General features: G+C 45.2%; 3 protein-coding genes across 3 annotated transcripts in view; 1 reads left to right on the top strand and 2 right to left on the bottom strand.

The window, feature by feature from the left end:
* Positions 1-1,621: 1,621 nt before the first annotated feature.
* Positions 1,622-12,865, bottom strand: trnau1apb (tRNA selenocysteine 1 associated protein 1b). The gene is made up of 9 exons (XM_056597668.1): positions 12,648-12,865; positions 11,395-11,492; positions 9,582-9,681; positions 8,399-8,451; positions 7,752-7,880; positions 7,311-7,427; positions 4,144-4,444; positions 3,268-3,310; positions 1,622-1,842 (listed from the first exon to the last, which is right to left on the bottom strand). The coding sequence occupies exons 1-9, from the start codon at positions 12,681-12,683 to the stop codon at positions 1,709-1,711; spliced, it is 1,011 nt and encodes a 336-aa protein (XP_056453643.1). The 5' UTR covers positions 12,684-12,865; the 3' UTR covers positions 1,622-1,708.
* Positions 12,866-21,167: 8,302 nt separating this feature from the next.
* brinp2 (bone morphogenetic protein/retinoic acid inducible neural-specific 2) lies at positions 21,168-59,471 on the bottom strand. Its single transcript, XM_056597525.1, has 9 exons — positions 59,209-59,471; positions 37,977-38,311; positions 33,027-33,217; positions 32,296-32,480; positions 30,461-30,566; positions 29,575-29,811; positions 25,064-25,286; positions 23,675-23,981; positions 21,168-23,472 (listed from the first exon to the last, which is right to left on the bottom strand). The coding sequence occupies exons 2-9, from the start codon at positions 38,255-38,257 to the stop codon at positions 22,648-22,650; spliced, it is 2,355 nt and encodes a 784-aa protein (XP_056453500.1). The 5' UTR covers positions 38,258-38,311; positions 59,209-59,471; the 3' UTR covers positions 21,168-22,647.
* Positions 59,472-65,069: 5,598 nt separating this feature from the next.
* The window catches only part of astn1 (astrotactin 1), a 69,941-nt gene continuing 62,921 nt past the window's right edge, over positions 65,070-72,089 (top strand). The window contains exon 1 of the mRNA XM_056597530.1: positions 65,070-65,354. Within this exon, the coding sequence (XP_056453505.1) occupies positions 65,099-65,354 (256 nt within the window). The 5' untranslated portion in view covers positions 65,070-65,098. The remainder of the gene's footprint in view (positions 65,355-72,089) is intronic.

The following is a 72,089-nucleotide window of genomic DNA, read 5'->3' as shown; positions in this document are numbered from 1 at the left end:
ACCATTACTGTCACTACCAGACAATCGGTACCGTTACTGTCACTACCAGACTATCGGTACCATTACTGTCACTAGCAGACTATCGGTACCATTACTGTCACTACCAGACTATCGGTACCATTACTGTCACTAGCAGACTATCGGTACCATTACTGTCACTACCAGACTATCGGTACCATTACTGTCACTACCAGACTATCGGTACCATTACTGTCACTACCAGACAATCGGTACCGTTACTGTCACTACCAGACTATCGGTACCATGACTGTCACTACCAGACTATCGGTACCATTACTGTCACTACCAGACTATCGGTACCATTACTGACACTACCAGACTATCGGTACCGTTACTGTCACTACCAGACTATCGGTACTGTTACTGTCACTACCAGACTATCCCCACCAGAAAATCACGATCACTACCAGACTATCACTACCGTGACTATCACCATCATTACCAGACTATCAATACCCCTTACACCTAGTGCCATTACCATCACTAGTATCATTACCATCAGTAGTATCATTACTACCACTAGTATCATTACTACCAATATTATCATTACTAACTAGTATCATTAGTAACTAGTATCATAACTACCACTAGACCAGGAAGTTATGAGACACAGGAGTGAGTGAGTTATATTTTTTAATCAACGTTCAAGATGGACATCAATAATCCACAGTAATGGGCAGAGATTGAAAGGGTTCTACAACATTTTGGCAAACTCTCCCAATCCTTACTGCTGTCAGCCTCACTATGTGCAGCACAAAAAAGGTATTTGTAAAAAATGTACAAAAAATAAAATGCATGTCAAACCCAAAATCCATTGCATTACTACAAGTATGATGCAACAAAAGGGAAGTTTGCTATACACTACTGGAAGAAGGTCTGAACACACACAAACACACACACACACACACACACACACACACACACACACACACACACACACACACACACACACACACACACACACACACACACACACACACACACACACACAGAGTAGGGTATTCAGCCAGGAGACTTAGAACCCCACTGAGCTGCAGTGATGTCATCGTGTCGTTCTCCAGTACGGGAAGTCAGGGTGACCGTTTCTCAGGAGGGAGAGGATGGGGGAGTGGCCTCAGGAGAGGGAGGGGATGGGGGAGGGGCCTCAGGAGAGGGAGGGGATGAGGGAGGGGCCTCAGGAGAGGGAGGGGATGGGGGAGGGGCCACAGGAGAGGGAGGGGATGGTGGAGGAGCCTCAGGAGAGGGAGGGGCCACAGGAGAGGGAGGGGCCACATGATAGGGAGGGGATGGGCCTCAGGAGAGGGAGGGGATGGGGGAGGGGCCACAGGAGAGGGAGGGGATGGGGGAGGGGCCACAGGAGAGGGAGGGGATGGGGGAGGAGCCTCAGGAGAGGGAGGGGCCACAGGAGAGGGAGGAGCCACATGATAGGGAGGGGATGGGCCTCAGGAGAGGGAGGGGATGGGGGAGGGGCCACAGGAGAGGGAGGAGCCACATGATAGGGAGGGGATGGGCCTCAGGAGAGGGAGGGGATGGGGGAGGAGCCTCAGGAGAGGGAGGGGATGGGGCCTCAGGAGAGGGAGGGGATGGGGGAGGGGCCTCAGGAGAGGGAGGGGATGAGGGAGGGGCCTCCGGAGAGGGAGGGGATGGGGGAGGAGCCTCAGGAGAGGAAGGTAATGGGGGAGGGGCCTCAGGAGAGGGAGGGGATGGGGGAGGTAATGGTGTCAAGGGGCTCCCACTGGCAGTCCATCATTGCGTCATAAAGTTCTTCGCTGTGTTCCATGAAGTCTCTGTTAGCCTGCAGCACGTCCACCACATCCAGCTCTGTAACACAGATATTAAATACATCATGAATCACACTATGGACTGATATATAGATATTAAATACATCATGAATCACACTATGGACTGATATATAGATATTAAATACATCATGAATGTATAACACGATTTCTAACAAGATATACAACACAATATATAACAGGATGTATAACAGGATGTTTAACATGATCTATGACACAATGTCTAACACGATTTCTAACCTGATATACAACACGATGTACAACAGGATGTATAACATGATGTATAACATGATATCAAGATAAGATTCTCCCTATCTAATATATGAGGACAGGGAACCAGTGGGGTATACTACGAACCTCGATTAGTTGGTTAGCGAGTTATGCTGCACTCAAAGCCTGGGTTAGCTGTGAGACGAAAGTCCCTCTCTTTTAGCGTCGCTCTATCACCATGGTGACTTATTATGTCAACCAAAGGTTATCAGCTTAGTCTATCGGGTTGGATCGGCGTGCGCAGCTTCTTAGCCCCTCCTTTGAAGACGGCGTCGCCATTTATTGGTGTTCCTGTGAACCTCGGAGCCCGTATCGTACAGGGGTGTCTCCGGAGACAGAGGGTCTTTCGGGACAGATCCGATTCCTTGGCATTGCCTTAGAATATTCTTTATGAGAGATACAGGTGCTCATCACAGGCTATGCGCTATTTGATCGTCCTTGTTGGCCTTATGCAGTCAATGCTTACTGTTACGCAGTGTGTCTCCAAGAGAGAGTGGTAAGAGTGGAGGTGGCGCGTCAGTCTTGAATTTCTGTGTGCGGGGCTCGTCTCCCAAGTGATGCGCATTTATTTGCAGATTACAAAATCCCTGTCTCATGGAATTATATTTTTGTGCTCATTTCGAATTTGAACCCATGTTCTCAAGGCCGTGCTGGCACCACTTCTATGGGGGTAAAAGGAATGATGATGGACAGGCGAGGTCTGAACCCCGGTCGCTGGCGTTCGGGTCTTCTTTAGTAAACCACTACACCGCTGCCGCCACATCTCAGCGGTTGAAAACATATACTATACATTTCTTAAATAGGGTGAAAAAAGGATTTCTTACATAAAGGGAATTCCCGAAATTATAGAATAAGGCAGGTTGGACGTTGCTTTTGCATTTTGAAATCATCATCCTCTATTGGGATTAACGGTGAACAATTCTGCATTTGGCAGTTATTTTTTAGACAATATGCAGAATCTTTTCACTAACGAATTTACACTATGGGCTGTTTTTGGCCAGCAAGCCTCCCTAGCCTTAGGCCTATTATGTGCAACCATGTTTCCCCTAGCTTTTATCTGATTCTTGAACTCCTCATAGGATGAGTATGTGCGTATGTTCAGCGCGCTTCGTGGTATACCCCACTGTAAGGATCTTTGTAGACAACACAGAGGCAGGCCTATGAGAACCACGTCTACCTTCTCCGTTGTCCTCCACCTCACCGCTGTCATCGTGGCAACCCTGAGAGGAGACAAATAATGTCAACATGAAGGTTGTCGGTTCCATTACTGTCCATACTACACTGGATACATGTTTCAATAAAGAGAACCAGGCTTCAGACTGAGAGAGAACCAGGGTTCAGTGAACCAGGCTTCAGACTGAGAGAGAACCAGGGTTCAGACTGAGAGAGAACCAGGGTTCAGTGAACCAGGGTTCAGACTGAGAGAGAACCAGGGTTCAGTGAACCAGGGTTCAGTGAAGCAGGGTTCAGACTGAGAGAGAACCAGGGTTCAGACTGAGAGAGAACCAGGGTTCAGACTGAGGGAGAGATGGGGGTTTAGGGAATCTGGGCCCAGGGGGTTCAAAGTAATAGTGTTTAAAAAGGGAATACTGAAGGAGTCCACGGGTCAGGGAGGGGTCAACCGTCTAGAGAGGGTTAGGGTTAGGCCTGACCCGTACCCTAGAAGGAGTCCACGGGTCAGGGAGGGGTCAACCGTCTAGAGAGGGTTAGGGTTAGGTTTAACCCTAACACTAACTCATAACCCTAACCCTAGAAGGAGTCCACGGGTCAGGGAGGGGTCAACCGTCTAGAGAGGGTTAGGGTTAGGCCTGACCCGTACCCTAGAAGGAGTCCACGGGTCAGGGAGGGGTCAACCGTCTAGAGAGGGTTAGGGTTAGGTTTAACCCTATCACTAACTCATAACCCTAACCCTAGAAGGAGTCCACGGGTCAGGGAGGGGTCAACCGTCTAGAGAGGGTTAGGGTTAGCCCTGACCCTGACCCTAGAAGGAGTCCACGGGTCAGGGAGGGGTCAACCGGGTCATGGAACATGAATCTAATCTAGAGGCTCTCACCTCTGTGGCCCCCGATGCCTCGGTGGATGTGGGCGGGACTCCAGCAGGGGGGGGAGGGCCCGCTGCGTGGCCGGGGGGGGGGTATCCATATGCTCCGTAGTTGTAGTTGTACCCCGGGGGGTAGCCGGCATTGCTATAGCCACTGTTGCTATAGCCACCATACTGGTCATAACCCCCCCACTGGGGGTAGTAACCCCCCTGCCCTCCGTTGCCATGGCTCCCATAGTAGCCGGACTGCTGCTGATTGTAGTTGCTATGGTAACCTTGGCCCTGGCCTCCGTGGTAGTTGCTCACCTTTTGGCTGAAGAAAAACAAACATTACAGACATCATAAAGAGGAACTCCCAATATGGCCGACATTACAGACATCATAAAGAGGAACTCCCAATATGGCCGACATTACAGACATCATAAAGAGACCCTCCCAATATGGCCGACATTACAAAAATCATAAAGAGGACCTCACAATATGGCCAACATTACAAATATCACAAAGAGGACCTACCAAAATGGCCGACATTACATACATCATAAAGAGGACATCCCAGAGAATCCCAGATAAAAAAAAGTTTGAGAAAGATAACCCTTATGCATCAAGCATAAACCAAGTTCGGAGAAAAAAGAAAAAAAGTTTATTACTCTCTCTTTTTGGCCCCTAGTTTGGCAAGTTTGGCAAGTTTATTTCTATTATTATTATTTATTTATTTTATTATTTATTTATTTAATGTTTGGCAAGTTTATGTTTGGCAAGTTTTTGTCACAGAGTGACATTTTGACTGTTGAAATCAGTGGAGTCTCAGTTTTGATATATAGTCTTTGTAATCAAATCTCGTTTAAAAGGTTGCTTTTGCTGTGCATGTGCATAGTATCTTTGCTACATCCTCTTATTTTGTTTAGGGTTGGAATTGTCTTTCGTTTAGCTAACGATGGTAATAATAGACAAAACGTTGTGGATCTCATGACGTTGTGTCTCACATGACCACTTCTTCATCTGTTTAAATGTAATATGGAGGGATGGGCTGGACCCGGGTCATTTGAAGAGGAGGATAAGAGTTCATGGAGGAAGAATAAAGAGAAAAAATAACAAAACAAGGGGATCAATAATATAGAATGGTCGACATGCGGAACCGAAGCAACAGTTTGATGAACCCAGGCGGTGCATATGTGCCAACATTAACCACCACCACCGTCTTTTTTAATGTTTTATTGTTTTACCATTTCTATTGGAATAAGCATGTTTAGGGTGGACCCTCCTATAACCTAATCTATTGAGCTAGGTTAGCAGTGTTTCCCCCAGGAAATGTCTGAGTCCAGGTGGTATTTTGGGGGTATTTTGCCCTGGGCGAGACTCCTTCCGAGCAGGGGGGAGGGGAGGGGAATAGACTGATAGACACCACAATAACATATACAACCACCAGATGCCGCTGTTACACTTCCATTAAAAAAGCTTTATGGAACGACTACTGTTACCAATGCATTATTTATCTATATTTTTTAGTTAATGGAAATAGGTTTTCTTTCCCTAAAATAGTTTTTTAATTTTGGTTAATGCACTTTTTTTTTTAAATAAATAAATAATAAAATAAATAAATAATAATAATAGAAATAGAAAGTGTCAGGTTAGGGTCCTCTATTGAGCTAGGTTAGGGTCCTACTGGGAGCTGGGTTAGGGTCCTCTATTGAGCTGGGTTAGGGTCCTCTATTGAGCTGGGTTAGGGTCCTACTGGGAGCTGGGTTAGGGTCCTCTATTGAGCTAGGTTAGGGTCCTCTATTGAGCTAGGTTAGGGTCCTCTATTGAGCTAGGTTAGGGTCCTCTATTGAGCTAGGTTAGGGTCCTACTGGGAGCTGGGTTAGGGTCCTCTATTGAGCTGGGTTCGGGTCCTACTGGGAGCTGAGTTAGGGTCCTCTATTGAGCTGGGTTCGGGTCCTACTGGGAGCTGGGTTAGGGTCCTCTATTGAGCTGAGTTAGGGTCCTACTGGGAGCTGGGTTAGGGTCCTCTATTGAGCTAGGTTAGGGTCCTACTGGGAGCTGGGTTAGGGTCCTACTGGGAGCTGGGTTAGGGTCCTACTGGGAGCTGGGTTAGGGTCCTCTATTGAGCTAGGTTAGGGTCCTACTGGGAGCTGGGTTAGGGTCCTCTATTGAGCTGAGTTAGGGTCCTACTGGGAGCTGGGTTAGGGTCCTCTATTGAGCTGGGTTAGGGTCCTACTGGGAGCTGGGTTAGGGTCCTCTATTGAGCTAGGTTAGGGTCCTACTGGGAGCTGGGTTAGGGTCCTCTATTGAGCTAGGTTAGGGTCCTACTGGGAGCTGGGTTAGGGTCCTACTGGGAGCTGAGTTAGGGTCCTCTATTGAGCTAGGTTCGGGTCCTACTGGGAGCTGAGTTAGGGTCCTACTGGGAGCTGAGTTAGGGTCCTCTATTGAGCTGGGTTCGGGTCCTACTGGGAGCTGAGTTAGGGTCCTACTGGGAGCTGGGTTAGGGTCCTCTATTGAGCTGGGTTCGGGTCCTACTGGGAGCTGGGTTAGGGTCCTACTGGGAGCTGGGTTAGGGTCCTCTATTGAGCTAGGTTCGGGTCCTACTGGGAGCTGGGTTAGGGTCCTACTGGGAGCTGAGTTAGGGTCCTCTATTGAGCTGGGTTAGGGTCCTACTGGGAGCTGGGTTAGGGTCCTACTGGGAGCTGGGTTAGGGTCCTCTATTGAGCTGGGTTAGGGTCCTCTATTGAGCTGGGTTAGGGTCCTACTGGGAGCTGGGTTAGGGTCCTACTGGGAGCTGGGTTAGGGTCCTACTGGGAGCTGGGTTAGGGTCCTCTATTGAGCTGGGTTAGGGTCCTACTGGGAGCTGGGTTAGGGTCCTACTGGGAGCTGGGTTAGGGTCCTCTATTGAGCTGGGTTAGGGTCCTACTGGGAGCTGGGTTAGGGTCCTCTATTGAGCTGGGTTAGGGTCCTCTATTGAGCTAGGTTAGGGTCCTACTGGGAGCTGGGTTAGGGTCCTCTATTGAGCTGGGTTAGGGTCCTCTATTGAGCTAGGTTAGGGTCCTACTGGGAGCTTGGTTAGGATCCTCTATTGAGCAGGGTAAGGGTCCTACTGGGAGCTAGGTTAGGGTCCTCGATTGAGCAGGGTAAGGGTGAGACCCTCCTCTAGCTAGGTTAGCTAGTGCTAGCGTTAGCCGTACCTCTTGGCCACAGCGATGCTAAGGCGCAGCGGCTTTCCTCCGAGCACGGTTCCCTGGCACTCCTCGATGGACCTCTTCTGCTCCGTCTCTTCTCCAAACTTCACAAAGCCGTAACCTCTGAGGAAACAACACAGTCACAGCTACTCCACTGGCCCACGTCTGCTCGCCATTAGCATGTTGAATAAAACCTCTCTTCATGACAGAATATGATAGTGTAATTTATGATAGAACTGAAACTTGTGGTTTTACTTTTTAATATGAAGTAGCATCACTTTGTGAGTTGCTCTTGCTTAGCCTATGGAGAAACAATAGTTTAAGCATAGGACGACAAGCGGCAGTAACTACCAACGGTGAAAACCTGAAGCAATGCTCCTGAGGGAAGGACTAAAGCAGGCAGAACACGTTGGACCAGAGCTCCATGGCCCTGGTCCAGGGTCTCACCTGGAGTTCCCGTACTGGTCTGTCACCACCTTGGCCCCTTTGCAGGAGGGGTACTTCTTAAAGACTTGGTGGAGCTGGAAGTCGTCCACATCAGAGGACAAGTCGCCCACAAACACAGAGAACTCTGGCCTATAGGGCGAGCCAATAATGACAACTATTAATTACTATCTAAATACTTTAGATCGTTCCATGATAGCTATTTATATTTATTTTCAATACTTCCATGATGACGATTTATATTTATTTTCTCTGTTTTAAAGACCTTAATATGTTATTTGTTATTTATTTGTAATGGTTATGCCATCCTCTCTAAATTAAAAAAATTCTGTGCTACAATCTGCTAAACTTTCAAATAGGGCTTGTTAACTAGCATACTGATTATATAACATAGACAGTACCTAGGGTCAGCATAATACATATATATAGCCTATACAGTACCAATTGTTAACATACTGAATATCTAACCTATACAGTACCTATTGTTAGCATACTGAATATATAGCCTATACTGTACCTATTGTTAGCATACTGAATATATAACATATATAGTAACTAGTGTTAGCATACTGAATATATAACATGTACAGTGGGTACTATTAGCAGGGTTTATATTAATACCCTTAAAGGGTTAATTTAAGGGTTCTTACCCTGCTTCTGGCCGTTTCCCGTAGGTTGCATAGTTTAGCTTAAACTTGCGGGGCTGAGGAGGAGAAGAGCAAACAGTGAGCCACTGCCACACCCCACAGACCTGTAGTATAGCTCTGATATTGCTGGGAAATAAAGAGTGGTTACTGTGGTTGTTAACTTTTACATACCTCCACCACCCAGACCAGCCTTTAGCCCATTCCTCAGTTAGTTCCTACCAGAGACTCTATGCACCGGCTTCAACAAAAATACATACTCATATACAAGCAGCCCCACAGTCAGCTAGATGGACTCACACGCCAGGTCAACACGGGACACATCCGCTGGGTTTGGAACAAGGGTTAGCGACCCTCCACGGCATATCAACTCATTAACTAGAGCTAATTCAACTCATTAACTATAGCTATTGTAGAGGTACAATATCAACTCATTAACTAGAGCTAATATAAACTCATTAACTATAGCTATTGTAGAGGTACAATATCAACTCATTAACTATAGCTATTGTAGAGATACACTATAAACTCATTAACTATAGTTAATATAAACTCATTAACTATCGCTATTGTAGAGATACAATATAAACTCATTAACTATAGTTAATATAAACTCATTAACTATAGCTAATGTAGAGATACAACATAAACTCATTAACAATCGCTATTGTAGATACAATATAAACTCATTAACTATAGTTAATATAAACTCATTAACTCTAGCTATTGTAGAGATACAATATAAACTCAATAACTATAGCTATTGTAGAGATACAATATAAACTCATTAACTATAGTTAATATAAACTCATTAACTATAGCTATTGTAGAGATACAATATAAACTCATTAAAAATAGCTATTATAGAGATACAATATATACTCATTAACTATAGTTAATATAAACTCATTAACTATAGCTATTGTAGAGATACAAAATACTCATATTAACTAGACTATTGTATACTGTACAATAGCTATGCTATCATGGAATAGATGTGTATTCTAGTATCTACAGAAACGATATGGTGGTTAGGGTGCTTTGTGATAATCTGGTAGATTAAGGGACATTAATTTCTACATAAAGACCTCTGAAGTGGGGGGAGGAACCGTTCCACAGAGTCATACAGAGGAGCCGCCCGGCCTGGTGAGACCCACACGCTGAACCACTCATTCATGGTCCAACTCACAGGGTTGGATCCAGGGACCAGCTTCCCGTTCAGCCTCTGAACACAGCGGTCCACGCTCGCCTCATCAGACATCTCCACAAAGCAGTAGCCTGCCGAGCCCCTGGGGAGACAGGGGGAGGAGGAGAGAGGAGGTCAGGGGGGAGGAGGAGGTCCTCTACGGGACAACACTGACCCCTCAGAGCCTAATGCTCGGACTGGACAGGGCGAGAAGGAGAGAGGAGAGGAGGAGAGAGGAGGAGAGAGGAGGTCAGGGGGGAGGAGGAGGTCCTCTACGGGACAACACTGACCCCTCAGAGCCTAATGCTGGGACTGGACAGGGCGAGGAGAAGAGAGGAGGTCAGGGGGGAGGAGAGAGGAGGTCAGGGGGGAGGAGGAGAGAGGAGGAGAGAGGAGGTCAGGGGAGGAGGAGAGAGGAGGTCAGGGGGGAGGAGGAGAGAGGAGAGGAGGAGAGAGGAGAGGAGGAGAGGGGAGGAGAGAGGAGGTCAGGGGGGAGGAGGAGAGAGGAGGTCAGGGGGGAGGAGAGAGGAGGTCAGGGGGGAGGAGAGAGGAGGTCAGGGGGGAGGAGGAGAGAGGAGGAGAGAGGAGGTCAGGGGGAGGAGGAGAGAGGAGGTCAGGGGGGAGGAGGAGAGAGGAGAGGAGGAGGAGAGAGGAGAGGAGGAGAGAGGAGGAGAGAGGAGGTCAGGGGGGAGGAGGAGAGAGGAGGTCAGGAGAGAGGAGGAGAGAGGAGGAGAGAGGAGGTCAGGGGGAGGAGGAGAGAGGAGGTCAGGGGGGAGGAGGAGAGAGGAGAGAAGGAGAGAGGAGGAGAGAGGAGGTCAGGGGGGAGGAGGAGAGAGGAGGTCAGGGGGGAGGAGGAGAGAGGAGGTCAGGGGGGAGGAGAGAGGAGGTCAGGGGGGAGGAGGAGAGAGGAGGTCAGGGGGGAGGAGGAGAGAGGAGAGGAGGAGGAGAGAGGAGAGGAGGAGAGAGGAGGAGAGAGGAGGTCAGGGGGGAGGAGGAGGTCCTCTACGGGACAACACTGACCCCTCAGAGCCTAATGCTGGGACTGGACAGGGCGAGGAGAAGAGAGGAGGTCAGGGGGGAGGAGGAGAGAGTAGTACTAGTAGTACTAATTAGTACTACTAGTACTACCAGTCCTACCCTCTATGTATAAGGTAGTATTACTATTATTAGTACTAGCAGTACTACCCTCAGGTATTAGGTAGAATTACTAGTATTAGTACTAGCAGTACAACCAGACCTACCCTCTAGCACTAGGTAGTATTACTAGTATTAGTACTAGTAGTACTACCCTCTAGCACTAGTTAGTATTACTTGTATTAGTACTAGCAGTACAACCAGTCCTACCCAGCATTAAGTAGTACTACTTAGGGCTGAACAATTTGGGGAAATATTCTAATTGCGATTATTTTGACCAATATTGCGATTGCGAATTAATGTGCGATTTTTATAATTTATCAAGTTCCTTATGTTCCGTCTTATTCACTCAAAAATAGTAGTATGATGTATGATGTATGTATTTAGTATGATGAACAACACAACATTGGAAGCAGTCAACATAAAAACTGCTCTTTCCTTTAGGCCAGGCCGATGTGTTTAGATTAATTTATATTAAGAACTTCTTTATTTAACTATTGAATTGTAAAATAAAAAATAGGGTTAGGGTTAAATACTGATTTCCAGTCTGTAACGGTAACAGTTTTTTTTTTTTTTTTTAATCGCAGCCTTTGCGATTTGCATACCACGTTCTATTACATTGAGATTTAGATATATATATCGATTAATCGTTCAGCCCTAGTACTACTAGTATTAGTCCTACCCTGTGATTCTGTGGGTGATGATCTTGACTCCGAACGCTGTCTCCCCCATGGTGCTGAAGGCCTGCTTGATGAAGTTCTCGTCCATGTAGGGGTCCAGCTGGAACAAACACATTAACACACATGAACACATACATTAACACACAACCTGGCTGTTAAAAGGGATCGGGTTCCAATCCCAAGGTAGCTCAGGGATACTGTACGTACACAGAAATAGGTAAAGATACCTCAAAGATTAAAGTAATACCAAAGAATAACCAACATAATGTAATTAATACCAAAGGATAACCAGCCATAATGCAATTTATACCAAAGAATAACCAGCCATAATGTAATTAATACCAAAGAATAACAAGCCATAATGTTATTTGATAACCAGCCATGATGTAATGAATAACAAAGAATAACCAGCCATAAGTCAAAGATGTAATTAATACCACAGAATAGCCAGATATTTGTCAAAGTAGTGATCCATGCAGCATTAACATAACCCAAGCTAACTAACATTATGGTCATGAAGAGCGTATAGTTTAGTATAGTATATAGTGAGCAGCAGGGTGTTATAGTACAGTATAGTATCATAATCAATACTATAATGTACTGTAATAGTGACTATACTATAATACTACCATTATAGTGAGCAGCAGGATGTTATAGTACATACAGTATAGTATCATAAACCTACTATACGATAATGTAATATCATAGTGAATACACTTTGATACTATAAATTTAGAGTATAGTAATATATACTAATGTTCTGTAATAGTGACTAAACTATGATAGTATAACATTATAGTACATTAGTATATACTGTAATAGTGAGTATACTTTGAAACTATAACATAATAGTACAGTATTATATACTGTAATAGTTAGTATACTATGATACTATAACAATACTGTATAGTATAGTATAATAGTGACTATACTATGATACTATAACATTATAGTACAGTATAATATACCGTAATGTACAGTAATAGTGATTATACTATAATACTCTAACATTACAGTATAGTATTACATACCGTAATGTACAGTATTAGTGATTATACTATGATACTCTGTCTAACATTACAGTTTAGTATTATATACTGTAATAGTGACTATACTATGATACCATAACATTATAGTACAGTATTATACTGTACTAGTGACTATACCATGACACTATAACATTGTAGTACATAATTATACTATAATGGTGACTATACTACGATACTATAACATTATAGTGAGCAGCAGGACGTACGTCACCCATCCAGAGGCTGGTCTGTCTGTTGAACATCTCGAGTCTCCTTATTAAACTGTTACGTCATAAAAAACTCCTTATTAAATCGTTACGTCATATAAAGTCTCCTTATTATAAGTTACTGCATAAACAGTACATGGAGAGGATTTATTGCACTCAATAGATTAGATTTCGTCTCCGCCGTCGCCGGGATCGCTCGACAGCCGGTGTACTTCCGGTTTTCGAATGAAGAAGTGTTTCCGGGCTAATAGTCTCTGTCAAAATAAAAGCTCGTAATAATGCATTAGTATAATAATTCGTTTTAGTATTATTGGTTATTAGTTATTCAATGCTTAAAACTCTAGGGTCACATACGTTTTAGATGGCTCAGTATCCATGGCAACTACAAAGACAGCTATTTCCGGCATTTGACGTCAAGAAACGTTGCTATAGTGATCACTATTGTACTGTTATAGTGATCACTATTATAGACTGTTAAAGTGATCACTATAATATACTGTTACAGTGATCACTCTAATGTACTGTTATAGTTATCACTATAATGTACTGTTATAGTGATCACAATGATATACTGTTACAGTGATCACTCTAATGTACTGTTATAGTGATCACTATAATGTGCTGTTATAGTGATCACTCTAATGTGTTATAGTGATCACTATAAGTACTTTATAGTAATTGTAGGGTAGCTCTAGTCGTAGTTTCAGATGTAGATTCAGATTTAATTTCAGATGTAGTTTTTCTACTTTTCTTCAGGAATGGTTTTGTACAAACAATCGATTGACATTTAGGAAGGACTTGACTTTAATAAATATGAAGATTGAAAGTTAGGAAATTATAGGTCACACACACGCACACACACACACACACACACACACACACACACACACACACACACACACACACACACACACACACATACACACACAAACTTTAATCCTGACAATAAAAATGGATTGGGTGGAATGCTGACATGGCAGAGTGAAAATTACAGACTTCATTAAGTTGGTTTTAAATCCTCCTTCCCGAGGGTGCTACAGCTGACACACTTTGTTATGCAGCTCTTCAAGAATACACGCACACACACACACACACACACTCGCACATACACACACACACACTAGGCACACATCTCCCCCGAACACACACCAACAAGCAAACAAACACACACATACCCTCCAACTGCACTCACACACACACACACGCGCACACTCACTCACTCACACACACATTCACAGACAGCACACCCACAAACAATAACACATGCCTGAAAACATACCCAAAATACATGGATGCATCTACAACAAAATGCCTATCAACAATAACAACAACATGAATGAATATTTCTCAATTTATGTTCGTAGACCTGAAGACTGTACCTTGAAGCATGAAAGCAACTGGCTTAGGAGAGGGCAAGGGCTAACATAGGGTTAGGGCTAACATAGGGTTAGGGCTAACACAGGGTTAGGGCTAACATAGGGTTAGGGCTAACACAGGGTTAGGGCTAACACAGGGTTAGGGCTAACACAGGGTTAGGGCTAACACAGCATTGGTACGAGGACTTAGGTGGTTAGAGTTAGGGCTAAGACATGGTTAGGTTTGGCCTAGGGTTAGGGCTAACACAGGGTAGGGATTAGAGGGGAGCGTGTCTATGTTCCCCGGGTCCTATGTTCCCCGGGTCCTATGTTCCCCTCTTTGTATTAGACTGCTTTTCCCAAAAAGGTTCCTATGTTCCCTGGTATGTATTGCTACAGGGAAACATAGGACCCGGGGAACATAGGGATGACCCCGATTAGAGCTAAGACATGGTTAAGATTAAGGCTAAGACACGGTTAGGGTTAGGGTTAACACAGGGTAAGAGCAAGCGTTAGGGCTAGGAGATGGTTAGAGCTAGGGCTAACACAGGTTAGGGGCTAGGGTAAGGGTTCACACCGAGGTAGGGGGGTTAGGGCTAGGGTTATTGCCCTACCTTTCTAACCCCATCAGTCCAACCCCTACCTGTCTAGCTTTGCCTGTCTAACCCCTACCTGTCTAACCCCTACCTGTGTAACCTCACATGCCTAGCTTAACCTTTCTAATTCCGACTTGTCTAGCCCTATCACCTAACCTAACCCCTCCCTGTCCAACCCCACCTTTCTAGTCCCACCGGTCTAACCCCACCTGCCTTGGCTGAGGGTAAGCCCATCCAGTATACAGTGTATTTAAAAGAATATACCTTGAATTTATGATTTGGTTGTGTGTTGAGAGTTTATTTGTTATCTCATTCCCTCCCCTTCTCTCTCTCCTTATTTGGGCACTGACAAATTGATAGCGATCTCCAGATGGCAAATTGACCAACATTCTTTTCCTTTAGAGTTTGGTGGGTAATTAAGCTAACCATTCCAGTCGGCTAGTGAAGCATAGCAATATGCTAATGCATGCATATATTAGCATTTTTAGGTAGAAAAGAAGTGACACCAGCTGTATCATATTAGAGACTTGGAAAAAGGACTTTACACAGACAAAATAACGAGATTCACAAAGTGGTTTCACGCCCAATTAAGACAAAAGCAAACTGTGGACGAGGGTTAATTGGGAAAAGATTCAGCATTCCTTTACAGGAATAAGGCTTCCCTTTTCCTTCAATCCCTTCATCCTTAATCCACTCCTGCGTCACTCAATCAATCCTTCAATCTATCATCAATCTAACCCTAAACCTAACCCTAGAAGACAGCAATAGATCCTATGTCTCTACTGGAGGCCAGCAGTAGATCCTATGTCTCTACTGGAGGCCAGCAGTAGGTCTCATGTCTCTACTGGAGGCCAGCAGTAGATCTCGTCTCTACTGGAGAACAGCAGTCGGTCTCGTCTCTACTGGAGGACAGCAGTAGATCTCGTCTCTACTGGAGGACAGCAGTAGATCTCGTCTCTACTGGAGAACAGCAGTAGGTCTCGTCTCTACTGGAGAACAGCAGTAGGTCTCGTCTCTACTGGAGGACAGCAGTAGATCTCGTGTTCGTGCAGCTTGACTAATGAGATAGGACGGCTCAGAGAGAGGTCTGTCAGGACTGAATGCTCAGCTGGCATTGAGCTCACTAACACTCCCCCATGAACGGTGGATACTGGGACCAGGAGCTCATGGGTCCTTGTCAGCTGGAATAGGATGAAATGAAAAGGAGGAGAGTGAGCGTCGAGGGGAATGCTGGGGTTTGTCTTTTACTGTGTGGTCAAATACCTGCAGAGAACCCTGAGGCCGACCACCAGGGAAAGAATGGAGGGGAGGACGATATACCTGTAGGCCTTCTGCAGCAAGACGCCCATCATTAGGGACCGGACAATCTGCTGATAAAGGACCAGGCTATCTGCTGGTAAAGGACCAGACGATCTGCTGGAAAGGGACAAGGCTATCTGCTGGTAGAGGACCATAATATCTGCTGGTAAAGGACCGGACTATCTGCTGGAAATGGCTATTTGCTGGTATATATCATATTAGTGAACTGTGCTACTCCCCCAGTTTCTGGGGGAGTAGCACTTGATAGAACTTGATTAGAACTTGATAGAGCGAGAGAGAGAGAGAGAGAGAGAGAGAGAGAGAGAGAGAGAGAGAGAGAGAGAGAGAGAGAGAGAGAGAGAGAGAGAGAGAGAGAGAGAGAGAGAGAGAGAGAGAGAGAATCATGATATGGCCGTTTCCGACACAAGCAGAGATAGACAGTTTACTTTTGGTTGTATTATAATATATGATTATATTATATATTTCACTTGGATGTTGAATGGGACTTGGACACATTTACTGTTTTAGACCATGATCATTTAACATCAATTGTTTTCAACTAATTATTTAGGGTATGCTCTAGACTATAGCACAAAACCTATAATAGTTTAAATCAGTATTCTGCTCCAGAAACACCTCTACTAGATTAATTCTACATCCTGCAACGGAAACTTCTCCACTAGTTTAATTCTACTATCTGCTCCAGAAACACCTCTACTAGTTCAAATCGGTATTCTGCTCCAGAAACATCGCTACTAGTTTAAGTCTACTTTCTGCTCCAGAAACACCTCTACTAGTTTAAATAAGTATTCTGCTCCAGATATACCTCTGCTAGTTTAAATCAGTATTCTGCTCCAGAAACACCTCTGCTAGTTTAAATCATTATTCTGCGCGGCGCTCGGGGTGAGTTGGGATTCCTTCCCCTGCGTCTGGTCAGCTTTAGATCGGCTGCTGAATAAATAACACACACATAAGCACACACGCAGGCACGCAGGCACGCAGGCACGCACGCACGCACGCACGCACGCACGCACGCACGCACGCACGCACGCACGCACGCACGCACGCACACAAGCACGCATTCAAGCACGCATTCAAGCATGCAAAGCTAGTCCTGGAAACATCTAACAAACACTATATACATGTATAAACATGCACCTTTAGTTAGTTAAGGTTAGAGCCGGAAAAGGGACTTTAGTAACTTAGGGTTAGGGTTAGGGTCAGGATAGGTCTTCAGTAAGTTAGGGTTAGAGGCTGGATAGGGGACTTTAGTTAACAAAGATGTTTTTTGCAGTATAGGAAGGCTTCCTTCATGAGGTATAATAGCTGGTTTAAAAATGGGATTTCAGTCTGTTAAGGGTAAAACTAAATGGTTTGAATTTAATGCTTTTTGAAACTGAGTCGGGAGGGGGAAGTGAGAGCAAGTGGTGGATTTGCCCTTAATTTTGAATTACTAGAGTTCACCATTGGATATACTAGAGTACACCATTAAATATATTAGAGATCACCATTAGATATACTAGAGTTCACCATAAGATATGCTAGGGTTCACCATGAGATATACTAGAGTTCACCATTAGATATACTAGAGTTCACCATTAGATATGCTAGGGTTCACCATTAGATATACTAGAGTTCACCATTAGATAGGCTAGAGTTCACCATTAGATAACTCTATTCCTCACTCTATCACTCTGTCACTCTATTTCTCTTCCTCCTCTCTCTATCACTCTATTCCTCACTCTGTCACTCTATTCCTCACTCTATCACTCTTCCTCTTCCTCCTCTCTCTATCACTCTACTCCTCTTCCTCCTCTCTCTATTATTCTATCACTCTAACACTCTATTCCTCTCTCTATCACTCTTCCTCCTCTCTCTATCACTCTATCACTCTTCCTCTTCCTCCTCTCTCTATCCCTCTATTCCTCACTCTGTCCCTCCATATCTCTTTATTCTTATTCTCTATCACTCTATCACTCTTCCTCCTCTCTCTCTCTCACTCTACTCCTCTTCCTCCTCACTCTGTCACTCTATTCCTCTTCCTCCTCTTTCTATTCCTCACTCTATCCCTCCACGCCTCTTTATTCTTATTCTCTAACAGTCTTCTCGTCTCACCCATTGTGTTTCGGTTGCCCTAAGCTCTTTATTGTACAAATCTTTCTTCCTTTCATGTTTCTGAAGTCAGCTGTTGGTTGCTTTTCCATTTGACTCCATTTAGAGCCGCTGGCACCTAATAGGAAACGACTATAAAATATGTGTTAAAATCAAATACAATTTCAATTTGTCATTAAGGAGACAATTTAAAGATAATGAAAAAGGCAGTGGCTTTACGCCTGTTATTATATCTCATTTATTTGCTATGGCTACAATTTGGTCAGAAGATTGACTGCATTTACCATTTAATCCGATTTGAGAGTCTAGTAGAGGAGTCTGGCTGCTGATAGCTTTAGTGGTCCTTAGATCAGGGCAGTGGTCTATGAGTCAGGGTGGTGGTCTTTAGCTCCCGGTAGTGGTCTATAGGTCAGGGTAGTGGTCTATAGGTCAGGGTAGTGGTCTATAGGTCACGGTAGTGGTCTGTAGGTCAGGGTAGTGGTCTATAGGTCAGGGTAGTGGTCTGTAGGTCAGGGTAGAGGTCTATAGGTCAGGGTAGTGGTCTATAGGTCAGGGTAGTGGTCTTTAGCTCACGGTAGTGGTCTATAGGTCAGGGTAGTGGTCTGTAGGTCAGGGTAGAGGTCTATAGGTCAGGGTAGTGGTCTATAGGTCAGGGTAGTGGTCTTTAGCTCACGGTAGTGGTCTATAGGTCACGGTAGTGGTCTGTAGGTCAGGGTAGTGGTCTATAGGTCAGGGTAGTGGTTTATAGGTCAGGGTAGTGGTCTTTAGCTCACGGTAGTGGTCTATAGGTCACGGCAGTGGTCTGTAGGTCAGGGTAGTGGTCTATAGGTCAGGGTAGTGGTCTGTAGGTCAGGGTAGTGGTCTATAGGTTAGGGTAGTGGTCTATAGGTTAGGGTAGTGGTCTATAGGTTAGGGTAGTGGTACTTATGTCAAGGCAGTGGTCATTAGAAGTCTTGAGACTTGAGAAGTGTGGGCGGAGCTCTCATAACGTGTTTCAGCTCATATTTAATTGACTTGAAAGATGGATTCTCCCAACCAATCAGGGAAGAGATGTCCTGATTGGTTTGTGTCGACAGACTCTGTGTTGAGACACCAGCACCTGACAGAACATTTATTGCTCCTTTACTCTCTCTCCTCTCCCTCTCTCCCTCTCTCCCTCCCTCCATCTCCCATTTTCTTCCTCTCTCTCCTTCTCCCTCTCTCCTCTCCCCCACTCTCCTCTCCCTCTCCCCTCTCCTCTCTCTCTCTGTATCTGTCTCCATTCCTCCCTCCATCCCTCTCTCCCTCCCCTCCCTCTCTAGATGTCCATGGGGGAGGAGCCCATGGTTTCCCATCTCTGCCGAGATTAACACTTGAGATAAACACCTCTCTCCTCTCTCTCCCCTCCCCTTTCTATCCCCTATCTTCCCTCTATCTCTCCTCTACCTCTCCTCTCTCTCTCTTTCTCTCCTCTATCTCTCCTCTCTCTCCTATACCTCTCCTCCCCTCCTCTATCTCTCCTCTACCTCTCCTCTCGCTCTCTCCTCTATCTCTCCTCTCTCTCCTATACCTCTCCTCTCTCTCTCCTCTATCTCTCCTCTATCTCTCCTCTCCTCTCTCTCTCCTATACCTCTCCTCCCCTCCTCTATCTCTCCTCTATCTCTCCTCTACCTCTCCTCCCCTCCTCTCTCCTCTCTCTCTCCTCTCTCTCCTATACCTCTCCTCCCCTCCTCTCTCCTCTCTCTCTCCTATACCTCTCCTCCCCTCCTCTATCTCTCCTCTATCTCTCTCCTATCTCCTTTCTCTCTTGGTGCATTGTGATTGGTTGAACGCTTAAAGGGACATTACACAGGGGTTTAACAGAAGAGTTTATGTTTTATTGTTTATTTACAGCATTTTGACCAGGAGTCGATTATGAAGAACTCTTCAAGTTTCATCATTAATATGACCATTCATAACTGCAACTCAACTGTTAATTATTCTGGTGAAATAATGTGCATGACCTTTGACAAAGTGGACATATCGAAATGAAGAACAGCAGAAAAAGTAGGGATCCCTGTGTCCTGTGAGAGTTCAAAGTTCATCATGACCATCGCCTTTCTTAAACCTAATCTTAAACCTCAGATGTACCATCTCACCCCTCACCCCTACTGCCTCACCCCTTCACCCCTCACCCCTACTGCCTCACCCCTTCACCCCTCACCCCTTCACCCCTCACCCCTACTGCCTCACCCCTTCACCCCTTCACCACTCACCCCTTCTGCCTCACCCCTTCACCCCTCACCCCTACTGCCTCCCCCCTTCACCCCTCACCCCTTCACCACTCACCCCTACTGCCTCACCCCTTCATCACTCACCCCTACTGCCTCACCCCTTCACCACTCACCCCTACTGCCTCACCCCTTCACCACTCACCCCTTCACCACTCACCCCTACTGCCTCACCCCTTCACCACTCACCCCTACTGCCTCACCCCTTCACCACTCACCCCTACTGCCTCACCCCTTCACCACTCACCCCTACTGCCTCACCCCTTCACCACTCACCCCTACTGCCTCACCCCTTCACCACTCACCCCTACTGCCTCACCCCTTCACCACTCACCCCTACTGCCTCACCCCTTCACCACTCACCCCTACTGCCTCACCCCTTCACCACTCACCCCTACTGCTACACCCCTTCACCACTCACCCCTGCTGCCTCACCCCTTCACCACTCACCCCTACTGCCTCACCTCTACTGCCTCACCTCTACTGCCTCACCCTCACCCCTACTGCTTCACCCCTGGTTTTCTCCTGATGAGGACAATTCAACGAAGACACACAAACTCTCACTACACACTCACACTCAAACTCACACTTACACTCACACTCATCCACACTCACACACTCACTCTGACCAACCCAATCTCATTATGTCAACCGCCTGCATTTCTAAACACGATAAATCATTTGGGAACCAGAAATCCAGCTTCTCTCACCTTGTCTCATTCTAGTCCATCCTGCTCTCTCTCCCTCCCTCTCTCCCTCCCTCTCTCTCCCCCTCCCCCCCCCCCCCTCTCCCTCTCCCTCTCCCTCTCTCTCTCTCTCTCTCTCTCTCTCTCTCGCTCTCTCTCTGGTACAACGTGTGTACGTCTGGTTCTGGAGCCTTTTCATCTTCAGGAGAACCCTGGTGTCCTCTAGGAGTTCTCAGCGTCTGCATTAACATGTTGAGGGATGAGGGGTAAGGGTAAGGGTTAGGATGAGGGGTAAGGGTAAGAGTAAGGGTTAAGATGAGGGGTAAGTGGATGTGTGGTAAAGGTTAGGGTAAGGGTCAGGATGAGGGAGGAGGGATGAGAGAAAGTAGATGTGTTTGGTCTGGCCGAAGCAGAGCATTTGAAGGGTATGTTTAAAACACTTCTCAGCATCACAGGATGATATTTGTAGAACCTTAGTAGCTGACGGGTCACAGCTTCTGAAAACATCCAAACGATATGACAACATGATGTCTCATGCCTTTAAGTTTGACAATGTACAAAGGAACACCACTATATATGCCACTGTGTTTCTTCATGAAGGCCTTCGTTGTCAAGGGTTGAGATCATCTAACCCCGCTGGTGGTCTCCTCTGAAGGATCTGAACCCTCGCGGGCCTTGAGATTAACATCAACAAGACATCCTTCTCCTTCTGAGAGCTTCTGAGAAGATGGCAGCCATGAGCAGGAGCTCCACAACATCAAACCAAACATGAGCTTCATCACATGTTCTTCCACATTTGTTGTCTCAGTAAAAATGTGAAATATAAAAGCAATATAGCCTTTCCTGAAAAATCCAACACAGAAACGTGATGTGCTTCCTTACGTTAGCGTTCCATATAAGACTTTTGTGTTTGTTGTTTGTTTGTCTTTGCATTTATCTTAAAAGCAATGTGCCTTCTTCACACCTCAGACTAAAGTGAGCCATATTTACAGCATTGGCGCCAATTTACCATCATACTGTTCCTTTGAGATGAAAGAAGAGCGACATTTAAGACATATTCATTTTTTGCTTGTGCTGAATTTGTAACGCATCAGCACTGGCCTCAAAGGCCATTTAAAATGGAGGACAGAATAAATAAAACCCTCAAAGACAATCAGCAGGTGGGTGGAGCCACCTTCACCACCATGGGTTCCTAATGGCTGGAGTTTCGTAAGCAAAGCATTTGGAAAAGGACCATCCATGTTCCATTATATTTGATTCTCAGTGTGTTCACTGCGGTCCAGCGTTTGGTACGTTCACCAGAGGAACTACAGAGGCTTTAAGTCTCACTGCAGGGCAACAGAAACTCTTCTCAGGCATGCTGTTTGAAAACACTGAGAAAAAATAAGTAGTATCAGAAAGTTGGCTTTCAAAGCTTCCATTGTTTGTTGTTCTGAATCTCAGGTATCCGTTTGGTTCGGCTCCTTCCCGATGATCCTAAACCCCTCTGAGTTTAGCTAGTTGGATTAGCTAGCTGACTCAGGCTGTCTGAGTTAGCTTGCTGTGTCAGGCTGGCTAAGTGTAGCTAGTTGAGATATTCTAGCTGAGTCAAGCTAGCTGAGTTTAGCTAGCTTGGTTTAGCTAGCTGAGTTTAGCTGGCTGAATCAGGTTCACAGAGTTTAGCTAGCTGAGTTCTGCTAGCGAGTTATGCTAGCTGGATCTAGCTAGCTACATAGCTGTGCTAGCTCCGGTTCTGGTGGGCTGTTGGGGAGCTTGGAGTGGAACAACGTCAAGGAGGCTCTGATGCGCTCCACCTCGCCGGCCGGCAGCTTTAGGCGATGGCGCAGAAGGCAGCTGAACAGGTCCAGGGGCCGGGGGGCGGGAGGAGACAGACGGTTGACCCGGTCTCTCATCTCCAGAAGCATCATGAACGCTGCCTCCTGAGTGCCTTGTGTGTACGGGTAGTCCAGCTGCAGGATGAGATCCTTCATGCCCTCAGGGTCAAAGGGCATGCTGTATCCAAACACCTTCAAGCTGTTGATCTTCATGGAGCCCATGTTTGACGTCTGGTCTTCCCCGTCCAGCGGCTCATAGAACAGTGTTTCGTTGACCACAGGGTCGTCCGTTACGATACGGCTTCGCAGGTAAATGTGCACCGTTTCAAAAAAAGACTTCCACTTGTTGCCCAGCGTCAGAGTCCAGTTGTAACACAGGGCTGTGGTCATGGGGGGGTCTAGTCGAGTCCTCTCCCAGTCAGGGAACACTGGCTGATGAACCGGCATGAACCAGCTCTCAGAGTGGCTCCCTCCAAACGGATTGACGTAGATGGCGGGAACCGGCTCTAAGGTGGAGTTCTTAGTGGAGCAGATCTGGAAGGAGATTCCCATCAGCATGTGGATGAGGTTGGACTTGTTCTTGTTGCTCTTCAGTGTCAACAACATCCGCTTCCTCCAAGCAGGATTGAACCAACTTCCCAAGCGAACATCGTTGCTGATGTAGATGGCGTGGACCTCCACTCTGCTGTCCAGACGCTGTAGCAGATATTTCACCTGGAGGCAGATTGGCACATCATGAGGCACTACGACAAGACACTGTGAAGTCACTGTAAACACAGACACTATGGTATCAATGTAAACACAGACACTGTGAAGTTACTGTAATCACAGGCACTATGGAATCACTGCTAACAGACACTGTGAGGTCCATGTTAACAGTAACAGTTCCACATGTCCTGCGGGAGGGGGGCGCTACCTCGCTGTCGGCCATGTCCAGGTCAAAGTTCAGGTAGCGGTCCAGAGACGCTGCGACGCTCGGCCGGCAGGATCCAAAATGGAGGAAGTTGCTGTGGTGACAGGCCCCACAGCGGGTGGTGTTGTCAGGAGCGCAGGCGGAGCAGGAGCTGGAGGAGGAGCCCACCACACAGGGCACGGACCCCTGGCAGGAGGGCTGCTCCGCAGGACAGCTGCAGCTCCGCCCCTCCTCGGAGAAGGAGCCCAGGGCGCCGCGCTCGCTGCAGTAGAGCAGAGACTGGACCCCGGACCACCAGGAGGAGAGCCCCCTGCAATCACACACACACACACACACACTGAGACTGGACCCCGGACCACCAGGAGGAGAGCCCCCTGCAATCACACACACACACACACTGAGGGAGGGCCGGGACACACACACACACTGAGGAGGGACCCGGACACACACACACACACACACACACACACTGAGGAGGGACCCGGACACACACACACACACACTGAGGGAGGGCCGGGACACACACACACACACACACACACTGAGGAGGGACCCGGACACACACACACACACACACACACACACACACACACACACAAACACACACACACACACACACACACACACACACACACACACACACACACACACACACACACACACACTGCAAGCTATTCACAGTGTTATACAAGTCCTTTTTCCATCAAAAAGATAATGCGCTTTAAAATGATGCGCATCAAAAGTTAGTGCGACATATGTGATGGAAAAATGGTTATATCGCTCTAACGCCGATTTTGTCGCACTAAGTTAATTCGCTCTGCAGAGGTGGTTTTGGGAAAGTTCTAGCGACATAAAAGTAATGGAAAACGGCTGAAGCGATATAGAATGTCGCGCATGCGCATTGTTGATGGAAAATCATCTAGCGGGTCAGAAAAATGCGCTTCAACACGGGGCATTGTGACACAATTTTAATTCGCTATAATCATTCTGTCGATGGAAAACCGTTTAGGCGCTTCTTATGTCGCTACAAATTAATTCGCTTTAAGAGTTAATTCGCTTGAAAATCTGATGGAAAAAGGACTAAGGCCTGTATTCTCAGTGTTAAACAGCCTGTATTCTCAGTGTTAGACAGCCTGTATTCTCAGTGTTGTACAGCCTGTATTCTCAGTGTTGTACAGCCTGTATTCTCAGTGTTGTACAGCCTGTATTCTCAGTGTTGTACAGCCTGTATTCTCAGTGTTGTACAGCCTGTATTTTCAGTGTTGTACAGCCTGTATTCTCAGTGTTGTACAGCCTGTATTCTCAGTGTTGTACAGCCTGTATTCTCAGTGTTATACAGCCTGTATTCTCAGAGTTATACAGCCTGTATTCTCAGTGTTGTACAGCCTGTACCTCTCCCTGGGCAGGTGGATGCGGGGCCGCCGGGGACACCTCCTGCTCAGGGTAAACAGCTTGCGGACCGTCTTGCGGGCTTTCCCCAGGATCAGAGCGCTGCTGGCCTCCAGCTGGGCGAAGCGCTTCTGCAGCTGGAGGTCGCCGGTCCAGGACTCAGCGATCTGGGACACATTCAGGAAGTGGTGCGTGGGGAGGCGCCGCAGGAAGGACTTGAACTCATCTGAGGAGGAAACCACTAGTGAGCGATGGAGAGAGGCTGAGAGCCTCCTGGGGAAGGACCCGACCTGCAGTTGCTGACGGCGGGCTGGAAGACGGGCAGCGCTGGGAGCTACTTTTCTTCTTCAGTGCATCAGACACTACTCGCCACTAACCCCCACCCTGACGTAGCCTCTGATTTCCAACTGTCACCCGGTCTCTCTCTGCCTTCACGCTGCCGTCTCCCTCTGGAATCAACGAACTCATTCATAAATCCAAATCTTCCTCCTGTCACCTTGACGCCCTCCCCACAGTCCTGGTTAGAGCTTACCTTCCCTCTCTGCTCCACCTCATAGCAGACCTCATTAACTCCTCCCTCGCCACCGGCATAACCCCTATTTCAGTTGACCCCAACTACTTCAAAAATTTTCGTTCAATTTCCAACCTTCCATTCATTTCCAAAATATTAGATAAAATAGTCACCCCTCAGCTCCATTCCCACCTATCCCACCACAATCTGTATGAACAATTCCAGTCTGGATTCCGCCCCCTCAATACCACTGCAACGGCCCTCATTCATATCACTTGCTTAATCCGATTAAAGCCATAGTTCAACTATGCTCCTCAATCGGAAAACTGCAATTGTCTCAGTATACATGGCAGTGAGGAAATCTATTCATTGGTCGAATGATTTCATATCCCCGTAAGATAGGTGGCGCTGTGCCCATTTCAACTAGTGGAAACAGAGCCACCGGTTGACCTCTTTACGTCACTAGCAACAACAAACTCAGCCGGTCGCAGCATTCGAAACAGATGTTTTCAGTAGACAGCTGTAGGTTCACTTCGGGTCCATGTCATTTCTCAGACGCTCCATTGTTCCGACCTCTCGGTCGTATCAACAATCCCTTTCACCTCTATGTCGCGTTTCAATCTTGACTTCAGAGAGTCAAAGCAAAAGAATATCCCTCTCAGTTCGGCCGCGGCGCAATGAATGAATAAAGATCGTAAAAAAACATTTGTTTTGACAGATGTGCCCGAAGTTACTATTTTACCACCTCATTGATGACTAACACTCAGAACGAAATGTACTTTTAAAGGGTGTAAAGTGTTACACCCTTCCTGCTGTTCCCTGACCGTAGTCGAGGAGCACACGAGAGACGTTCCCTCCAGGGCCGATGTTCTCTCGGGGGTAACACCCTTCACTTTGTCTGGCAGTCGGTCTGCTTAGAGGTCGGAATGAAGCGGCCACCGATTATTGACAGGCTGGGTACTTTATTCGTAGTTCAACTGACTTAACAGTACACGTTTGCACAGACACAACCGGACCTGTTCATTCACTAAACTGACAAGCGCAAACGCTCGCTCTCCTTGTTCGTCCACTCACTCACTGCAGTCACTCACAGACACACTGCCATTCTCGCGCACACACATACGCGACTCTCGTAACAGAAGCTTAGTGTGTACTGAATGCATGTTGATGATTATACACTTTTTGTAGGGGGTGACTACATTGGCACGACACCAACTTCCTCCATCTTCCGCCACCTTTTTAAATAAATCGCTGTTTTCTCGTTTTCCGACGGCGACCACAACAGGACTATCGTCTCCTTGTACTTCCGGCTCACGCTCCCCGGGAAAAATCTCAAGCATGCGCAGAACGCATAATCCGATTCCAATCCGTTTGACCGTAAACATGCACGCTTAATTCGACTATGAGTAACTCGATTTGACTCGACTTTAGTCCGACTAAGGTGTATACATGCATCTTAATAATCCAATCATAGTCGGACTAAGCCAATAATTTGACTTTCTTGAGTGTCATGTAAACGCACTGACTGATGCCCTCCTCATTGCAGCTGACCCTTGACTCCTCACCATCCTCATCCTGCTTGTGTGAGTGTGGCCTTTTCAAACCATCTCCCACACCATACTCCTCAATAGACTTGCATCCATTGGCATTCATCACACCCCTTCAACTGGTTCTAGTCCTACCTCTCAGGCTGCCCTCAGTTCATCAAACTAAAGTCCTTCACTTCCCAACCCTCCTCCGTCACCACAGGCGTTCTGCAGGGCTCGGTCCTCGGGCCCCTACTTTTAAGCATCTACCTCCATCTTCCTCTATCGGCAATATCTTTCGTCACTATAATAGTCACTTTCACTTGTACACTTGACACACAGCTCTACCTCTCCACCAAACCTGACTCCTCCCTTCCTCCATCACTCCGACTTAAAAACCTGGTTTTCCTCCAATTCTACAACGTAACAGCAATAAACCAGAATTTACTCTCACTGGTACTAAATCCACACTCTCCCAATTCCATAGCTTCTCTATTCAAATCAATAACACTCCTGGTTTCCTCTCCCCCAGGTCAAGAGCTTGGGTGTCATCCTCGACAGCACACTCTCCTTCCAACCGCACATAAATAACATCACCCGCATTGCTTATTTTCACCTCTGCAATAGTAACCGTCTCCGGCCCTCCCTCACCACTGACTCCACTGCCATCTCATTCACAGTCTGTTCATTCCAAGGCTTGACTACTGCAACTCCCTCCTCTTCGGTCCCCCCCCCAAAAATACTCCATGACCTCCAACTGGTCCAAAACTCAGCAGCACGTATCATCGCTAGAACACAGCCCTCTCACCACATCACCCCTGTCCTTCACCAGCTTCATTGGCTCCCGGTTCATTTCCGTATTCAATTTAGAATCCTCCCCTACACCGTCAAAGCCATCCATAATCTTGCCCCCACATACCTAACAGACTCAATTTGCCACTCCCTCCCGTGCACTCCCCTCCTCCTCCTCTGTACACCTAACTGTCCCCTCTGCCCGTCTCCCCACGACGGGGGCAGGGCCTTCAGCCGCTCTGCTCCCCTGCTCTGGATGGCACTACCCCCTGACATCCGCAACACCGACTCCATATCCCAGTTTAAATCAAAGCTCAGGACTCCCCTTTTCAGATTTGCGTACCCCTCCTGATCTTGCCTTCCCACATCACCATCACCCATTGTCCACTTTATTTGAACTGTTTATTTATTTGTCTTCTTGCGTATCTGCTACTGATTGTATGAATGTTTTTCTAATGTACGGTGTCCTTGAGAGCCATGAAAGGCGCCTTTAAGTAAAATGTATTATTATAATTATATTACTCAGCCCCCGCATGCCCGGGGACCAGCTGCAGCAGGCAGGAGCCCCCCGGGAACCTGGGGGTCACCCCGGTCTGGGATACCCCCGAGGCACCAGGGGGCCCCCGGCTGACCAGGTGCCCCCTGGTCTGGGATACCCCTCGGTCAATGTTCCTTCACACTCACCCCCCAGGAGTGCTGGTGTATTAAAACGATGTAGAACTCAAGGTGCTACGATTGCTTGTGTCCAGCATTCCAGTGCTGATAACCGTAGCAACCGGCTCCCCTGTAACAGCTACAGAGTAGCTGGTTGCTATGGTAACTGTCATCCCCTATAGTTACAGTCTAACTATAGGCTATGACAGGTTTGGTTTCAACCAGAACCTAGTCTGTTTACCTTTTAGTAACCCCATCCTTTAGAGGAGAGCAGCAGAGCGAGGGAGAGTCACACACACACACAAACACACACTCTCACACAAATAAATATATGTGTGTCCTTCCGTGTCATGCTTCAATGAGTTGACTGCTTGGTGCCAAAGGCAGCATCTCCCATGCTCAGCTCTCAACCCTATAATCCCCAACTCTCTCCATTTGCCTCTTAGAAAGAGTCTTCTCACAACTGAATGGTTCCCCACAAAGCAACACGTACCAAAGGCCGACCTCATCAGCCAACCAACGGGCCTTGATGGAAACATGATGTGTTGTGGAGGTGAGAGGTCTTTACCTGAGGCGCCTGAGCTAGAAGATAGAGACTCTGACCAGCTGGCTCGTCCCAGTGTGAAGGTACCTTGGTTTGGTTCAGGATCTCATTCTGCTGCTTGACAATAACACGTTGTACTCGATATCCTAATAAACACCCTGTCCCAAAACCCTCACCAAAACACTAGTGTTAGGATGTTCAACTAACCTAAACCCGCACCAAAACACTAGTGTTAGGATGTTCAACTAACCTAAACCCGCACCAAAACACTAGTGTTAGGATGTTAGACTAACCTAGTTTAACATGGTCTGAATTGTTTTAAGTTAAAAGCTGTTATATATATTCATAAAGCGTTAATAAGGTGTAGTATCTTCATAAAGAGTTAATTAGCCGCTCTGTATCGTTGTAGAAAGCCGTTCTGAATTGTAATAAAGGGTTAAAGAGTCTCTGTCAGTATTAAGGAGGGATGACCCTTGACCTCTGTTACCTGACTCCATGAAGTGTTTTTTGAATTCGCTCCAGGCGTCGTTGCTCTTCTTCAGGTTCTCCTCCATGACTCGGATGTCGGCGAATGGACAGTTGCATGCTGGGAAGTGTGCGGAGCAGCGACACCAGCAGTCATTGTTGTGACAGAGAAGCTCTCCCTCCGAGCTGCAGGCCACATAGCTGAGGGCCGCCTCCACGAAGCGACCGCGCAGAAACCCCGGGAGCACGGCCTGCAGACCTGAGACGCAACACCAGTGTGAGCTCTGCTGCTACACAACAACACACTACTGCTGCACAAAAACACAACACTGCTACACAAGCATCAGTATGAGATCTACTGCTACACAACGCACACTACTGCTACACAAAAACACAATACTGCTACACAAGCATCAGTATGAGATCTACTGCTACACAACGCACACTACTGCTACACAAAAACACAATCCTTCTACAAGACCATCAGCATGAGTTCTACTGCTACACAAAGCACACTACTGCTACACAAGCATCAGTATGAGATCTACTGCTACACAACCACACACTACTGCTACACAAAAAACACAATACTGCAACACGACAATCAGTATGAGCTCTACTGCTAAACAACGCACACTACTGCTACACAAGCATCAGTATGAGATCTACTGCAACAAAACAACACAGTACTGCTACACAAGCATCAGTATGAGATCTACTGCTACGCAACATCAGTAGGTGCTCTACTGCTACACAACATCAGTATGAGCTGTACTGCTACACAACACACTCCTGACGGTGCAGGGTGACAGTGGAGGTGGAGGTGGAGGTGGAGGTGGAGGTGGAGGTGGAGGTGGAAGTGGAGATCTAGGTGGAGGTGCAGGTGGAGGCACATGTGGAGGTCCTACCTTGCAGGTGGATCTTGTTCTCGGGGCTGTGCACCAGGACGGAGCTCACAGAGTCCAGACTGTCATAGTTACTGCATCCCAACGGCCCGGTCCTCGTCTCCGTTACCTAGGAAACCAAACACTGTCATAGTTACTGCATCCCAACGGCCCGGTCCTCGTCTCCGTTACCTAGGAAACCCAACACTGTCATAATTACTGCATCCCAACGGCCCGGTCCTTGTCTCCGTTACCTAGGAGACAAACCTCTTATCTCTGTGACACATCCTTCATGTAAACATCATATAAAATAACATAAAATAACATAAAATAACATAACTTAACATAAGATAACAAAACATAATATAGCTGAACAGATAGAAAGATAAAGTAAGTATTCCCAGCTCAGCAGACCACCTCAGGAACAACACTGCTTTTGATCTGGGTAGCAGTGCTGCACACATACAAACACACCAACACAAACACATACGCACAATACAAACACACCAACACAAGCACATACACACATACAACACAACAACACAAGCACATACACGCGATACAAACAATCCAACACAACATAAGCTCATACAATACAAACACACCAACACAAGCACATACGCAAGATACAAACACACCAACACAACACAAGCTCATACGATACAAACACACCAACACAAAGCTCTGCTGAGATATTGTGGCTCAATATCGCAGCACTCAGCCTCAGTCAGACAGATCTACTCTTTAAAGAAGAGCAGACCTCCTACTCACCAGCTGTCCCCCCCCCCCACACACACACACACACACACACACACACACACACACACACACACACACACACACACACACACACACACACACACACACACACACACACACACACACACACACACTGCACTACACAGAGAAATTCCATAGAAGCGCGTTGCATTGTAACCTTCGGCATTGGTTGGTTGAAAAACATGATTAGTGTCAGTACAGACGATGAGTCACTCTCTGTTCCAAAGGACTTTTCACCATCACTCCCACACCGACAAGTACACAACACACCCAAAAGTACACAACACACCTACACAACACATCTATACCCACAACCACACAACACACCCATACCCACAAGTACGCAACACACCCTCACCCACAACTACAAAACACACCCACAGCCACAACTACACAACACACCCACAGCCACAACTACACAACACACCCACAGCCACAAGTATACAACACACCCACAGCCACAACTACACAACACACCCACAGCCATAACTACACAACACACCAACACACTAGGGGTAGGTTGTACCAGACCTAGCACTAGGGGTAGGCTGTACCAGACCTAGCACTAGGGGTAGGTTGTACCAGACCTAGCACTAGGGGTAGGCTGTACCAGACCTAGTACTAGGGGTAGGCTGTACCAGACCTAGTACTAGGGGTAGGCTGTACCAGACCTAGTACTAGGGGTAGGCTGTACCAGACCTAGTACTAGGGGTAGGCTGTACCAGACCTAGTACTAGGGGTAGGCTGTACCAGACCTAGCACTAGGGGTAGGTTGTACCAGACCTAGCACTAGGGGTAGGCTGTACCAGACCTAGTACTAGGGGTAGGCTGTACCAGACCTAGTACTAGGGGTAGGCTGTACCAGACCTAGCACTAGGGGTAGGTTGTACCAGACCTAGCACTAGGGGTAGGCTGTACCAGACCTAGTACTAGGGGTAGGCTGTACCAGACCTAGCAGACATAGCTATCTGCAGGTGGTGTTCAGGTGTACCTTTATAGCTGATGTAGCTATCTGCAGGTGGTGTTCAGGTGTACCTTTATAGCTGATGTAGCTATCTGCAGGTGGTGTTCAGGTATACCTTTATAGCTGATGTAGCTATCTGCAGGTGGTGCAGCCTCCTCAGAGTGATCTCTCGATCAGTGAAGTATGAAGCGGCCAGCTGGTGCAGCAGCTCCAGAGAAACCACAGAGCTGTTCCCAGAGCCAGAGTCCGACTTCCTGTTCAGCTTCTGTTTGTCCAGGAAGATGGTGAGAGACTCTTCCCCTAGGAGCAAAGTCAGGGTCAGGGTTAGGGTTAGGGATAGGGAGCAGGGTTTAGGGTTAGGGAGCAGGGTTTAGGGTTAGGGAGCAGGGTAAGGGTTAGGGTTACCTAACAGGGTTAGTGTTAGGGTCAGGGTTACCTAACAGGGTTAGTGTTAGGGTTGGGTTACCTAACAGGGCTAGTTTTAGGGTTAGGGTTACCTAAGAGGGTTAGTGTTAGGGTTAGGGTCAGGGTTACCTAACAGGGTTAGTGTTAGTGTTAGGGTTCCCTAACAGGGTTAGTGTTAGGGTTAGGGTCAGGGTTACCTAACAGGGTTAGTGTTAGTGTTAGGGTTCCCTAACAGGGTTAGTGTTAGGGTTAGGGTTACCTAACAGGGTTAGTGTTAGGGTTAGGGTTACCTAACAGGGTTAGTGTTAGGGTTGGGGTTCCCTAACAGGGTTAGTGTTAGGGTTGGGGTTGGGGTTCACTATCAGGGTTACCATAAGCTAAGCCTCACAGATTGAAAGATGCTGAGGAGAAGGTTTACTGTAGTTAGAAGGTCCTTCTCACCTCCCAGGGTTGCAGAGACCAGGAAGTGGGTCCCGTACTTTTTGATGAGGTTCTCGTTGATTTGTTGCAGGGTGGGTCGTCGCCCTAGCAACCGCAGGTTGCGTAGGAACTCAGGCGCTAGCGGCAACGGAGCTCGCGGTGAATCTCTTTTCTCTGTCACCAAGCTGCTCACCTTCCAGTGGCTGAACTCCCTGTCAATCAAAATACAAATACAAGGAATAATCATAGTACATTTACATTTAGCAGATGCTTTTATCCAAAGCGATTTCAGCAAGATTCTCAAGGACAGCAGAGTCAACCAGGCGACAGCCAGCTCGTCAGGAGCCGCCTTGCTCAGGGACACCACGACGAGGATCAAACTATCAACCTTGTTGTTGCAAGGCTATATGTGTCATACATATTTCGTTTGAGGTTTATGGTTAGGGTTAGGGGAGACTAAGTTTACAACAGGTTAGTTAAGCCAGTTCTGTAAACGGGATAATACACATGATTCAAATGCCTTCACAAACGGTCGGCAGCCCAGGACTTATTACACTGAGATCACATACACACACACACACACACACAATTCAGACGATTCCAACACAGACACTAACCACTTCTCCAGGTTAGTGTAGTCCTAACAGAGCCACTAACCCCTTCTCCAGGTTAGTGTAGTCCTAACACAGACACTAACCCCTTCTCCAGGTTAATGTTAGTTTAGTCCTAACAGACACTAACCCCTTCTCCAGGTTAATGTTAGTTTAGTCCTAACACAGACACTAACCCCTTCTCCAGGTTAATGTTAGTTTAGTCCTAACACAGACACTAACCCCTTCTCCAGGTTAATGTTAGTTTAGTCCTAACACAGACACTAACCCCTTCTCCAGGTTAATGTTAGTTTAGTCCTAACACAGACACTAACCCCTTCTCCAGGTTAATGTTAGTTTAGTCCTAACACAGACACTAACCCCTTCTCCAGGTTAATGTTAGTTTAGTCCTAACACAGACACTAACCCCTTCTCCAGGTTAATGTTAGTTTAGTCCTAACACAGACACTAACCCCTTCTCCAGGTTAATGTTAGTTTAGTCCTAACACAGACACTAACCCCTTCTCAACCTAACCAAATTGAGTATGTACATATTCCTGAAGATGTATATTTGCAAAAACCAAGCAATAAAATATTGAACATTAACCCGACCTGAAGATGTATGTTGATTTAAAGTAAGAGGATGTATCTGGATTTAAGGCAAGGGGAGGTATCTTGATTTAAGGTAAGAGGAGGTATTTTGATTTAAGGTTAGAGGAGGTATCTTGATTTAAGGTTAGAGGAGGTACCTTGATTTAAGGTAAGAGGAGGTATCTGGATTTAAGGTAAGAGGAGGTATCTTGATTTAAGGTTAGAGGAGGTATCTTGATTTAAGGTAAGAGGAGGTATCTTGATTTAAGGTAAGAGGAGGTATCTTGATTTAAGGTAAGAGGAGGTACCTTGATTTAAGGTTAGAGGAGGTACCTTGATTTAAGGTAAGAGGAGGTACCTTGATTTAAGGTAAGAGGAGGTATCTTGATTTAAGGTTAGAGGAGGTACCTTGATTTAAGGTTAGAGGAGGTACCTTGATTTAAGGTTAGAGGAGGTACCTTGATTTAAGGTAAGAGGAGGTATCTTGATTTAAGGTAAGAGGAGGTATCTTGATTTAAGGTAAGAGGAGGTATCTTGATTTAAGGTAAGAGGAGGTATCTTGATTTAAGGTTAGAGGAGGTATCTTGATTTAAGGTAAGAGGAGGTATCTTGATTTAAGGTAAGAGGAGGTATCTTGATTTAAGGTAAGAGGAGGTATCTTGATTTAAGGTAAGAGGAGGTATCTTGATTTAAGGTAAGAGGAGGTATCTTGATTTAAGGTAAGAGGAGGTATCTTGATTTAAGGTAAGAGGAGGTATCTGGATTTAAGGTAAGAGGAGGTATCTGGATTTAAGGTAAGAGGAGGTATCTTGATTTAAGGTAAGAGGAGGTATCTTGATTTAAAGGAAGAGGAGGTATCTTGATTTAAAGTGTACCTCATGCTGGGGTTGATAGGGGAGGTTAACCTTATCCTTATCCTTCACAGTGGTGGGATGTGGTAATCGTTGCCATCGGCAGCGTATTGAAGAGCAGAAGCCGAGCATCGTTTACTGTTCTGCCTCCGTCTCCCTGAGCGACCAGAGAGCTGCTAATGAAGATGGATGCAGCTAATGAAACCACTTAGCACGTAGCAGCTAGCCTCCCTGGTCCCAGCGCTGGCCATCCCCACTCTAAACATATTAAACCATCATATAGCGCTCTAAACCATCCTATTAAACCATCATATAGACACTCTAAACCATCCTATTAAACCATCATATAGACACTCTAAACCATCCTATTAAACCATCATATAGACACTCTAAACCATCCTATTAAACCATCATATAGACACTCTAAACCATCATAGAGTAACCCTAACCCATCATATAGACATTCTAAACCCTCATATATTCACTCTCAACCATCATATAGGCACTCTAAACCATCCTATTTAACCATCCTCTTAAACCATCATATAGACACTCTAGTCTAAACCATCCTTTTAAACCATCATATACACTCTAAAACAACATAATACACTCTTAACCATCATACATACACCCTAAACCATCATATTAAACCATCACTCTAAACCAGAGGTCTTCAACAGGGGGTCCGCGACCCCTAGGGGGTCCGCAAGGTACTGCAGGGGGGTCGCGAAAGTTTTGGTTGATGAGACATTTTTTTATATCCCCCCCGCAATTTTTTCCACAAATTGAAATGTCTTTAAACACACATTAACATGAATCCAACACACTAGCTGCGTTTACATGGACACTTTTGATCCGATTTCTAATCGGAATAGATCTATTCCGATTAGAAATCGGAATAGCAATCCGAATGTACTATATATATGGAATTTACAAAAGTGGTAAGCATATGTTCGTGTGCACGTACAGTCTCTCGCACGCACCGGACATATCTGGACTGGCTGCGACATTTTTATGCATTTGATTTTAATGAAAGCCCAGTAGGAGAGAGCTTTTCTCTGCCTGCTCCTTCAATTAAAAAGAAGGACAGCACAGCGACGTCAGTTTCTCGTTCGGTTTCTATAAATACCCCCTCCTCCGCCGCAAACAATACGTATTTGGATGAGAGTGCGCAGCCAAGACTGTTGGGAGAGAGAGCGTGCTGTTATAAAAGGGATAATGTACAGAACGCCAGTCATCATTGGGAAAATAAATCAGCAGAGAAATATTCCGCCAAAGACGTTGACGTCGCTTAGCAACTGGACCCGCTGGGGTTAATAAGTTACCGGACTACTTGCGGAGCGATAAGAAAGACACTAACAAACATCACTAATTTTCTTTTCCACATTTATGCTTTAAAAATGTCAATTTGAATAGCTTTTATGCATGATTTCATGCAATTGACAGACATTGTTGATCTTGGCAGGTATCAGTTTATTATGTTATGTTATGTTTATGAATGGCAGTGGCATGGCCACCCTACTCACTGTACCTTGCACATGTTTAAAATAAAAACATTAAGGACCAGTTTAATATAAAACACATTTTATACAATATACTGTATAAGTAGGGGGTCCCTGCTCCATCTCTCCATCAGTTTGGGAGTCCTTTGCCTGGAAAACGTTGAAGACCCCTGCTCTAAACCATCATATAGACACTCCTACCATCCTTTTAAGCCATCATATACAATCAAAACCATCATATATGCAATCTAAACCATCCTATTGAACCATCATATAGACACTCTAAAGTCTAAACCATCATATAGACACTCTAAACCGTCATATTAACAACTTCACATATAGATATATATTTTTAGTTTATTTGATAGGGACAGATACAACTCATGTGGAATGTGCACCATCCAGCAGAAAGCATCATATTATTTGTAGCTTTAGCTCATTTCCAATGCCCGTCCCTAGAGGGGCCTTGAAAATAACATCCATAAAAATATACGAGGAACAGCCTATCCATTCATCCGTCCTCTGTTCTACCATTCATTCATCTATGCATTCATCCATCCATCCATATATGCAATAATATGTTCACATACTAGCCTACCATTCCCCAGGCTAGTCCTATGCATTGCAAAAAACAATATACCCAATACCCCACCCCCCTCCTGCCCGCGCTGACATTTCCACACACATAGACACACACACATTTAAGATCTTTCCACCCCCGCACTCACACACACACACACACTCACAATTAAAACCTCCCCGAAATTCCCTTGAGTTTTAAGTTAAGTTGCTTGATATCCCTCTCTAAACCTTCATATAGACACTCTAAAGTTTAGTGTGTATATGATGGTTTAATATGATGGTTTATAGTCTAAACCATCATATTAAACCAGTTAGGGTTAGTTTAACCTCACCAAGTCACTCTCCTTGTGTGTGTTTGTAGGGTTAGTGTTAGTGGTTAGCATTACGTTAGGGTTAGAAATTAGAGGTTAGTGCTAGAGGTTAGAGGTTGGAGGTTTGAATTAGGGTTAGAGGTTAGTGGTAGAGGTTAGAGTTAGGGTAAGAGGTTGGGGTTAGGGTTAGAGATTAGGGTTAGAGGTTAGGGTAAGGGTTAGAGGTTAGGGTAAGGGTTAGAGGTTAGAGGATAGAGGTTAGAGGTTAGGGTTAGGGTAAGGGTTAGAGGTTATAGTTAGAGTTAGAGTTAGGGCTAGTGACCTAACCTCACCAAGTCACTCTCCTTGTGTGTGTTTATACTTGAAGTTGAGAAGACACTCAGACTGGACCAGGTCACCCACACACAGAGACACACACACACACACACACACACACACACACACACACACACACACACACACACACACACACACACACACACACACACACACACACACACACACACACACACACACACACACACACATACACACACAAACGTACCTGTAGATTTTGTATCGGGTGGAGAAGCTCTGCAGGAACCTGTCTCTGAACTCAGTGTACTCGGGGCAGCGGTGGAACGGCCCTCGCTCCGACAGCAGCCAGTCCAGCTGGCCTCCACCCAGCACCCCCACCCGAGAGGAGGAGGAGGAGGAGGAGGAGGAGGAGGAGGAGGCGGAGGAGGCGGAGGAGGAGAAGAGCAGTAGAGTCCAGAGAAGCATGGAGCTCAGCACGCTAGCACAGGAGCAGCAGCGCTCTCTTCTTATTGGCCAACGAGTCGTCATGCTGGGAGGGCCGGGAACCCGGGAGCCGCATGTCTCCTCCGTCACCTCGGAGACCTGCACACAGAACCCATTACCTACTGGGAACCTCCACCCTGAGCTCCACCCCGACCCTAACCCAAATCTCCACCCTAACCCATACCTACCATCTGACCCAAACCTCCACCCTAACCCATACCTACACTCTGACCCAAACCTCCACCCTAACCCTTACCTCCACTCTGACCCTAACCCTAACCTCCACCCTAACCCTTACCTCCAACCTAACACTAACCTCCACCCTAACCCTTACCTCCACTCTGACCCTAACCCTAGCCTCCACCCTAACCTCACCTCTAACCCTAACCTCCACCCTAACACTAACCTCCACCCTGACCCTAACCTCCACCATACCACAGCAGTTAATCATCTATACTCATAGCCTTCTTACCCTGGTCTACTTATACATAAACATTCAGAAAAACCTAATAACAGTAAAACAACTAATATATATATCGATTATAGATTAGATAGATTTAGATATGCATATATATATGTATATATATTTATGTATACATAAATACATAAAAATAAAATAATTAAAAAAATATATATATATACCACTGAACCATTCTTACATTTTCAGATTGACATTGGCTCATATTTCAGATATTTTTTCTGGTCATACCGATACATTTTATGCATCTGTAAACCATGTCCACTATAAAAGCTCCACAATGCAGGAAAACATCCTTCTAGTTGTCCTTGCATGATAAAATAATTACATTCATAAATCATAAATCACAAAAGTCACGCCTCATCTTTACATGAATGTTTGATCAGAAGACAACGCCCTACTGTTATCTGGAGATATGAGAGGAGGGAGAGAAGAGGAGAGAGGAGAGGGGAGAGAGAGGAGAGAGGAGAGGGGAGAGAGAGGAGAGGAGAGAATGCGAGGAGAGAGGAGAGAGGAAAGGAGGGAGGAGAGGGTTTGGAGAAAAATCATGAAACCTGCGGCTTCTCTCTCCTCCATCTGTTTTGCTAACCCTCTAACCTTATCCATCGAACCCAGGACCTGTCACATCTAACCCAGGACCTGTCACATCTAACCCAGGACCTGTCACATCTAACCCAGGACCTGTCATATCTAACCCAGGACCTATCACATCTAACCCAGGACCTATCCCATCTTGCAAATTAAGGAGCTGTGTGTAACCTAACCCTAATAAACCAGCTGTACCTTCACCATACCCCAACCCAAATAGCACAGTCTCCAAAGGAAAGGCTTCAGTGCAGCATCTCATGTCGACAACTGGTTTAGTAATCTCAAGATAAGATTTAAAATGTGTCTTTTTCCTTCTTGCTGCCAACTCCGCTATAAATATTTATTAATATAAATATTTTACAATCCTCCCTAGGTTTTCATTCAGTTCAAAGAATACAAGTGCAACCTCTCTCTCTATCTCTCTCCGTCTCTCTCTCCCTGTCTCTCTCGCTCCGTCTCTCCGTCTCTCTCTCTCTCTCTCAGTTATAGATATAAAGAGATGTATACCATATACCATTTCCATTACACTGGTGGGGAAATGGATTGAGGCTAAACTCTGGCCTGTTTATGAGAGCTGCACAATTTGCCTTTCAAATGAACATCACCAGATTCCTTATCCATTACTGCTCGGAGAAAGACCTGCTCTTCTTGTCCCTGACGACACTGGGCTAATTATGAAATGCATAAAACATGTCACGACGTCAGAGAGACAATAGGAACAAGTGGAATTTCTAGCCTTGACATTTAATGTTGGCCTTGCATTATTCAAGACACCCTCTTTCCTATTTACCTTCCTCTGCATCGCCAGGAGGAGAACTTAACTCAAGGACATCTCTTGTTGAATCAGTATCAAGGGCCACCACAGGAATGGCCCGATGCTTCAGCTGAACAAACTGCGGTAACACCTTGTGTTAACGTGTCCACAAGGGGGCAGTGTAGCGTTTCCGGACCCTATGTACATGGACCAATGAGATAAAAGAACCGAGAAACCGAGAAAGAAGACTCGGCCTAGAAACCGAGTCTTCTTTTGAAATTATGAATATATGTGATATGGAAAGGAATATATCCATCTGATAGTGATTTTGTGATGTTTCAAGAACCAACTGAAAATACAACGCTTTAATCTCGCCGAGTTCGTTTTATTATTATTGCATCTGGCTGTCCTCTGATCGACCAAATCAGTGTTTACTGAACAAAAGTTCTGTGGAGAAGAGACTCTCAGACAAAAGCGGATCTGGGCCGGGGTAACATTATCTGACCTTGTAGCCAATCATGTTGGCTGTAAGTGGCCGACCAATAGGTGCTGAGGGCTGCTTCATCACCCCGTCAAATACCATGTCAAGAAACGTGACAGTCGCTGAGCCCGGTGAACATATGTCTGTTCAACTCCAGTAGTGAGGCCCTCATCTCCAGTAAGGAGGCTGGTTCCTCGTCTCCCCTAGGGAGGCTGGTTCCTCGTCTCCAGTAGGGAGCCTGGTTCCTCGTCTCCAGTAGGGAGGCTGGTTCCTCGTCTCCAGTAGGGAGGCTGGTTCCTCGTCTCCAGTAGGGAGGCTGGTTCCTCATCTCCAGTAGGGAGGCTGGTTCCTGGTCTCCAGTAGTGAGGCCCTTTTCTCCAGTAGGTATGCTGGTTCCTGTTCTCCAGTAGTGAGGCTGGTTCCTGGTCTCCAGTAGTCAGGCTGGTTCCTGGTCTCCAGTAGGCAGGCTGGTTCCTGTTCTCCAGTAGTCAGGCTGGTTCCTGGTCTCCATTAGTGAGGCTGGTTCCTCATGAGGCTGGTTCCTGTTCTCCAGTAGTGAGGCTGGTTCCTGGTCTCCAGTAGTCAGGCTGGTTCCTCAGACCTGGTCCTCAGACTTATTTTTTCTTCATGCACAGAGGACCGTCCTGCCCTCCATAGCTCCACCATCATCACACAGTGTGCAGACAGTTCATCTGTTGTGGTGCTCATCTCCAAAACAAAATAACCCTTCTGCTGCCGGGACTTTGAGCCCCTGGTAGCCTGCTGTGTTCTTCTCTCTCTATGTATATATATATATATATATATATATATATGGTGGAAGCGGCCTGACCCTCGTTGGTGATCTGCTGTCAGAATGAGGAGGTCGTGGGCAAATGTGGCAGTAAAAACGTTCTGATTCTGATGTCATCGATGTTATAGAACAGTTTACAATTTATTTATAGATTAACTAATTTCATTTATATCGTTATCGTTTTTTATCTACTTAATCATATTAAATCACTCTTCTGCAGACATTTGAGCATATAGTTATAGTATTGCCAAGGAAACAAGTGGTGGATAGTTGCATTGGATGGTTGTTGGATTTGTAGCAGATGGATTCTGTTAAGATGCTGAGGTGTCCTGCTATTGAAACATGCATGCCTGGTTACCACACCAACATTTTGGTATCGGAGGAGGAGTAGGAATAATGATGTAAGGGAACCAAGCTAACATTTATTGATATTCGCTACCTATCTAAAAAAACAATGCTGCCAAAAGGAATGTCAATGTTCATGTTGGCATAAAACTAGTGTTGTAACTCAGACCACCGTAGCATTGAGTTGTTGATCAGCTGCAATGTGTAGAAATTAAATAGGTTTTTAAGGGCGTTTGTCCAATGACGTAGTTGGATAATCACTAAACCCTTTTTGTAACGACACACTGATGTATCACAGACAGCTCCTAGCAGCTTAAGCATTCTGCCATTGGAACTGGAGGTAAAATGGGGATGGAGGAAACATCTGGTGACTTAGGGAGCTAGCGAAGCCGCATGGCTAAAGACAAATTATTGGAACCCAGCCCTTATGGCAGTCTGATATAAGCTTTTTAACAAGGAGGTAAAGAAGTTTGAGGCAGGAAACCTTGAAAGGTAAAAATAAAACATGATGAAGTACTTCTTCAGAGGGCAGGATGTGTCTACGAATAATGAAACACTTACACTCCTAAAATTAAAGAGCTGTTAGTTTTATAATGAGCAGGTGGTAAGTACCCTCCAGAGCCTGTGTGTGTGTGTGTGTGTGTGTGTGTGTGTGTGTGTGTGTGTGTGTGTGTGTGTGTGTGTGTGTGTGTGTGTGTGTGTGTGTGTGTGTGTGTGTGTGTGTGTGTGTGTGTGTGTGTGTGTGTGTGTGTGTGTGTGTGTGTGTGTGTGTGTGTGTGTGTGTGTGTGTGTGTGTGTGTGTAAGAATGTTCTTTGGTGTTTTTTGGACATCTTCCAGCTAGCAGAGCAAACAGCCATATGGTGAATTAGGGTCCATCAATACCTTTGTTAACATCTTCACTGGCTGATAACCAAGAGAACAGCGGGCTGTCAGAGATAATGAAACATGAATCCTCCCCAGCTGTTGGCTTTCAGCCGGTAGCTGGTAGCTAGTGGCTGGAAGCTGTTAGCTTGTGACTGTTAGCTGATAGCTATTAGCGGGAGCGTGTCTATGTTCCCCGGGTCCTAAGTTCCCCTCTTTGTATGAGACTGGGGAACATAGGACCCTTTTTTAAAAAAAGGGTCCTATGTTCCCCGATATGTATGTGACCGGGGAACATAGGACCCTTTTTGAAAAAGGGTCCTATGTTCCCCGGTCTGTTACGTTTTCCACCATTACTGCCAAATTCCGGCCGAGATAACCACCATTGCATGTCTTTACCTTTTGTGGAAGACGGAGAGACGTCAGAGAACCCGACGCAGTCTATTCATATTGTAATGACCACGGAAGAGGCAACGCCGGTAAACAAACCCCGAGAAGCCCAATCCCTATAGAGCTCCCCGCGCTACGGCCATCCGGAGGCGCACAGCTTTTGGCTGTGATATTATATATACAATTACATTATATTATTTACTATATAGAGCTCCGGGAGTCGCAAACGGCAACAATCAATTTCTCCTCCATGCTGCAGTTCACCCCGGACTGCACTGCACTGAGTTGGCCGGTTAAACGCTGATTGGTTGTTACGTTACACATGTCACTCAGTGGCCACGCTGTTGACCACTGATTGGCTGTCATGACGCGAATGTCGCGTCAAAGTTTAAATATTTTTAAAGATTGATAGATTGCGGAGAACATAGGACCCATTTCCCAGAAAAGGGTCCTATGTTCCCCACAACAGTCGGGAGCAAAGGACCCTTTTTCAGAAAAAGGGTCCTATGCTCCCCGGTATGTTTTGCGCACGGGGGGACATAGGACCCTTTTTGTGAAAAACGGGGAACATAGGACCCGGGGAACATAGGGATGACCCCAGCTGCAAGCTAGTGTCTGTTAGCAGTTAGTTAGTGGCTGTAAGTTGGTAGCTAGTCACTGTGAGCTGGTAGCTGGTAGCTACTGGCCGTAAGCTGTTAGATAGTAGCTGTGTTCGAAATCGTTCCCTATACACTCGTTCCCTATTCCCTATATAGTGTACATGATATAGTGCACTATATAGGGAATAGGGAATGAGAAATCGGACACTACGCTGAACATTTCTAAACGTCATTTGCGTCAGTAAATGCGCCTGGTATTTGTGTGACGTGATGCGCCGACATCATCAAACAAACCGGGCTGGAGGTTGTATTGATGTTGAATGTTACATTTCCTTGTTCAAGTTTTTTTAAATTAATTTTGAATGTTAAATATTCTATGTTAAATCCCAAATAAATTGTTGACATTTCTTAACACAAGCTGGAGACTCCATCATTAAATGTATTCGTTTTCGCGGTTATTCAGCTTCTTCTTCTCCCCTGGAAAAATACAACCGCATTGCATTGTGGTATACGGGAGTAACATGTAGGGAACATCGTATGTACCCTATTTTAAGTCCACTATATAGTGCCCTATATAGTGGACCACTGAGAATTCGAACACCCTAAAAAATGGCGTGCACCCTATTTAGTGCACTACATCCATGATAGGGAACGATTTCGAACACAGCTAGTGTCTGAAAACTGGTAGCTGATGGCTGTTAGCCGGTATCTGGTGGCTGTTAGCTGGTAGCTGGCATCTGTCAGCTGTTGGTTGGTGGCTCTTACCTAGGGGCGTGTCTATGTTCCCCGGGTCCTATGTTCCCCTCTTCGTATGAGACTGGGGAACATTGGACAATTTTTTTTAAAAAGGGTCCTATGTTCCCCGCTTTTCCCAAAAAGGGTCCTATGTTCCCCGATATGTATGTGACCAGGGAACATAGGGACCCTTTTTCAAAATAGGGGTCCTTTGTTCCCTGAGAGGGGATCATAGGACCAGGGAAACATATGACCCTTTTTCAAAAAAGGGTCCTATGTTCCCCGGTCTGTTACTTTTTCCACCATTACTGCTACATTTCATGGCAAATAGGCCTATGTAGGCCTACGGACTTTTTGACGCACATATGCAAATAGGCCTGGACGAGAAAAGATTAGGTCAGGGGTGGCAAACCTGCAGGTCTCGAGCTGCATGCGGCTCTTTGGCTGCTCTGTTAATTATGTCACTTTATCTTGGACCAAGGGATCCTTTCAATGAATGTTAGTTCAACCAGTAATGATAAAACTTGGATCACAAACTCATTATTTAATTTATAAGCTCACCCAGAGAGAGCAGGCTCCACCATGGTTCCTTTCGCTTTCAACGTGCAATAGTTGAGGTGTGTCGCGACGCTAAAAAAATAAAGGTTAAAAGGTTAAAGACTGGTATTTAGCAGACGCTTTGGGAAAGCAAAATTGACTTGCAGCGGGGGCATTGAACCCCGGTCTCCCGGATGTCAGTCGAGGACATTAACCACTGCTCCAAGTTGGAAACCTTAGATGAATAGGAAACCCAGGCTTTTTGCTCAGTGTTTAGAGTTTGTCTTCCATGCCATGGGTGTGGTGCAGTTGATGGGGCAGCAGGTTCGAGACTTGTGAAGCCCTATGTTCCCACATTTCTAAGGATTTCCTTTTCCTGTGTTCCCCTCCTGAAGTCCAATACAAGACTAAGCTGACTATTAAATATATGTTTTGTAAATAAAGTGTGCCAGTGATTATTCAATAGATCAGTGACTCAATAGTTTCCGTTCTTTAGCCTATTAGGTTGTTGGTCGCTTTATGTTTCTTTCTAATGAAGGTAGTTGGGTTCTTGTTCTGCCTTAGCCTTAGCCTATTATATATATTTATATTTGTATAGCACTTTATATCTGAAACAGATATTTATACATTTCGTACAGCACTCATCTGAAACAGATCTAATTAAACAAATTAAATGAAACGTTATTAGAGGTGAATGTATAATGACAAGGGTGCACAATACAATGGAGAACAGGTAGGATAATTAAGGGAAAAGCTAAGCCTCGATGCAAGACAATATGATTAGGGATGGGAATACACATACATGAGTAATCCTAGATTTAAAAAGCAAAAACTGCAAGGTAACCAGAAAGTAGCTGCTGTGCAAATTTAAGTTTTGGGCTGCTTGAGCTAAGCATGGCCATGCGACGGTAGGCCTGCTGGCCAAGCTGAGAGTCTACCCTAAAGATTGATAGATTGCGGGGAACATAGGACCCTTTTCCAGAAAAGGGTCCTATGTTCCCCCGCAACAGTGGGGAGCATAGGACCCTTTTTGGGAAAAAGGGTATCATGTACATCTAGAATTGCAATCGACATTTCATGTAAATATCATGTAAATATAGAAATATCATGTTAATATCATGTTAATATCATGCAAATATAGATATACCATAGACATATATCATCACACAGTAGTGGCAGATTCAAATTACTTTGTTCCAACATCTGTAACCCAACGCCAACAGCCTGAACACGATGCTATGATGCTAACCATGCTAACGGTTGAACCGCCACCATCACAGGGGGCGGCCCAGGTTAGTGTGTCTCTGTTCAAATGGTCCGCCTTTCGCCCTATACAGGCCGCGACTAAAGATTGATTCACAGTTTGCAAGGATCCCTGTCGTCTCTAAAATACATGATGCAGATCTTTTAATATCTATTTTCATTTCTACTTCCACGTCATGTTAAGGTGTACCCAATGTTGCAGTTTAGTGTCAACAAAAATTGTCATTAACAGACATGTAAATAGGTAAATGGAATCTCTATTTTATGAGTGTTCAAATCACTTTCCCACATTGTGCGCTACTTAATATCCATAACGCAAAGGAAACAAAGTGTACACTTTTTTACGCATTATATCCCATGATGCAAAGCGTTTTTCACGATCTTGGGATTCATCAATTAGCTCTGTAAGATCACAGCGTGCCAGGGGTTGGCTTGTTAATGTCACAGTACACGTCAGGCCCGTGAACTTCCTGTGCATAATAAGTGCTTGAATTCCCCACACACGTACTCCCTAGTGTACTCTGTAGTGTCACGATATAGGGTCCAGGGAATGAGACAACAAGTCAGCCTATTGGAACACAGCCTCTATCTCTTTCTCTTTGGATCCCCTGACTGGGAACCGTCTGTCTGAAACCTCATCATTTCTAAATAACGCCTACTCAAGTCATTTTCTATTTTTCTCTCTTTCTTTTTGTTCAGAATCTCTAAGAAACATCTACTCCACATTCAAGCCAAGGCCAAAAGGCTTGGCTTGAATGGATTGCTTTCACCAGAACAAGCATTATGAATCACTTAACAGTAAATGCAGAAATCCTAAAAGAAAGAAATCGAACACTAACCGAATCACCTAACGTTAGCCCCAAGTACATCATACACAACGCTGGTATAAACTGGGTAGTCTATTATTGAGGGAGGAGTAGCTTGTTGTATTGCATCAGGATTTTCTTTAATGTCATTCATTAGGTGCTTATTGTGCTCATTTAGCAGAAGAAAGGAAGAATGGAGCCTTCTTCCCTCTTGGAGTTTGGGTTATAAGAGAAGGTTCCTTTTCCTCCTTCACCAAACAAAGAGCTCTTTATCACACTTATCTTGTTATACCTAACATTAACAGTATTCATTAAAAAATGGAAAACCTCCCATGATGTTAAGTGTACAGTATAGTAGATTATACTATAGCGAAGTGACATGGTATAGAGAGGGGTTGGCTGATGGGCAGAAGGCTACAGATCTTTACTTAAGGAAGAGACAAAGGGTTTAGTTCTTGTTGTGAACTCCTAACTCCCCTGACAATATAGCAGGAGAAGATGGCAAGTACTGGATCTCCAGCAGTAGTTCTGTCCATACCCCTGACCCTGACCCTGACCCTGACCCTGACCCTGACCCTGACCCTGACCCTGACCCTGACCCTGACCCTGACCCTGACCCTGACCCTGACCCTGACCCTGACCCTGACCCTGACCCCGACCCTTACCCTGACCTAGCCTGGACTAAGTGCGGAACATTACTACTGGATCTCCAGCAGTAGTTCCGTCCCTAACCCTGGCCCTGACCCTACACGCATCTCAATATCTCTCCTCTTATAATTGAGTTGACTGATTTCTTAACAGTATTGTTGCTGTTTGATAGAACCAGGGGGAGATAAGGAGATGGAGAAAAATGTATGAATGGATAAATAAATCGATTTCTAGACCTGATGAATGAATGGGAAGGTTGAACACACAAAGATGTTTCATATCTAACTGTTAGTTGGAACAGTCAGTGGAATTCATCCTTCATTTCCATTCATACTGCTGTGAAGCCAGAAACACGTCAACTATTTGTGTTGGTTTGGGGTAGGACAGAGATAATCAAAGCAGACCCAAACCAATTTTATTTTGAATCCAACTCTTTAATAAAAGGACATTTCAATAGTTTATCTTAGCTGAGCTGCTTCCCTCGTGAGTACGGGCCGGATCCTGCAGATGTTGGAGAGGGCAAACCTGCAGGATCGGGCCACCGCGGTGATGCTGCTGTGCAGCATTGTGTGCAGCATCACTTATTGTCCTGTAGCACACCAGGGTTTATCCCGGTATGTGATGGAGATTCAGCAATGTTTTATTAGAGTTAGGAGGACGGTTGGTAAGAGATGGCACGCTCCAGTGTTTTAGAAAGGAATGAAGGAAGAGACAGATAGTTCTCGATGTCAGCGGCATCAAGGGTCGGTTTCGTATTCATCCCTCAATCCATCATCCATTCACGCACCTCACCCTCCACACCTCCATCCGCCCCACATATAACTGCCTTCCTACTTTTTTAGCTTTCAAAGAGTGCCTTGAATAAAACAAGCCATTAAATGTGGCACATTTATAACTGACTTTAGAATCCTATTCCTATAAACACATTTCATAAGCTGCTGGGGTTATGGCACGTGCTGTTCCCAGCTTGGTGGAGATAAAATGAAGTCATATTTCTATGTTATGAACGTACCGTAATAATTCCTGACAGGTAGAATGCTTGACCCCTGAACCCAGTTGAGGCTGAGACACAGGACATAAAGCAAACAAGTCTCCTCCCCGAACCAGCGACCCACACAGGACATGAAGCCAACAAGTCTAAGCCGCGAACCAGCGACCCACACAGGACATAAAGCAAACAAGTCTCCCTGAACCAGTGACCCACACAGGACATAAAGCAAACAAGTCTCCTCCCTGAACCAGTGACCCACAAAGGACATAAAGCCAACAAGACTCCTCCCTGAACCAGTGACCCACACAGGACATAAAGCCAAAAGGTCTCCGCCCCGAACCAGCAACCCACGCAGAACATAAAGCCAACAAGACTCAGCCACGAATTAGCGACCCGAGTTCAGCCTGGTGTGACGGCTGAGGGGGACCTAGGGGGATAGGGCTATGTCATGGTCTAGGGTTAGGGCTATATAATTGTCTAGGGTTAGGGCTATATCATGGTCTAGGGCTATATCATGGTCTAGGGCTGTATCATGGTCTAGGGTTATGGTTATGTCATGGTCTAGGGTTAGGGCTATATCATGGACTAGGGTTAGGGCTTTATCATGGTCTAGGGTTAGGGCTATATCAAGGTCAAGGGCTATATCATGGTCTAGGGTTAGGGCTATGTCATGGTTTAGGGTATGGACTATATCATGGGTTAGGGTTAGTTCATGGATAGGGTCAGGGTTATGGTTAGGGTTAGTTGATGGGTTAGGGTGAGTTGATGGGTTGGAATAGTTCATTGGTAAGGGTTAGGGTTCAGTGCCGGAATGGAGCACTAATGCTCTCGGAGGGTTGCCCCTGGCAACGATTCCCTGGCAATGTCGCCATGCCAACTCCAATCATGTGCCCTCCCCTCTTCTCCTGAGAACCGGCAGCCATCGACAGCAAAACAAACACCGTCTGTCATCTCTCTGGGGCGAGAGACGACCAGACACAGTGAGGAAGAGAGACAGCCAGACACAGTGAGGCAGAGAGACAGCTAGAAACAGTGAGGCAGAGAGACAGCTAGAAACAGTGAGGCAGAGAGACAGCCACACACAGTGAGGCAGAGAGACAGCCACACACTGTGAGGCAGAGAGACAGCCACACACCGTGAGGCAGAGAGACAGCCACACACCGTGAGGCAGAGAGACAGCCACACACCGTGAGGCAGAGAGACAGCCACACACCGTGAGGCAGAGAGACAGCCACACACCGTGAGGCAGAGAGACAGCCACACACCGTGAGGCAGAGAGACAGCCAGACACCGTGAGGCAGAGAGACAGCTAGAAACAGTGAGGCAGAGAGACATTCAGAGACAGAGATATGGGAGATAGAGGTAGGAAGAGAGACAGTGATATGGGAGATAGAGGTAGGAAGAGAGACAGTGATATGGGAGATAGAGGTAGAAAGAGAGACAGAGATATAGGAGATAGAGGTAGAAAGAGAGACAGAGATATGGAAGATAGAGGTAGAAAGAGAGACAGAGATATGGAAGATAGAGGTAGAAAGAGAGACAGAGATATAGGAGATAGAGGTAGAAAGAGAGACAGAGATATGGAAGATAGAGGTAGAAAGAGAGACAGAGATATGGAAGATAGAGGTAGAAAGAGAGACAGAGATATAGGAGATAGAGGTAGAAAGAGAGACAGAGATATAGGAGATAGAGGTAGAAAGAGAGACAGAGATATGGAAGATAGAGGTAGAAAGACAGAGTTATGGGAGATAGAGGTAGGAAGAGAGACAGAGATATGGGAGATAGAGGTAGGAAGAGAGAGACAGTGATATGCGTGATAGATGGAGAGAGACAGAGATATGGGAGATAGAGGTAGGAAGAGAGAAAGAGAGACATCGAGCAAGAGAGAGGCTGGGATAGAGAGAGAGGCAGAGATGTTTGGAGGAATAGATTGGAAGGTGATATTAAAGGGAAGAAGAATGAATAGCGATTGAAGATGGGAGGAGATTAACTTCTGAGTCTATTGAAGATCCGAGATGGCTGAGATCAACATATTTCATTTCAGATCAACAAGTTTAATGTTTAAATAATAATAATAATAATAATAATAAATAATAATTGTGTCACTGGCTGCTCACTCTGAATCGTTGAAATATTGAAATATAAAGACATTAAGAAACAAACCTTTATCATTATTATTGTTGTTATTAATGATACATAATATATGATATTCGTCAAATTATCATATATGTCATTATATTATTAGTACTAGTACTATTAGCTTGTTCTTGTCTCCAAGTGGGAACCTAATGTCTAATGTCCTGAGTGGTGGGCCTTAAGCCTCATTAACAGATTGATTCTACTTCTACTTCCCAGTCGGGACGGCCTCAGTAAAATCTCATGGTCATCAGAGTGCAGATCCGCTGACTAGGCCTTGGCCAGAAATAGCTTCTGGTCTTCAGGGTACTGCCTTCCAAGATAGCTATTTGATACCTTAATACCTCCCTCATCTGACTCACAAGTCATGCCTCCTACATCTGACTCTTGAAGACGATACCACCTCCTCTAGACCAGGTACCACCTCCTCTAGACCAGGTACCACCTCCTCTAGACCAGGTACCACCTCCTCTAGACCAGGTACCACCTCCTCTAGACCAGGCTGAAACGTATTTTCAACGTTCATCTGTGTGTGTGTGTGTGTGTGTGTGTGTGTGTGTGTGTGTGTGTGTGTGTGTGTGTGTGTGTGTGTGTGTGTGTGTGTGTGTGTGTGTGTGTGTGTGTGTGTGTGTGTGTGTGTGTGTGTGTGTGTGTGTGTGTGTGTGTGTGTGTGTGTGTGTGTGCGCGTGTGTGTGCGCGTGTGTGTGTGTGTGTGTGTGTGTGTGTGTGTGTGTTAATCCTATACTCCTCAGCCCTGAACACAGTACCCTAAACCCCTAACCCCTGACCCTATCTCCTGACCCCTGACCCCTGACCCCTCTTGGCCTCTAACCTGTAAAACAAGTTTCATGGGATGTGTTGGTAGTAAAATATGAAGTGTGAATACAATATGACTAAATAACTAAGGTACCATGACTTTGTTAGTAGAATATAAGTTATTTGTTATAAAATATAACTTAGTTAGTCAAATATGAGTTACTGTATATATAACATGACTCATTTAGTATATGAGTCAGTGGTTATATAATATAACTTAGTAAAGCGAGAGGGCGATAGAGAGAGAAAGCTTGAGAGAGAGAGAGAGAGAGAGAGAGAGAGAGAGAGAGAGAGAGAGAGAGAGAGAGAGAGAGAGAGAGAGAGAGAGAGAGAGAGAGAGAGAGAGAGAGAGAGAGAGGGAGAGACACAGACAGACATACAGTCAGACAGAGAGACTGAGAGAAAAGGAGAGCGAGGCAGAGAGAGAGAGAGAGGAAGAGGGAGAGAGAGAGAGAGAGAGAGAGAGAGAGAGAGAGAGAGAGAGAGAGAGAGAGAGAGAGAGAGAGAGAGGAGAGCGACAGAATGAGGAGGATCCGTCTGAACGAATCGGTCTAGGGAGGCCATAAAGACGTCCGAGGAGAGACGAGGAGGCTGGTGATGATTTAGGGTTTAATCCCAGGATGCCGTCTGTCTGGGGAGAGTCCCAGAACGGGGGTATCGGAAACTATAAGATCAGAGGAAGCACCTCTCTCTCTCTCTCTCTCTCTCGCTCTCTCTCTCTCTCTCTCTCTCTCTCTCTCTCTCTCTCTCTCTCTCTCTCTCTCTCTCTCTCTCTCTCTCTCCCTCTCCCTCTCCCAGTCTTCAGTTAACATATTCTGGAGCTAGATGGAGATTGTAAAACGCTCCTAATGTCTCTGGACCGCAATGTCCAGAGGATCAAGTAAAACCGTCCGAAGGTTCTTTGGTAGGTTGAGGTGAAGATGGAGGAGTGAAGAGGTTCTCTGGTAGGATGAGGTGAAGGTGGAGGTGTAAAGAGGTTCTCTGGTAGGGTAAGGTGAAGGTGGAAGAGTGAAGAGGTTCTCTGGTAGGATGAGGTTAAGATGGAGGTGTAAAGAGGTTCTCTGGTAGGGTGAGGGTGGAAGAGTGAAGAGGTTCTCTGGTAGGATGAGGTGAAGGTGGAGGTGTAAAGAGGTTCTCTGGTAGGGTGAGGTGAAGGTGGAAGAGTGAAGAGGTTCTCTGGTAGGGTGAGGTGAAGGTGGAAGAGTGAAGAGGTTCTCTGGTAGGGTGAGGTGAAGGTGGAGGTGTGAAGAGGTTTATGTACAATGCATCAACCTCTCGCTGCTTTGATACTTTCTTCTCTGCATGTCGTCGCCTCCTCGTTGAGGCGTGCCGGCAATCATTGGTAATCACACCAGGGTTATTAATAGATTAGACAGAAATAAGAAGTAAGTAGGCCAGACGAAGGTAAACATGGAGGAGCAGAGCTGGAGAAAAATGCATTCAAAGTGAGAGAGAGAGTGTTGAGGCTGTCCACCTCCTCCTCCAGTCACAGACCGGTTGGTCCTCCTCCTCCTCCTCCTCCTCCTCCTCCTCCTCCTCCTCCTCCTCCTCCTCCTCCTCCTCCTCCTTCCAGTCCCAGATCAAGTGGTACACCTCCTCCTCCTCCTCCTCCTCCTCCTCCTCCTCCTCCTCCTCCTCCTTCCAGTCCCAGATCAGGTGGTACACCTCCTCCTCCTCCTCCTCCTCCTCCTCCTCCTCCTCCTCCTCCTCCTCCTTCCAGTCCCAGATCATGTGGTACACCTCCTCATCCTCCTCCTCCTCCTCCTCCTCTTCCTTCCAGTCCCAGATCAGGTGGTACACCTCCTCCTCCTCCTCCTCCTCCTCCTCCTCCTCCTCCTCCTCCTCCTCCTCCTCCTCCTCCTCCTCATCCTTCCAGTCCCAGATCATGTGGTACACCTCCTCATCCTCCTCCTCCTCCTCCTCCTCTTCCTTCCAGTCCCAGATCAGGTGGTACACCTCCTCCTCCTCCTCCTCCTCCTCCAGAGTGCGGTCCTCTGGAGGAGGTCCTATAGAGGAGGTCCTCTGGAGGAGGTCCTCTGGAGGAGGTCCTATTGAGGAGGTCCCATGGAGGAGGTCCTCTGGAGGAGGTCCTATTGAGGAGGTCCTCTGGGAGGTTCAGGGGTCCGGTCGAAGAGGAGAACCGTTGAGCTGGTGCAGAGGCCGCAGTCCGCTGGGCAGCGAGGGGTCTCCTGGACTCAGGGATGGTGGGTAGTCCACGTTCTGGGATAGGCTGAGGACCATGATGGACAGGACCTAGGAGAGGTTCTGAGGTCTACATCGACCAGGGCCTAGGAGAGGTTCTGAGGTCAACAGGACCTAGGAGAGGTTCTGAGCTCTACAGGACCTAGGAGAGGTTCTGAGGTCTACAGGACCTAGGAGAGGTTCTGAGGTCTACATCGACCAGGACCTAGGAGAGGTTCTGAGGTCTACAGGACCTAGGAGAGGTTCTGCGCCAGCACTATTGGGATGGTATTGAAGCAGTCTTCACTGCATGACAACACGACAACACATATATATCTATATATGTATAATATATAATAATGTATATATCTGTATATGTAATGTATATATGTATAAATGTATATATGTGTAATGTATATATGTATATATGTATGTATAATGTACATATGTGTATATGTGTATAGGTCATATACCATTGTTATCAACCCAAATGAAAATATATCACTAAATTTGATTCATACTGCGGCAATGATAAAATGTGGTTATCAGTATCCCAGCGAAACTGAGATAAAACTCCCACTGGATCTGATAATTGTTTTCAATTTCACATTGGCTTGTAAGCTAGGAGTGTTCTGGTGGAATCAATGCAGTAATAGTTCATCATCCCTCTTTGAGACGGTGAGGAGGCCATCAGTCGTATCCACTGTACCAATCACGCTGCTCAGGAAGTAGCTTTGGTATAATCAGAGTAATCAGAGTTCAGCTTCTTGAGTCAAGTCGGTCTGAGCCAGGCTCTAATACGATGAGTCCACAGTTATTACAGAATCCCTGAACCATTCAGCCCTTCCTGACCACCACCGATAATATCTTACATGTGTATATTTACTTCTACAAACCGATCCTATCCTGCAGTAGGAGGTCATGTGACCGGAGAACACGAAGAGCCAATGAGAACGATCCTGGGGAGAGATGCGGGAGAAGGTAAGTGAAACCCGCCCTGATGTTTGGAGATTAGAGCACTTAGCGGACCTGGTGTCGTCCTCATCTTGGTGAGTTATCGTTTAGATTAGCAGGATAGGGTTAGGGTTTGCTCTATGGTAACCAAGCTAAGCACTGAGGCCATCAGCAGGTTAGGGTAAGCTATATGGTAACTATGGGTTAGAGTTAGCTCTATGGTAACCAAGCTAAGCACTGAGACGTGAGCTCTGATTCTGTAGGATATGCTATACTATAACATAGCAGGTTTCTAGATAGAATCAAACAATAACTGCCATAGATGAATCTACTTTACTAATGGATGATAGGGTAAGGGTTAGAGGGTTTAGGGTTAGATGAACCTTTGTATGTCATCTGCCATGTTTGTTTTGATCCATGGTTAGGGCTAGGGCTGGGGTTAGAGGGTTAGGGTTAGTGCTAGGATTAAGGTTAGAGGGTTAGATTTAGGGGTAGGGTTAGAGGGTTAGAGTTATAGGGTAAGGGTTAGGGCTAGGATTAGGGTTAAAGCTAACCCTAGCCCCATATTTTGTGTTCTGTTGTTTTACCTTAGTTAGTCAGTTTTTTTTTTATCATGTATTATTGTATTTTCATTTAACATCGATGCCAGTAGACCTTTTGGCTAATTCTGGCATTTTTTACCCATGTATGATCATATGTTTTATTAATTTGCACTGTCCCCTTCTTAATTAAACAGAATTGAATTGAAGTGAATTAAAGGGTTAGGGTTAGAGGGTAAGGGTTAGGGTGTGCTCTGCCTTCAGGTCCAGAGTGCTGCAAATCATTGCAATCCACAAATTACAGGAACAAGATTGTTGTGTAAGATTGATGGAGTTATGTGTAAGGTCTTTCACGATTGTATAATCCCCTAAGATTAATTAAACCTTGTTGAATCTCCCCGACTCTATGGAATAACTTCTCATCAGAATTCTCACCTGATCAGGCTGAATTAGGGCTAATGTGATTTATATTACTGTTGAATCACGAGTCAAAACACTTCAAATTACCAGGGAGAGAGGGAGAGAGAGAGAGGGAGAGAGAGAGAGAGAGAGAGAGAGAGAGAGAGAGAGAGAGAGAGAGAGAGAGAGAGAGAGAGAGAGAGAGAGAGAGAGACAGAAGAAAGGGGGTAAAGAGACATCTGCTCTGAGAACAGAGAAATACTCTGGCTGCCGCTGCCAACACGTTGTTTTCAATCCACGGAGCCGTTTAGTGTTCAGCAAACAGAGTCCATTAGAGATCACAGGTTACAGCAAAATACTGCAGATGTTTCCATCAAATAGAAACAAAGGAGATACACTCTATATCCAATAAAAGAATACAATGAAAGCACACACCCAGAGGATTTCAGCATATGAGGAAAAGGAAAACTCAACACAGAGCTGTGGTTGATATGGAGGGCGAGACGACGATCTGAAGACCGATGAGAACACGTCCTACCATCGTGTACGACGAGCCCATAGAAACACAACACAGACTACATTTCTAGAACCTTTTTCAAACCAATGACGAAAATGGCATAGGCAGATATCAAGGGCATAGTTACCTACTGAGACTAGGCCGATATCAAGGACATAGTTACCTACTGAGACTAGGCCGATATCAAGGACATAGTTACCCACTGAGACTAGGCCGATATCAAGGACATAGTTACCTACTGAGACTAGGCCGATATCAAGGACATAGTTACCTACTGAGACTAGGCCGATATCAAGGAAATAGTTACCTACTGAGACTTGGCCGATATCAAGGATATAGTTACCTACTGAGACTAGGCCGATATCAAGGACATAGTTACCTACTGAGACTAGGCCGATATCAAGGACATAGTTACCTGCTGAGACTAGGCTGATATCAAGGACATAGTTACCTGCTGAGACTAGGCCGATATCAAGGACATAGTTACCTACTGAGACTAGGCCGATATCAAGGATATAGTTACCTGCTGAGACTAGGCAGATGTGAATATATATATGTTATGAACGTTAAAATGCATTCTAAATGAACACAGCTGCTGAAACAATTACCAAGTGTTTTAGAGTGGGTTAAGACAGGTTGTATGGCGCAGCATTCACCCACTCTATCATTCTAAATAGCATGATATCAATTCTAATCCACGATCTGAGTCCATGTTAAAGATGGTGGGTATTAAAGAATACACACAAAGAAACACAAACACACAAACCCACACACGCACACACACACACACACACATACAAACACACACACACACACACACACACACATACACACACACACACACACACACACACACACACACACACACACAGACAGACCGTTTTAAGTGTCAGCAGGGCGATAGATTAATGTTCAGTTGAAACAATGGACCTTCTCCCCACTTCCTCACCCTCTCCTCACTTCCTCACCCTCTCCTCACTTCCTCACCCTCTCCTCACCCTCTCCTCACTTCCTCACCCTCTCCCCACTTCCTCACCCTCTCCTCACTTCCTCACCCTCTCCTCACCCTCTCCTCACCCTCTCCTCACCCTCTCCTCACCCTCTCCTCACTTCCTCACCCTCTCCTCACCCTCTCCTCTCCTCTTACCTCCTACTCCTCCTCCTCCTTCTTAACTCCTCATATATATATTAATAAAAAATATATATATTTTATATTATTTACAAATACTATATGCATATATTTTATACTATACGTTATATTATAAACATATACTTTATACTATATGACATAAACTTCTTATTCTAAACACATACTTTATATATATAATTGGTATTGCTTAAATAAACAAAACGTCTTAATGTGCAGACATGATTCATAATGCCTTAGAATGACTAATTATATGATATTGATGTTATTTTTTAGAATGGTAATATTATTGTGACTATGTTTTAGAATATGACTTCTACTAAAACCCATATCATGCCTGATGGCACCAGAAATTATAACTGTTATTCTGAAATGCTAGAATATTAATGTTTAGGCACGGTTTAAGCCTAAATCTAACCCTAACCCTGACCCAGACCCTAACCCTAACCCTAAACCTAAACCTCACCCTAACCATAAACCTAACCCAGACCCTAACCATAAACCTAACCCAGACCCTGAACCTAAACCTAAACCTAAACCTAAACCTAAACCTAAACCTAACCCTGACCCTAAACCTAAACCTACCACTGACCCTGACCAAGACCCTGACCCCCAATACCTCAGGTCTAGATCCTGAGCCCCGATACCTCAGGTCTAGACCCTGAGCCCCGATACCTCAGGTCTAGACCCTGACCCCCGATACCTCAGGTCTACACCCTGAGCCCCGATACGTCAGGTCTAGACCCCCCAGGGTTCCTCAGGTCTGAAGGTTTAGTTTGTAAATGACCTGAACCTGGATCAACACACACTATGGATGAACTCTAGTCTACATTGGATCAACTCCCACTATAGTCTAAATTATATCAACTCCCACTATAGTCTACCTTGGATCAACTCCCACTATAGTCTACCTTGGATCAACTCCCACTATAGTCTACCTTGGATCAACTCCCACTATAGTCTACCTTGGATCCATGATTTGGTGAAGAAGGTCCATAATTACTCGCTGCGTAAATCGAGTGGATCTATTTTGACTTCTTTTTGGATTTGAACAGCGTTATGTTAACACCAAAATGTCGTCAAATACAATGGTACAATGATACACAATGATACACAATGATACAATGATACACAATGATACAATGATACAATGATACATAATGATACACAATGATACACAACGATCCATACATCTGAGATGAGGAGGAGTGGTCAGCCTTCAGACCTTTATTCACAAACAGGATCGGCCTTAAGACATACTAACCGTCCCCTCCTAGTTAGTAGCTATAGTACTAACCCTCCACTCCTAGATGTTATATAGTACTATTAGGATACATTCCTAGATATTAGATATAGTACTATTATATTGGGATTACACTCCTAGATATTAGATATAGTAGCCTACTATTATATTAGGATACACTAGATAGTACTAAATATAGAATAGAATTCACTCCTAGATATAAGATATAGTACTCTTATGATATACTCCTAGATATTAGATCTAGTATTATTATAATTGGATAAACTCTGAGATATTAGATATAGTACTATTAGGATATACTCCTAGATATTCGATTTTGTAATATTATATTAGGATACACTCCTAATTATTAGATATAGCACTAATATATGAGGATACTCCGAGATATAAGATATCGTACTATTAGGATATACTATAGATATTAGATATAGTATAACTCTGCACTCCTATATATTAGATATAGTACTTTTAGGATACACTAGTAGATAGCTGATATAGATGTAGTACTTTAAAGAATTTGGATTCAGATTGCGGGACTATTCTTTGTTTGTAATATCTCTTTCTATATTGAGCTATTCATCCGACAGGAACTGATGTGTTGATGTGTAGACTACATTGCATACAGAGAGCACATCCACCAGCCCCATCAACACACACACGCACACACACAGGCACACACACACGCACGCACACACACACACACACACACACACACACACACACACACACACACACACACACACACACACACACACACACACACACACGCAGCTCACCTGGGGTGAGGACCGCCCGCTTTGCGCCTCAGAGCGTCCTGGGATCAGGACGATCCTCTGGTCTCCTCACTCTCCGACTCCTTCTTCAATAATCCACACATCCTCTTCTGAACCACGATGGCGTCTGCGTCGATTCACTGGAAAAGTTCAACTTTAGAATCCATCCCTGTGTGATTCTCTCTGAGCGCCACGTCCTGACCGGTGGATGCTTAGCTCTAAGGTCTCTCGGTCAAAGGCTCCCGAATTAAAACCGCTTCACCTTTAAGGGAAAGCGGAGGATTGTTTTTCATCCGCTGGGTGTCAAATATAGAACATCTCCTCGTATATCAGCCCCGTCCCCCCAGATCAGCCCACATCCATCCACCTCCTCAACCCTCTGTCATCCTAGGAGCACAGATGAGATCTCTGCAGAACCTCTCTCCCCTCTCCTGCCTTCCCTTTCTCTCTGCTTCTCTGCTCGTTCAACGCGTTAAGACACGCCTTCCTTACCCTTATTGGTGGGACAAGCGAAGCGGAGAAGGGAGGGGAGGGGGGAGTAGGGGAGGAGGGGGTGTTGGATGAGACTGAAAGTGGAAAGTAATATAAGAACAGGGAAAGAATCGAAAGAGACGAGCGGGAGTGATTGGAACACAGGATGAGACCTCCGCGAGGCGTGTGTTTGTGTGTGTGTGTGTGTGTGTGTGTGTGTGTGTGTGTGTGTGTGTGTGTGTGTGTGTGTGTGTGTGTGTGTGTGTGTGTGTGTGTGTGTGTGTGTGTGTGTGTGTGTGCGTGTGTGCGTGTGTGTGTGTGTGTGTGTGTGTGTGTGTGTGTGTGTGTGTGTGTGTGTGTGTGTGTGTGTGTGTGTGTGTATGCGTGTGTGTGTGCACGCGTGTGTTTGCGTGTCTTCAGGACAGGTGGTGTAATGAAAGATCTTTTCTCTTTTTTTCTCCCTTTCAATCTTTCAATCTTTCTACTTTTCTTTCTTTCCTTGCAGTCTTCAGTCAGTCACTTCATCAGTCCTTTGCTGACCGGGTTAAGGAAAGGGTCAGGGTTTAGGTAAGGGTTAGGGTTAACCTAACCCTAACCCAAACATTCCATGGTCTCTGTCCATGGTCTCTGTCCCTCTGTCCATGGTCTCTGTCCTAGGTCTCTGTCCACGATCTCTGTCCATGGTCTCTGTCCACGGTCTCCGTCCATGGTCTCTGTCCCTCTGCCCATGGTCTCTGACCGTGGTCTCTGTCCAAAGTCTCTGTCCATGGTCTGTGTCCATGGTCTCTTTCCCTCTGTCCACGGTCTCTGTCCATGGTTTCTCTCCCTCTGTCCACGGTCTCTGTCCATGGTCTCTGACCGTGTTCTCCGTCCACGGTCTCTGTCCCTCTGTCCACGGTCTCTGTCCATGGTCTCTGTCCCTCTGTCCACGGTCTCAGTCCCTCTGTCCATGGTCTCTGTCCATGGTCTCTGTCCATGGTCTCTGTCCCTTCGTCAATGGTCTCTGTCCATGGTCTCTGTCCCTCTGTCCATGGTCTCTGTCCATGGTCTCTGTCCCTCTGTCCATGGTCTCTGTCCATGGTCTCTGTCCATGGTCTCTGTCCCTCTGTCCATGGTCTCTGTCCCTCTGTCCATGGTCTGTGTCCCTCTGTCCATGGTCTCTGTCCCTCTGTCCATGGTCTCTGTCCCTCTGTCCATGGTCTCTGTCCCTCTGTCCATGGTCTGTGTCCCTCTGTCCATGGTCTCTGTCCATGGCCTCTATCCCTCTGTCCATGGTCTCTGTCCCTCTGTCCATGGTCTCTGTCCATGGTCTCTGTCCCTCTGTTCATGGTCTCTGTCCCTCTGTCCATGGTCTGTGTCCCTCTGTCCATGGTCTCTGTCCCTCTGTCCATGGTCTATGTCCCTCTGTCCATGGTCTCTGTCCCTCTGTCCATGGTCTCTGTCCCTCTGTCCATGGTCTGTGTCCCTCTGTCCATGGCCTCTGTCCACGGTCTCTGTCCCTCTGTCCATGGTCTCTGTCCATGGTCTCTGTCCATGGTCTGTGTCCATGGTGTTTTAGTGTTAGGCTTACGGAGATAGACTACAGGTTAGGTTAAGATAGGTTAGGGTTAGGGAGGGTTAGGATTAGGGTTGATGTAGTTATAACTAGATGTTTAGGATTAGGGTTGATATAGTTATAACTAGATGGTTAGGGTTTATATACTCATAAGTAGATGGGTTAGGGTTAGGGTTGATATACTCATACCTAGATGGGTTAGGGTTAGGGTTAGGGAGGGTTATTGCTAGGGTTGATATACTCATAACTAGATGGGTTAGCGTTAGGGTTAAGTTGATATCGATATAACTAGATAAGTTAGGGTTGAATTAGTTATAACTAAATGGTTAGGGTTGATATAGTTCTAACTAGCTGGCAAGGGTTAGGGGAGGGTTGATATAGTTATAACTAGATAGTTAGGGTAAGGGTTTATATAGTTATAACTAGATGGTTAGAGGACTCTATTGGGTGGGTTAGGGGAGGGTTCAAATAGTTATAACTAAATGGTTAGGGTTGATATAGTTCTAACTAGCTTGCAAGGGTTAGGGGAGGGTTGATATAGTTATAACTAGCTAGTTAGGGTAAGGGTTGATATAGTTATAACTAGTTGGTTAGAGGACTCTATTGGGTGTGTTAGGGGAGGGTTGATATCGTTATAACTAGCTAGTTAGGGTAGGGGTTGATATAGTTATAACTAGTTGGTTAGAGGACTCTATTCGGTGTGTTAGGGAGGGTTGATATAGTTAGAACTAGCTAGTTAGGGTAAGGGTTGATATAGTTATAACTAGTTGGTTAGAGGACTCTATTGGGTGTGTTAGGGGAGGGTTGATATAGTTATAACTAGCTGGAAAGGGGCCTCTACTGGATGGGTTAGCGGAGGGTTGTGCTGCTGTAGATGGTGGCAGGTGAAGCAGGTTGTAATGAAACAGTAAAGGAGCGACAGCTCAGTGATGGATGAGGGAGAGAGGCTGGATATGAACTCAGTTAACAGAGAGGAAACATTCATCATCGAGGAGCTTCTGGACGTCCACGGAAACCACCTCGGTCCCTGGAATCATCTGGGACTACCTCTCGGCCAACACGCTGTTTCAGCAGCTGTTTCACCTCCTGAACATTCACACAATTACACATTCACATATTCACCACATTCTGATGTCCCTTTGGCTAACTTAACTCTCCTGTCAACAGAAAAGACTCAACACCTTCCATTGCAACATATCACAAAACCACCTGGACCTAAACTAGCTATATCCGACCAAACTAGAGTTATCAGACTTAACTAGGGGGATCAGACATAACTAGGGGTATCAGACTTAACTAGGGGTATCAGACTTAACTAGTGTCATTAGACTAAACTAGTCATCAGACTAAACTAGGGGTAGCAGACTAAACTAGTCATCAGACTAAACTAAGGGTATCAGGCTAATCTAAAGTCATCCGGCTAAACTAGGGGTATCAGACTAAATTAGGGGTACCACTGGTACTAAAGTCTGATGAATCTAGTTTAGTCTGATGACTTTAGGTTAGTCTGGTACGGTACCAGACTAAACTAAGGGTATCAGATGGGAATAGGGGTATCAGATTTACAGTAACTAGAGTCATCAGACTAAACTACTGGTATCAGACTAAACTACGGGTATCAGACTTACAGTAACTAGGGGTATCAGACTTAACCAGGGGTATCATGAACTAGGGGTATCAGACTAAACTAGAGTCATCAGACTTAACAAGTGGTATCAGACTAAACAAGGGGTATGAGACTAAATTAGAGTCATCAGTCTAAACTAGGGGTATCAGACTAAACTAGGGGTATCAGACTAAACTAAGGGTGTCAGACTAAACAAGAGTCATCAGACTAAACTAAGGGTGTCAGACTAAACAAGAGTCATCAGAATGAACTAGGGGTATCAGACTAAACTAGAGTCATCAGACACACAAATGACAAGTGGTATCAGACTAAACTAGGGGTATGAGACTAAACTAGAGTCATCAGACTAAACTAGGGGTATTTGACTTAACTAGGGGTATTTGACTAAACTAGGGGTATCAGACTAAACTAGGGGTATCAGACTAAACGAGGGGTATCTGACTAAACTAGAGTCATCAGACTAAACTAGTGTTATCAGACTAAACTACGGGTATCAGACTAAACTAGAGTCGTCCAACTAAACTAGGGGTATCAGACTAAACTAAGGTCTGATAGGTTAGTCTGATACCCCTAATGAACTACCCCTATTAATTAATGAACTACCCCTATTAATACCATAGTCTGATACCCCTAATGAACTAGGGGTATCAGACTAAACTAGAGTCATCAGACTAAACTATGGGTATCAGACTAAACTATAGTCATCAGACTAACCTAGGGGTATCAGACTATAGGGGGTTGGTTTCTCCGTAGCAGAGACAGACTCCCTGGCTCTAAAATGACTCAGAAGTAAATGTTCTCAGAGGGCCGGTGGACAGGTGAAGGTGTTTCATAAGTCTACATGAGGCTCCTCCCACAGCCCCCTGATGCAGAGCAGAGCCTCTTGGGAGCTCGGACTCTTATATACTAGATAGAACTGTATATAACTTATTATTACTACTTGTGTATGTAACCCCTCTCTACTTCTCGTCTGCTCACATTCATATATATATATAGATATGCATACGAGGACATCATAATTAAATCATGTGGTTCTGATTGGCAAGATGACCCTGAAGAAGAACCTTAATGACAACCAATAAGAACACAGATGGTCCACACAAACACACACACACACACACACACACACACACACACACTCACACACACACACACACACACACAAACACACACACACACACACACACACACACACACACACACACACACACACACACACACACACACACACACACACACACACACACACACACACACACACACACACACACAGACACACACACACACACACACACACACACACACACACACACACACACACACACACACACACTTAGCCCTACAGCAGGGGGGGCCACTGACAGCGATCATGTCGTAACACCATGTGTTGAACTTAAAGAGAGAAAACACCTGAACGACTTTGTAGTACACTCGCAGTTTAAAGAAAATGATACTGCTTTGTCACTCCTTTTAATGCAATTTCACGTCTACTAGCATATAAATACACACATGTACTATCGTATAAATACACACATGTAGCCTACTATCTTATAAATACACACATGTACTATAATATAAAATACACACATGCATACATAATCATATAAAAAACACACATGCATACATAATCATATAAAAAACACACATATATACATAATCATAAAAAATACACATATATACATAATCATATAAATACACACATATCTAATCATATAAAGTACACATATATCTATATCTATATATCTATATATGTATATAAATATAATATATATAAATATAATATATATATATATATATATATATATATATATATATATATATATATATATATATATATATATATATATATATATAAATATAAATAAATATATATATATATATATATATATATATATATAGAGAGAGAGAGAGAGAGAGAGAGATATATATATATATATATATATATATATATATATATATATATATATATATACATATATATATAGATATATATATAATAATATTGAATGCAAACATGCATTATAATATGCAATACCTGTCTAATACATAAAAAACACACAATAATATAAAATACTATTTGTATTAGCAATAATGTTATTGATAATATAATACCCCAGCAACTGAGCGGAAGGCGGGACTTCCGCTGCTGGGAGACGAGACTTCCGTTTCTGTGAGGAGACGAGCGGATCAACATGGGGTCCGGTATGCTGCTGTCTCTGTTTCTGCTGTCGCTCCCCTGGATGGTTTTCGCGGGGGAATCGAGACGAACGCTCGGCTCGGAGCGGATGGATGAGGACCAGAGGGAGGACATGGAATGTAAGGTGAAGAGCGTGACCGTGTCCGCGCTCCCGTTCCTCCGCGAGAATGAGCTGAGCATCATGCACTCCCCGTCGGCCTCCGAGCCCAAGCTGCTCTTCTCCGTCAGGAACGACTTCCCCGGAGCGGTGGAGGTGGTGGACGACCTGGAGAACACCGAGCTGCCCTACTTCATCCTGGGTAAGAGACAGACACACAACACTATACAACACAACAACACAACATGATGATATCAACTACACAACATCAATAACACACACCTTCACCTCCACAACACCGAGCGGTGGAGGTGTTGAACGACCTGGAGAACACTGAGCTGCCCTACTATATCCTCGGTAAGAGACACAACTTAACCACACAACATAACAACACAACACAACATGTTCCAACACCTCAACCTCCACAACACCAAGCTGTCCTTCCTCGTGGGTGAGCCAGACTTCTCCTCCACAACACACAATGTAAAGTACTCTAAATGCTGATATTAAATACACCATATGCGGATATTTAATACACAACATTATGATAGCAAATACACAACATGCTCCAACACATCAAATACACAACAGCCTTCAAAGAATGCCTTTACCTCCAAAACATGATGATATTAAATACACACCAGCTTTCAAAACCCAACATCAACTACACAACAATGCTCCAAAAACACAACATCAAATACACAACCTGCTCCCCACACTGAGCTGGTAGGCTGCTGAACCAGTGGGTCCACTATGAGTTCACTTGTGTTCATGTCTGATGTGTTTTGGGGACCAGAGAAGGGAGGCAGTTTTTCAGCTAATAAGCAGATCAGTTATAGCCTGGTTTATTGGAAAGAACTTCACTAAATAACATTTAACTTGGTTTAATGGAAGGAACTTAAATATGAAACATAACTTGGTTTAATAGAAGGAACTTCAAATTTATATCTTAGCTAAATACCTTACGGGAGTGCGCTAGTTTGGAGGAGCTGGCCATGGTCCTGATCCTATAACCGGACCGCTGGCTGAGGCTGCTCCTCCGCCTCACTTAACTTAAACTTTAAACTAAGTTATGAAAGTACACACAACATTAATTATTATGGATCCATGCATATACACAAACTAGATATGAATTAGCAAGGAAGAAATCCTGAGAAGAAACGCACAGCAGGGGATCCCTTCTTCCAGGGACGGTCAGGAGTGCAATGGGTGCCATAATTGACATACAGGTAAATACATGCACATAATACTAAATTGGTGATGAAGTGCTGGCTGGTTAACCATGAGGAGAGTCTAGGCATCCAGTCCAGTCCGCAACACGCTAGATTAGACAGAATAGTGAATTAGAACGGAAAAGTATATAGTGGAAATGTATACTGCTATTAATTTAATAACTGTAGTAACCGCGACCATCGCCTGCGGGATTTACACCTCGAGACAGCGCGAGACAGCACCACCGTACACATAGGTACAGCGTTATTTTCAGAGGGTGTCCGGTTAACACTCGGTTCTGAAAGGGTTGTTAACATGCGATTTGACATGCGATTTTGCAGCACCTTACATATAGGTACAGCGTTATTATGTATACTACTGTTAATTTAGTAACTGTGTTAACAAAAGCACAAACAAACACGCAGTGGTCTTCACATCGCATCTGTATCATTTTCACACTCTTATGTTCCAAACACAAGATTGTAGAGGTGCGTTTTAATCTTTCCTTTGAATAGCTCCACAGAGTCAGCTTCCCTGATCACCGCTGGCAGCCTATTCCATAGAAAGGGGGCTCGATAGGCAAACACTCTCTGTCCAGCCGATTTCTTTTTAACCATCGGTAGTGAAAGAATGCCAAATCCCAAAGACCGGAGGGGCCGAGAAGGACTATAAGGAATGATCAGGTCCTTCAGGTAGGATTGAGATAGTCCATGCAAGGCTTTATAGGTTAGCAGTAGCATCTTAAAATCCAATCTGGAAGTTATTGGTAGCCAGTTCAAAGAGGCGAGAGTAGGAGTGATGTGATCAAACTTTCTCGTTCTAATCAGCAGTCTTGCTGCTGACTAGAACATAGTAACTTGTTTCCTCTCCAGTAGTAACTTGTTTCCTGGTCAGTAGTAACTTGTTTCCTGTTCAGTAGTAACTTGTTGCCTGTCCAGTAGTAACTTGTTTCCTGTTAAGTAGTAACTTGTTTCCTGGTCAGTAATAACTTGTTTCCTGTTCAGTAGTAACTTGAGCTGTTTCCTGTCCAGTAGTAACTTGTTTCCTGTTAAGTTGTAACTTGTTTCCTGGTCAGTAATAAATTGTTTCCTGTTCAGTAGTAACTTGAGCTGTTTCCTGTCCAGTAGTAACTAGTTTCCTGTCCAGTAGTAACTTGATTTCTTTCTGTAACTTTATTAGTATGTTGAATGATAGGCTACAGGTCTATTAACGCAGTCGCCAAACTCAGCCTAACTACTTTATTTATTCATCATCCAGTATTTCTTTTAGTGTGTCCCCCAGCTTGTCGTTTTCACTGGTTTATTCAGGAAGTAATGCTGAAAATTAATTAGATTGAATTAATTTACAGTTAATTATGAGAGTTAGCAGTAAGGTCAGTAAGCATTTCAGATTATCTGATGGCCGGGAGCTGACCTCTTACCCTCTAGACTCTCTCCTCTCGGATGGAACAGAGCTGACCTCTTGTCCTCTTGTCTCTCTCCTCTGATGGGCAGCATACTCCTGGTCTATATCTGGTCTCTCTCCTAGTCTGGTCTCTCCTCTCTGTGTACGGTCTATGATGGGTTCTCCTGGTCTCTCTCCTAGTCTGGTCTCTCCTCTCTGTGTACGGTCTATGATGAGGTACTCCTAGTCTGGTCTCTCCTCTCTGTGTACGGTCTATGATGGGTTCTCCTGGTCTCTCTCCTAGTCTGGTCTCTCCTCTCTGTGTACGGTCTATGATGAGGTTCTCCTAGTCTGGTCTCTCCTCTCTGTGTACGCTCTATGATGGGTTCTCCTGGTCTCTCTCCTAGTCTGGTCTCTCCTCTCTGTGTACGGTCTATGATGAGGTTCTCCTAGTCTGGTCTCTCCTCTCTGTGTACGCTCTATGATGGGGTTCTCCTAGTCCTAATCAGAATCAATTAGGGTTAGGGTTAGTAGTGTGTTAGTAGTTATGGTTAGGGTCAGTAGTGTTAGTAGAGTTAGGGTCAGTAGAGTGATAGTAGGGTTAGGGTCAGTAAAGTGTTGGTAGACTCAGGGTTAGGGTCAGTAGAGTGTTAGTAGTTATGGTTAGGGTCAGTAAAGTGTTGGTAGTTAGGGTTAGGGTCAGTAGAGTGTTAGTAGTTAGGGTTAGGATCAGTATCAGGGATTGACACTTATGGTTGCCCGCTTGCCTGGGGCAACTAAATATAATATTTGGGCAAGTTGAGATTGATTTCTGGTTGCCCGAACGGGCAAGTGGATTTTTGAAGGTTTCTTAATATAAAAACTATTTATTCAAGTGTTTTTAAAAACTGCAGAACAACCATTTTCTTCCGCAAAATTACACAAAATCGATATATTTTTAATTGATCATTGGCTGTCTTCTTTTCTCTGGGATATTGAGTTAATAAACACTCATCGCTACAGAGCGAACATAACCCCCGCCTCCTTTCAATTACTCGCAGTGCGGTCTCTGGCAGTGATCCGGCACTAGTCTCGGTGTTAGCTAAAGGTTAGCCAACACAGCTAGCATCTCAAGTGCAGCGCCGCTGCGACCGGTTTAGGTAGAGAAGACAGATCTAGTTTTGATGGAGGAGTGCGGTTTGGAAGTACTTTTTATTGAAGCAAATTACCAAGGCATACCAACGACTAATTTAAAGTCATATGCAAATGCAAGGAACACGGTTTTGGTTTTCTTAACTGTGCACATGCACAGCAATAGCGAAATTGCACAAACTATATATTATATGAAAGCTTAGCCTCCACTGATTCCAGCAGTCCAAACCATATCATTCTTGGACTAAAACTTGCAAATAACAACTTAAGATGAAACTTCCCCTTTTCCAGTGTCTGGGACAAATTTTGCACCTAAAAATGGTATTTACAATCCATGACTAAGAGAAGGTTTCTTAGGAAAAAGGTAAATTGCCTTCAATCAGAACGCATGTTCTTCAATGCAATCTAGTGACCATATGTGTATTTGTGAGTGTTTGGCTTGATGTAATTCGATTATATTTGCCCTGAACTTTAAATAGAGGTGTCAAGTGTCAAAATGGTCAGATATCTACCTGTTTGTGTCGCATAGTACAACAGTGTTACCAACTGATAATGACCAACTGATAATTATTTCAGGTGGAAAAGTTCCTCCACTTATGCCGTGTTCCAGCTTTATTAACTTTTACCAAGTAGTTTTGAATATTTCACTTGCACAACATCTTTCTATTGGCACCAAGATGACATATTCTAGCCCTTGCTGTTTTGGAGATATACTCAATTCACTTTGTTTTCCCCTGGAACGAAAATGGTAAAGATTATCAATATTTTTCCAGGCATAGTATCGAAGTCAGGAAATTCCGTATTCATGACAACACTACTATAGTATAAACGCGATTGTGTTTATTCATAGTTTTTTTTAAACACGTACAAGCGTGGAAGCTTACATTCAGCTTCAGTCTGAGGATGAGTTTCATGAGCTCCCCAAAACCAGGCCAGGTGCCTGGCAAAAAGAGGCCCGTTCACAATTCTGATTTTAATTGTGGCAAGTGAACATGACATTCGGGCAAGTCGAACATGACCTTTACTTGCCCGATGGTTAAGTGCTTTTGAAACCTTAGTGTCAAACCCAGAGTATAGTGTTAGTAGAGATAGGGTTAGGGTCAGTAGAGTGTTAATAGTTAGGGTTAGTAGAGTGTTAGTAGAGGTAGGGTTAGGGTCAGTAGAGTGTTAGTAGTTAGGGTTAGGGTCAGTAGATTGTTAGTAGAGTTAGGGTTAGGGTTAGTTAGTTAGGGTTAGGGTCAGTGTTTGCCATCCAGGAGAGTTGCTGATGAGACTGGTTGCTTAAGAAATATCCGTAGAGACACAACAGCAGAGACACAACAGTAGAGACACACAGTAGAGACACAACGGTAGAGACACACAGTAGAGACACACAGTAGAGACACATAATAGAGACACACAATAGAGACACATAATAGAGACACACAATAGAGACACAACAGTAGAGACACAACAGTAGAGCTGCACTGCAGCAATAGGTCCAGTAGTATCAGTATAACAGAGCATCAATACTGACGCGGGGCGGACAGGGAGCTGAGGACTGAACCACAGGAGTCAGTCCAGTAGTAGTGAGCTGAGGACTGGAACCACAGGAGTCAGTCCAGTAGTAGTGAGCTGAGGACTGGAACCACAGGAGTCAGTCCAGTAGTAGTGAGCTGAGGACTGGAACCACAGGAGTCAGTCCAGTAGTAGTGAGCTGAGGACGGAACCACAGCAGTCCAGTAGTAGTGAGCTGAGGACTGAACCACAGCAGTCCAGTAGTAGTGAGCTGAGGACTGAACCACAGCAGTCCAGTATTAGTGGAAGAGGTTGAGATTAAAAGTAAACCACAAAGCCCTGAACTCAAGGGTTCACAGAGAAAAACCAACATGTCTTTGACCCCCAGCGGGTTAGGGTTAGAACCCCCCAGTGGGATAAGTGTTAGGGGTGGAGGGGCTGTAGCTCGGCAGCTGTTATTGGGGTAGGGGCAATAGCTCGGTGGCTGTGATTGGTGGAGAGGCTGTTGCTCGGTCAGGAACGTTTCTCTGCAGGATGTTCTTAGTGAGATCAACGACCTGCTCATCCACCTGCCTCCTGTCAGCCCTGTAGGGGGTCTGGCAGGTGAACATCAGTGGAGGTTAAGAAGCCACGCCCACTTCCTGTCAGGTGCTCGATTAACCAATACGCTGTGATCCCTCTGCTGCATAAAGACCTTTAGTGATGGCGTTCCAAAGAGGTGAGCAAAGCGAGGTTGATGGCCTTTGAAGAATTGGTTTAGGAGTGGGTTGAGGAAGTGTCTTTAGATGATGTCTTACAATATCTCTGTAGGCCATGGAGAGATGATCTGAAGGCAGCAGGGCAATAGGTGGAAACGCTACGGTGAGCATAGTCAAGTTGTGGTGTTCAATAGAAAACCTAAGCACCCCCTATGCAGATCTAACTTTCTACTGGCTAACCCATACTGGGTGGGTGAAGAATGATTTAAATGCTTGTATTTTTATATATATATATACATTGCATAGGTTGTGTGTGTGTGGGGGGGGGGAGAGAGGTAGGGCTAGGAACTATTACCATATTGCCAGCCATTACATCTTGCAGTTGATACTAAAACAAAGTCCCACTACACAACGATTCTCCAGACGGGCTGACGCCAAACGGCTGAGAGTCCAGAGCTGCACATAACCAGTCCGTTTGAAGGTTCCCGACACGCTGTCCCTGGCTGCACGTCTGAGGTCGTCTGAATCCCAGCGTTTCATTAAGAACCGCTTGAGGCAAAAGGAGAAACCATTCTCTGATTAAAGCCATAAAACCACCATAAAACCCAGAGGAGAAGAGGAGAAGAGGGAAAAAACGGTCTCAGAAGATTTGTTCTCCACGATTCTATCTAAACTAATGAGTGTCTCCCGCACCAACACGGGTCCTGCCTCTGTCACTCCTCCCCCTGGAATGTGTCACTCCTATTCCTCCTCTCCTGCCTCTGTCACTCCTCCCCCTGGAATGTGTCACTCCTATTCCTCCACTCCTGCCTCATGTCACTCCTCCCCCTGGAATGTGTCACTCCTATTCCTCCACTCCTGTCTCATGTCACTCACGTCCAGAGCAGGGTTTAGACCTGAGTGATAAACAGGGTTTAGTTCTGGTGATAAACAGGGTTTAGTTCTGGTGATAAACAGGGTTTAGTTCTGGCGATAAACAGGGTTTAGTCCTGATGATAAACAGGGTTTAGTCCTGA

Source organism: Gadus chalcogrammus, chromosome 8, assembly GCF_026213295.1.
Source record: "Gadus chalcogrammus isolate NIFS_2021 chromosome 8, NIFS_Gcha_1.0, whole genome shotgun sequence".
Lineage (NCBI taxonomy): Eukaryota > Metazoa > Chordata > Actinopteri > Gadiformes > Gadidae > Gadus > Gadus chalcogrammus.
Note: the sequence above shows the minus strand (reverse complement) of the source record. Positions and strands in the feature narration are given on the sequence as shown.

Excerpts from the sequence above, each read along its gene's own strand:
- brinp2 (XM_056597525.1), bottom strand. The coding sequence starts at position 38,257 with ATGACGACTCGTTGGCCAATAAGAAGAGAGCGCTGCTGCTCCTGTGCT. Across the intron at positions 25,287-29,574 it reads AAAACACTTCATGGAGTCAG|ATGAGTTCAAGTCCTTCCTG; the intron begins GTAACAGAGGTC and ends TTTCCTCCTCAG. Across the intron at positions 23,473-23,674 it reads TGGACATGGCCGACAGCGAG|GTGAAATATCTGCTACAGCG; the intron begins GTAGCGCCCCCC and ends ATCTGCCTCCAG.
- trnau1apb (XM_056597668.1), bottom strand. The coding sequence starts at position 12,683 with ATGTTCAACAGACAGACCAGCCTCTGGATGGGTGAC. Across the intron at positions 8,452-9,581 it reads TGGTCCCTGGATCCAACCCT|CCCCGCAAGTTTAAGCTAAA; the intron begins GTGAGTTGGACC and ends TCTCCTCCTCAG. Across the intron at positions 4,445-7,310 it reads AGCATCGCTGTGGCCAAGAG|CCAAAAGGTGAGCAACTACC; the intron begins GTACGGCTAACG and ends GTTTTTCTTCAG.